This window comes from Schistocerca nitens, chromosome 8 (assembly GCF_023898315.1).
Source record: "Schistocerca nitens isolate TAMUIC-IGC-003100 chromosome 8, iqSchNite1.1, whole genome shotgun sequence".
In the NCBI taxonomy this organism is placed as follows: Eukaryota; Metazoa; Arthropoda; class Insecta; order Orthoptera; family Acrididae; genus Schistocerca; species Schistocerca nitens.
In genome coordinates, this window is record NC_064621.1 from 258,232,709 (window position 1) to 258,304,797 (window position 72,089).

The following is a 72,089-nucleotide window of genomic DNA, read 5'->3' on the forward strand; positions in this document are numbered from 1 at the left end:
GTGAAATAAAACTATCTTGTTAAAGCAATTATGGTATAAAGCTACAGAGCAGTGTTACCCTCTGAGAGGAGTTATGTTATGTTGACCGTGTTGTACCTAACGGAGGTGGCTTATCGGAAATGAAAGTCAGAATTACGTAAATATTCGAACAGTAACAAACAATATTTTTGTCTAGCTATACTGTTTAAAGAATAAGGAAAACGGTCGCCAGCCTAATTAGGCAAGAGAAAGATTAACGTTCTCGTTTAAGCAAGTAGGTATAAGTAACTACAACGGACAAACACAACCTAGACTTGGCCACACGCGAGTGCAATGAACTTTGACACATACATATGTTTTAAGATCGAAGCTAACCACTGGAGCAGCACAATCTATTTGCAAAAATATAACAGATACCGGAACACACTATTACTTTCAGGGCTTACACAAACTGAATGGTTTTTATAAGTTATTATTACTATTCACTACTGAATAGTTAATTGGATATAGGTTAAGTCTCTCAGTTAAATACTTTACTATTTAAAATGAAAGTTAATTGGAATCCACTCACAGGTTGCTCCTCACTATCATTTGAATAAAGAAATTATGGTTTTCATAATTAGTGGTCTTTCCGTTACTTGATACCGAGCATTAACACAATAGACAAACTGTGAATCCTGTTATACTATTAATGTGCACTTCTATTACACAAGAGAGAGAAACACTTAGCAAACATGAGTATATAACGTTTCACAACTGCAGTTTCCCACTTTTACTACAACGAGAGACAAAATTAACATATATGTAAGATATTGACTCACCTTCCGCGATTTATAACAGGCGGTAATGTGATCATTTACTAAGCAAAACTTTATAAGCCTCAGCCTTAAGAACTTTTAATTTGAAGTTGGCAACAACACATTAATAAGCAGTTTTACTAGGAAAATTACTTTCAGCAAGCATCATTAACTTTAACTCACTCTCTTGCCACATTAACTTTAACTTTCTCTTTACTATGTTCAAGAGGTATTAATTAGCAAAAACACTGGTCTTTAATGTTCTTTCAGTAGGGACACTCGGTAATCACTTTAGTTCAAACGGAGAGGAACCTGAGAGGTGTTATGATAAGGAGAAAAATCAAGGTAGGTACATAAATTCGGTTATAAATTACCTTACATTTGAGCACACTAACACATCCATTAAGCTGATCCTTCACTGTACATTACTATACAGTGATTGCGCAATGTGGTAGCGATTGCATGTTGGTAGGTGGAATTGCAGGTAGAATTGCTGGACTCTGGTCCTTCTTGGTGGCGATGATGAATACCAAATCCTGAATCGTTCCAGCTATTTATCCATCCATCCGAGGCATTGGAAAGTAGCAGAAAAGTCTCTCTCGGAACCAGCACAATATGCAGTTTTTGTATGGCAGTGCACAGTTTGGTAGCTCGTCCCCGACTGGTAGCTCGTCCCCGACTGACTCTTGTTCCACCTTTTCTACCTAGGTCAACCACAATTTGCGCGCGCTACACAGTTCCGTTCCCAAGGGGAACCACAATAACTTTTACATACTAAATAACTAAGAACCCTAAGTGAGGATCAGCAATTTACATAACAGGAAACAAACATTATAAATAAAACAGAACATTTGCACATATTGACATTTCTACAAAAAATTATTCACACAGAAATTACAATTATATACAGTAAGTTTTGTTCCCTCCAAATGGGACAAAGAATTTAAATGACAGATACACTACTTTGCATAGAACCAAACCATGACATCAAAGTTTTTACAAAGAAAGGAGTATACAATTTGGTGTTATCAATTCAGTCAAACAACGTTTACAGAAGCTAAACGATGTAACATTAAATGAAAAAAAAGCAAAATAAATCAGCAGAGCATTAGAGTTATGGTGTTACAAGCTGTAAAAAAAAAAAAAAAAAAAGAAACGAGCTGCATTTATATCGATTATATCGGCTGATCATAAAACTGGATCTCAGTTATTTAGTTACCAAGGATGTTTTGCTATATAGAGTAAACATTTTTATAGAAGTATTTCTTAGGTCTCTGTAATGAAAAAGTACTATACTTAGCTGCGTACACTATGATTGAAGACGAGAATTCGATGTAAATGCAAGTTTTTATAGGATCATTCCACCCAGCTCAGACTTAGTACTTATCCATTTCATTACTTTCAGATCCCAAATGTGTATACTTTCTCAGTGCATATTTTCATATTTTGATCTTGATTAGGCATATAATATACATTATTTCCAGATTAAATGCATTTTTAATCGTTTCGAGTAAGACTCCTCACTTTTTCGATTTCTATGATCCTTACTTTTGTTTCAGCAATCAGGATTGAAGAAAAGAAGGAAGGGGGGAGGGGGGAATAACACAAACAGAAAGTTAAGATTCTCAATTTTCAAAATAGAATTACTTTCACAGAATTTAACCGATAGTTCTCTGCGGAGTGCGTGTCATAAACAATTTATCCACAACAACCATCGGCAAATCTTTTATTTCGCGACAGTGACAATTTGACCTCCTTAGTCAGGTTCCGCGGCTGACACGACAATGACACAGCTTTTGGAATCTCAACAAACTAGCAATTTCGATTCTTCTAAAATTGAGTTCGCCAAACTGTCTTTGCAGTGTTTGTGTAAACCTTATAAGTGGTAAATGTCTGGGTCATTCTGTTTTCATTTGTTAATATGTTTCTTGTAAGCCTCCAATTAAAAGTTCGAGAAGGTACTCTTTGCTCATTGGATACAAGGAAAGGATCTTATTAAATCAGATAGAGATAGTGTACTCCGTGATCGTTGTAGTAAAGAGGTGACCTATTCTTTTTCCGAAAATATTCTATGCCATTTGATTCTCGTAAAACATTGCAAAACTTATTTTATATAATTGATTAAATAAGAATGCCATTTTTTAAAAAAAAGTCAAGTCCATGTAACCGAAAGATCTTTTTCAATTTCTGATAAAATGTACTACAAAATTTCAAGTTTGACAAATTCCTTTGTCATGCGTAAGGGACTGTGCGATTAGATGCAGAGAATAAACTGCACAGTGTCATAAGCAGACACTCAGACGGGATTCTTTCGTTCGGTAAATAATTTTGTGGTGAAAGCATGAATGAAGAACTTGTCTGACACTGTCACAAGTATGTTAGTTCAAATTTGCTCCTATAACGTGTGATGTAGATAAGTTATTTTCTTCCTGAAAAATTATTTTGACTGATAAGCGCAGGAATCTCAGAGACATAAATTTAGAAATGTTGTCAGTTGTTAACTGTGTAAAAATGAAAGCGAATTAATATATTCGGACCAAAAACGATAGTGCATGTATCGTAGTTTGACATTGTATGAACGCATGCATATTTTGGGATTTTACAGTGCATAGAATTCTCATCTTCAACTATGATACTCCAGTAATGATTGGTACAAGATTCATGACACGATTCGCCGTCGGATATAATATGGCTGCTAAAATTAGCCGGCCAGAGTGGCCGTGCGGTTCTAGGCGCTTCAGTCTGGAACTGGGCGACCGCTACGGCCGCAGGTTCGAATCCAGCTTCGGGCATGGATGTGTGTGATGTCCTTAGGTTAGTTATATTTAATTAGTTCTACGTTCTAGGAGACTGATGACCTCACAAGTTAAGTCGCATAGTGCTCAGATCCATTTGAACCATTTTGCTAAAATTATCATCTGCTTTCATTTCGTTAAAAATGAATAAACAACTGCCTCCAATGCAATACAGGTGAAGTGCCTCCAAAAGAACGTTATGATTCGGGCGGTCAAATGATTTTAGCAATTCCGATAATATTTCAGTTAAATGTATTATGAGATGTAAATACTACGTTTTGTTAGCTTTATTTTCTGCAGCAGCAGTAACACAGGTGAAAACAGACAAGTATACCACAGGTTACTTCCAGTTTCCTAGGAATTAGGCTTGATGAGTGAAGTGATTTACAATGTTGGACCACACATTACACACTCAAGAGCATTTCAATATTTCCCATTAATCAATCTTTCCACCCAAATTACTTTTATTGTTTCAGCATGGTTGCTTTTCGTCAAATCAATTATTTCCGGTCTTCTTAGACTTTTTCACTATCTAGCTCTGAATTTTCTGCCCAATTTTATTCTCCTGTTTCATATTTCCTGTTGTATTATTCCTGCTTCTTGCAGATTATCTTTTAATGCTATAATCAATTTTACTGTCTCGATTTCAGTTTCAATACGAGTTTCATGGACCTCAAAAAAAAAGTATAACTAATGTTGTTGGTTCCTTTCTTTAACTGTGTCTATCGAATTTTAGCCTGCGTTTGTACAAGCGAATAACTGTTGACATGTGTAAGAATTTCCTTATTTGTTGATATTTCACGTCATTTCGTGTTTCAGCTTCCTTTATCTGTTATATTATAAATATTACTCGCCTTTTACAAGTAATTTTATTTTGTTTCCTGACCAAACATATTCGACGCAGTTGTTTTAAGCATCTGTAGTGGCCTCCAACAAAATTATTATTAGACTTACAGTCATGTTTGAAGAAAAACTGTTTCAGGACGAGGAGTTCCTGACACTTCCATTCGCATATTGTCTTTCCATGTCTCAGAGTGACTGGTAACACAGCTTCGCCTTGGTGGAGCACTTCTACCTCACTTTTTCGTCGAAATCTAGTCTGAAACCATACCAAGAACACCCATTATCATAAAAATTTTAGGGAGCTAATTTAAGTACACGCTTTACTTTGCCTAAAGCCCCGCTAGGAACACCGCACAGTCTAATTAATCCCTCCACCAGACTGTGAAATTAAACTGTACTTACATTAACTTCAGACGTTGTTGGACTGTAAGAACATGGTTGTTCACGCACTAGATCCGATACTGTTTTTAAGCACTAGGAGCATCTTAGTTGTAAGTTCTGTAGTAATCCATATGCATCTTCATAAACGAGTTGTGGTTTCAACGAATTTTTTGTATTGCACTTTTTTCATCTAGTTAAAAAAAATGATGCTTGAAACTGGAAAATCAGAAAAAAATGGTATATCACTCAGTGTTTTCCATACCTTTAGATAAAAAAAGGACTTTTGAGATTAATGATTTATGTACAGTTAACACTGAAAGACTTGTACTTCTATTGCGATGTGTACTATTTTTCCTTTCAAATACATATATCCACCTTATAAAAATGACTGAATTCTTCATAACACTCTCACAGCTGACCAGAAATGTAATATGACCTGACACTGTTGTACTCGTACTGGTGTTTTGCTTAGGATATTAAAAAGATGACGAGTTTCTACCGGTACCAGAAATTAAGGTCATCATTTCATAGGAAGAACATTACTGCTGTAACTGATAACCAGATGTGACACTTTTATACCTTACTGATACAAGAAGAAATTGCACAGCCGACTAAAATCATAGGTCAGTGTCAATAAAATTCACCAGCATCCGTGTACTTTAGGATCTTATTTTATTTTATTTTAAAGGCTACCAGTTTCGGCATTTTGTTATGCTATTTTCAGGCCCCATACGCATCTATCCAAATAAACGAACTTGTCGTATAGCGCCATAACTCACTAGAATCGTGAATCATTATACAACTGCTTCATTCGAAAACGTGATAGCTATCATGAAGTATCGTTCTATGATATCACATGGTATAATATGCATATGGTGAAGATTCAGTGAAATACCATACACTGCAGAAGGTATGTTATATTCCATCGTATAGTCCATATTTATGCAAAATTATATTACACACCCATACATATGACTATATTGATCTATGCTATGCAGAGCTCATGATGGCAACACAGTTTGCTGCACTTCCTGGCAGATTAGTTTGCTGAATCTCGTCATCACAATAAATGATGTTCAGTAGCGATCTTGGCTGTTCAAAGTTGTATGTCTGTGCCTACAGTAATGGAAGAATTATCACTACAGCAATGTTTCAAACGGACGTCTAACTGCTGCATTAGATTGTCTGAGCACATGGACAAAGAACCAACTAATATGTTTTATAGACACTGTGAGCAAACATACAGCGCGATTCCTCCCAGGCGTCGCTGGATAAGTAAACTGTAGAGCAGTGAACAATCCGAAGACTATACGGAAAACAGCAGTGCTTTGCTAGCCACGGTTCTGTTGCAGGCGGTAGGTGTTGCCTTCCTTCGGCTTATGAACTGTCGGTTTAGCTCTGCATTTTTCACGTCAACAAACAAGGCCAGAAGTGAAGAAATTGACAAGTAACCGATAAAAATTGTAGGACTGCCCAGGTGTCGAACCTGAGATCTAAGATTTGTCGTCTGACACCTAAGCACTTACTCTTTTCTTTCTTTCTTTCCAGCTATCTTTCTTCAATTACATTCATATTTGTCAAATGTAATTGAATTATTCTGAAAAACACCTCTGGTTGTTGGACGCACTCTGTTTCAGTTCTGATAGTCATTTTATGCCGTGGTCATAACCAGCAGCACCGCTGAGGTCCCACGTTTTAGAATCTTTGGTCTGATGTAGGGCTTCAGAAGCTCTCTGCTGGCATCTGTCTATCCGGCATTGCCGCTGTTCCTGAGGCCCAAGCCCTGCATGGATATCATCAGCATCGACCCTCTATCGCCTCTACGTGCGTCTCCTGCCGCTGCTATGGTCTCACCTCCGAAGATTGGGCCGCTCATGATAACCTGACACGAGACGTTGCACGGTGGATGTTTCACCTTAGTGGTAAACAGGTAATGATACATCGGTTTTGCTATTGCTAATCGTTACATGACTACAACTCGGAAACAGTGGATTCATATAACTTTCTCTGTCTTTTAAACAGACCCAAAATTGCTGCCGAAGAGACCAGAAACGTGTTTGAATTGGCCAAATTGTTCTCAACTACGCTGTATCTGTAAAATGCATTTTAAGTGGAGGAAAAATTTGTGATTTAAGCTGATAATGTTGTTCAAACTGTACGCTGAGTGATTAATTAAAAAGAGTTTAATACAAATGTTCTGTTTCTGTATCACGTTGTTTACAAAGAATCTGTACCTGAAGACTAGACAATTGCACAGCTCACACCAGTACACAAGAAAGGAACTGGGAGTAATCCGCTGTATTATCGACCTACATCATTGACATTATTTGGATTAGGATTGTGGAACACACTGTATCTCAACATTATCAAATACCTCTAAGGAAACGATATATTAACACATAACCAGCAAGGATTAGGAAAATGTTTTTGTGAAACGAAACTGGTTCTTTATTCTAAAGAACTAGAGATCATTATCGCCAGAGGATCCAAAGTTGGTTCCAGATTTCCAGAAAGATTTTGATACTGTTCTTCACAAGAAGGTTCCAATCAAATTGTGTGAATTTGGAGTATCGTCTCAATCGGGAGACCGTATTTCTTGATTATTTGTCAAAAAGCTCACAATTCGTAGCAATTGGCAAAATTTGTTTAGTGAAACCGAAATGATACCTGTGGTCCTCTAAGGAAGTGTTATTGGCTCTGTTCTTAATCTATATGAACCACTTAGCAGACAATGTGACCAGCCTTCTTAGGTTGTTTGCAGACGATGCTGTTTAGTTAAAATCATGAGAAGATGAAAACGAATTGCAAACTTATTTAGACACGATATCTACATTCTGTAATAACTGGCAATTGATCCTAAACAAGAAACAATGCTAGGATCTCCACATGAAAACTGCACGATAAATCACGCATGTTTTTAAGATATTCGGCTCATCCAAACAACTCAAAGTCAAACCATTACATAGAAATTTTTGTGGGGAAGACGAACTTAAGACAACGTTGTATTGGCAAAACACTTTTCCGTCCTCTTCTGGACCATTACTGTGCAGTGTAGGATCCTTGCCAGACAGAACTGACGGCGGACGTCGGAAAAGTTCACAGAATTGCAGCTCGTTTTGTATTATCGTGAAACGGGGGAGAGAGCGTTTCTGATATGACACGGTAGTTGTGGTGGCAGACATTAAAACAAATGTTTTTCATTGTGATGAGTCCTTTTCATGCAATTTAAATCCTCAACTTTCTTCTCCGATAGCAAAAGTTTTATATTGACTCCCACTACGTAGGGAGAAATGACAGTCGTAATAAAATAACAGAAATCAGCGCTCACATGGAAATACAACCTCTGACAATAAAATTCGGTGAATAGTCCTGTAACATTAACGTAGATGAACTACTAACTTCAGTTACCTTACTGTCCTTTGAAATAGTCGTTTCCCATAACTATGCATCGCTGAGCTCTGCGATACATGTCCTGAAAACTTTTCACGACGTCTACCTTTGGAATGGTGTTCAAAAGCCACGTCACGTTTGGTTGAATGTCAAGAATATCGTCAAATTTCTTTCCTTTCAAAGCGAGTCTGAGTCGAGGGAATAGCAAGAAGTCTGGAGGATTGAAATCCGGCGAGTATGGTTTATGTTCAAGTTGCACCATCCCCTTTCTTTGCAACGAACTGTTTGGCGATATTGGCTGTGTGTGGACGAGCGTTGTCGTGCACAAAAAACTATCAGCGTTGAAACTTCCTGGCAGATTAAAACTGTGTGCCCGACCGAGACTCGAACTCGGGACCTTTGCCTTTCGCGGGCAAGTGCTCTACCAACTGAGCTACCGAAGCACGACTCACGCCCGGTCTCACAGCTTTACTTCTGCCAATATCTCGTCTCCTACCTTCCAAACTTTACAGAAGCTCTCCTGCGAACCTTGCAGAACTAGCACTCCTGAAAGAAAGGATATTGCGGAGACATGGCTTAGCCACAGCCTGGGGGATGTTTCCAGAATGAGATTTTCACTCTACAGCGGAGTGTGCGCTGATATGAACCCGAGTTCGAGTCTCGGTCGGGCACACAGTTTTAATCTGCCAGGAAGTTTCATATCAGCGCACACTCCGCTGCAGAGTGAAAATCTCATTCTGGAAACATCCCCCAGGCTGTGGCTAAGCCGTGTCTCCGCAATATCCTTTCTTTCAGGAGTGCTAGTTCTGCAAGGTTCGCAGGAGAGCTTCTGTAAAGTTTGGAAGGTAGGAGACGAGATACTGGCAGAAGTAAAGCTGTGAGACCGGGCGTGAGTCGTGCTTCGGTAGCTCAGTTGGTAGAGCACTTGCCCGCGAAAGGCAAAGGTCCCGAGTTCGAGTCTCGGTCGGTCACACAGTTTTAATCTGCCAGGAAGTTTCATATCAGCGCACACTCCGCTGCAGAGTGAAAATCTCATTCTCGGAACTATCAGCGTTGTTGTGCGTACTGGGGTCGTACCCTGCGTAGACGTTGCATGAAACGGTCAAAATTTCAACGTATCGTGCAGTGTTCAACGTCGTTCCCGCAGGTAGAAATTCCTTGTGCACAATCCCTTGAATATCAAAAAAGGTGATGAGTATCGTTTTGATGCGTGATTTTTTGGCTCTGACCTTTTCCCGATGAGGTGCTTTGCCGTTTCGTTTCAGGGCCATACCGGAGACACCAGGTTTCATCCTCAGTGACAATACGGTTCAAGAAATTGGGTGTCGCATCCACTGTTTCGACAAAATCCTGTGAAGCCTCTAAACGTGCCCGCCTCTGATCGTCAGCCAGGTGATGTGGCACAAGATGTCGGCCGGAGTGGCCGAGCGGTTCTAGGCGCTACAGTCTGGAACCGCGCGACCGCTTCAGTCGCAGGTTCGAATCCTGCCTCGGGGATGGATGTGTGTGGTGTCCTTAGGATAGTTAGGTTTAAGTAGTTCTAAGTTCTAGGGGACTTATGACCACAGCAGTTAAGTCTCATAGTGCTCAGAGCCATTTTTTTGTCACAAGATGACAACACATTTTCCCCCTCCCTAACTCCTGGCTAAGGATCTGTCGCACGGATTCACCGTTCATCTGCTGTTCATCTGCTATCATGCACACAGTTAATCGACGGTCGTTCGTGATTAATGTCCTCACTTTTTCAGTGTTTTCGTCACTGACGGCGGCCGTCGGTCGTCCGCTACGGGGATTGTCAGAAACACTTTCCAGGCCTGCTTAAAATACGGGCGAACCACTCGTTCACACACTTCATGGACAGTGGTTGATCCCATAAACACGTACCAGCATTGCATATGTTTCTTTCGGTGGTTTGCCAAGCTTAAAACAAAACTTTGAATTCAGCCTTTGCTCGTTCATTGTCATGATCTCAGTGCAGAACTAACGCACTAAACAAGCACTTCATCCGACAGGTCTGACACGGAACACATACGATGCTCAACTGAACTGAGGTGGTGGCAGGTTGCAGCGTTGTGAGTCGCCAGTGTTGCCCAATCGACCGTTATGACTTTATTCGCCGAACTTTATTGTAAGAAGTTGTATTTAAGTGTTCATTTTCCCCATGTACTATTCGAGACCGCAACAACCGAGAAATGGTCAGAAAGTGTTTTTATGAATCCTCTACCATGCACCTACGTGTGGATTACAAAGAAGTCATGAAATGTAGATATAAGAAACACGAAACGAGAGAGAAGTACCGTAGATGCGAGAAGAGTCTCAAAATCATTATACGAAAATTGTGCTTAAGATAAGGTACAATAAGAAGATCTGCATAAAATTTGCTGGCTACGTTTTATAATGTAAATCAAGAAAGATTTGATAGCTATCCAGTCTGGTAGGTTATTGTATAAATTTTAGAACTTCATTTTTACCAGCACCGTTATTATTTATAATGATACCCTCACTTAGATATGTTTTGAACCTCCATTCTAGTTTCATAATTTGTTATAACACAAATCGTTCTGTCATCAGTTGTTGAAGTTCTCAGTTCACAGTATGGATGGTTTCCCACTGTGAGCTATATTAAATTAGTGAATACTGTGGTAAAAATACTGTCTTTAGTTTTGGCATAAAAATAAATCCTCTAATGGCCCTAAAATAATTCAGGCACGTGTATGTATGTGTCTGGAGGCCATTGTCATACCAGTATACTCTGTTGGATTATGAAAATATTTTCAGAAACTCTTAACAGATGATGAATGATGTTGTGCATGTATTTTATAAAATTAATATTCAACCATTGCAATAGCCAACGCATGAAAAAATGGAAAATTCGCTTACTGTAAATGTAACTAGTCAGTAATGATGTGGGTGTAGATTCATTTCAACCCTTGTCACAATAAACAAGATTTAAAACATTAACACAGAGAGGAAAAATATTTTAACCTGCAGTATTGTTAACAACGTATTTCCTTTTAATCGTGCTTTAGTGGAAGTATGTTTCAGATTCTCTAGGCAGTCAACCTATGACATGTATGTCTCTGGACGAAGATGTGGAGTATAAACGCACGAAAGTCAATAAAGTTTACACACACATGCTGATCAGCCAGAGCATTACGAACACCGCTCTACCATCAGCATATACCTGTCCAGGAGATAGCAGTGTTACCTCACGAGGCAGACCTAGGGCAGATTTTGATGGCCCAGACCGTTTCGGAAACTGCACAGTTTGTCGGATGTTCGAGGAGTGCTATGATGTGTGCCTTCAACACTTGGCGAAACCAAGGCGAAACCACGTCCCGGGATTCTGCAGCCACCCTCATTACAGATGTGGACGTCGTAGGCTAGGCAGACTGGTAAAACAGGACAGGCAGCGAACTGTGACGCCCTAACATCAGATATTAATGCTGGACAGAGTACAAGTGTGTCTGAACACACAGTGCATCGAACACTCCTAACGATGGGCCTCTGCAGCCAACGACCCATGCATGTGCCAGTGTTAACAGTACCGCATCGGCAACTATGACTGAAATGAACATGTGATCATCGGCGCAGGACGTTGGCACAGTGGCACAGCATTGCATGGTCTGATGAACCCCGATACATTCTCCATCATGCGGTAGGAGTGCGCCAATCCGTCGTCTTCCAGGGGACGGAGACGAGCTGACGATGGCTCCATTATGCTTTGGGGAACGTTCATGTGGGCATCCATAGGTCCAATGGAGCTCGTGCAAGGCACTATGATGGCCTAGGGGTATCGTACATTGGTTGCAGACCACGTACAGCCCTTCATGAGATCACGTTTCCCAGTAGCATTTTTCAACAAGATAATGCGCCATGTCACAAGGCCAGTAGTTCGTGAAGTGGTTCGAGGAACACAGTGACGAGTTCCAATCGATGCGCTGCCACCCCCCCCCTCCCTAACTCGCCGATCGAACACACCTCGAATGCGACTGAATGTGGCGTCAGAGGTCTTCGCCTAACTCCCGGAATTTACGGTAATTACGTGACTTGCGTGTGCAGATGTGGTGCCAACCCTCTACTGCGATCAATCAAGACCTCATTGCTTCCATTCTATGACGTGTCGTCACTGTTATCCATGCCAAAGGTAGACATACCGGCAATTAGGTAGTTAGTTGGTCTTAATGTTCTGGCTGAACAGTGTATGTGCCGAAGGTTTAGACTTACCATGGCCCAATAGCCATGTTATAATGTCGCTACGAAGGTCTAGAGAGCTTGATCATAGGTGAACATTGTGGTATCTTACAGAGATAGCGTTGCCACACCAAAGTTGTCGACGCGAATCTATACGACAGAAATTAGCTAGGGCTTGCTGTAGTCCGCAACGATGTATGGGAGGTTCTCCAGCAGACCACACCTCCGTTCTCAGCCCAGTAGCGCCCTCACGCTGATGTCAGCTAGTGTCGAGCAAGCAAGAGCTCCGCCCAGTTAGAGACCTTAGCTGCAGCAGTCAACGTAATCTAGTAGGACACTGACAGTTAAAGTTTCTTATCTTCGTCAATGCCAAAAGAACTGTTCGTTAGTTAGTGCATCAGGTGAGGCTCTGCTAGACCACAAGAGTTGTAAATTATCCAGTACTCTCATGGCAAAGAAACTGGTGAAATTTGGGTAAATCTCTTATTCGTTTCAGTAATAAAGTGAACCAAAATGTCACGTGCTCTGATTTGATTTGCCATCTCTCCGAGTAGTCAAAGAACCACAGATGTGGCCAGACGAAAGTAGTTTCACCGGGTCACAACAAACACGAAGTGAAAGTCTCGTTGACGAAGAAGAGGCTGAAAGAAGCCGGAAAGAGCATGACGAGAGCAATAAAAGAAGTATACAGTGAATCCAAAATATTTTTATTTTCTGGTCAGAAATCCTGAGATCAGTAAGCGATTATTTTAGAATCGAAACGAAAAATGACGAAGAGCTGAAAGACCGAATTTTGTCTTCGAAAATTGTTTCTTTGTGGAAGAACATAATACGTTTCAATCTTCGCACGAACATCATAATCAGATACCTCCACTGTTCTATATATTTTAGCTCACGCAATAGGGCGTGCTCCATTTCTAGTAGCAATTTATCGTATTTCGTTGGAACAATAAAGGACAGTACGTGGTTGGAGAAAAGTGCAGGCCATTCTCATTTTTGGGAATGGTTCAGCGGTGAGATGCGTTTAACTGTAGGCCTTTATGACTGACATCAGTCAGATTTATGGGACACATTTGATGTTCACGCATTTTGATCTTTCTGATCAGCACATGAATTCAGAAAACAGCGATATCGCTATGCTGGGGGAACGGGGCGGGAGACACTTTATTCCCACAATTTGAAGTTATTTTAATGTAACGTAGTTATGTCGTGCATTTTACATTTTAAAATTATGAAATAAATATTTATTGCTTAAATTAATTCTTCTACTAAATTGTGTTTGTGTTCTAATTCTTTCAGTGAAACTTAGTGGAAAAATTTAAGCCTATTGATGAGGACATAAAGGCTACTCCCTTAGTAGTAGATGCGACTTTTCAAACTGAATGTGATATTCAATATTTTCAGGTTCTGAACTTTACCAACAGAGGAGTATCTCTTTGAAAAGTGTATTGTTAACAAAACTCACCAACAGTCACTGGCATTTTTTGTGTGTGATCGTAAAGTACCCCACTGTTGGTAGCCCATGTCATTGGGAATGTGTTGGTATACCTTGGGTTGATGAAAAAAGTTGGAGCTTATGGAATATCCTACTGTACAGAGCTGACTACTTCGCATCATCAGATATTAAAGTAATTTAGGGTGCCCAGAAGGAGTGTTCTTGGTCACTTACTATCGATGATAATTGCAGAACATCTAGTGTATAGTGTTGGAAGTTCTTTGAGGTACTGAAAGTAATGCTGCTGTAGATAGTAAGTCGTAACACGAAAGTTGTAACGCTTATGTTCGATTACACTGCTGACCATGGGCGGCCGGGAGTTAGGCTTGCGAGCCATGCGCTGGCAGGAGTGCCACAGCGCTCCCATTGGCTGCAGTCTTCCCCCACAACCACGGCAAGCTGTTTAAGCCTGAAGAGGAGGAAGAGGCGGAAACAAAGAACGCGCCAGATTTAAATGGTAATGCAGTCGTACTGCATATGACTTGGTTTTAAATTTCAAAACTCTCAACGACATCGATCACAAACACAACAAATTGTCAGTATTATTTAATTATTTTTAGTGCACTGAAGACATAATATAACTTTAATCTGGTAAAGACTGCTGGGATAAGGAAAGACGGACAGAATTTCACAGATTTTCGTACTAAAGTTGTCACATCATCGTGACCCAGTTACACAGTCGGGAAAGTATCATCTCCAAAATTATCTTTAAAAGTGAAATTATCTAACCCAAAATCGTTTCCTTTTTAATTAGTGAAAGTATCAAGGATAAAATTGTTCCAAAATAATTATTCAACAACAAACCTGCATCTGATTGTGTCTGCGAACTTGTTTCGTGCACTCCTCAATTTTGCCAGTAATGAAACATGTATTTGACTCAGCAATCAAGTTTAAGAGAATAATGCCGTTTGTGCAATGCCATTAAGATGGTACCGAAAAATTAACTTTTGGCCCTGATGTTTACTTAATGAAATTATATCTTGACTTGAATATTGCCAGTTGTGCAATGGCATAAAATTACTTATTTGAAATAACTTTTCTCTGATAACTTTAGTTGTACCAAAATCGATTTCAAACCATGAACTGCACATATGTATTGCATAGAGGCCTCATTTTCTTTACGTTCTGTCATTTGGTGGGTAACTTTACTACCATTTTCATATTCAATATAAGCAAAGGATGTGGATTGTGATTCAGGCTGTTAGATTTAAACACAATGTTGTTCTGAATATATACATATGTATATATATACATATTGTTAAAAATTCAATTCATATACAAAAGCTACCATTTTCAACATTTTCATAGCACAAATCACTCTTACAAAAAATTTTACAAAGCGCTTACTGCGTCAAACTTGGACACACAAATTCTAACTATGAACATTATCCAACAAAACCATTTTGAAATCATTTTATAGCTTCTCCCATTAACATGCTAAAGTTTGCTCAGTGTACAACCCGAAAAATGCGTAGCACGAATCCTACTTTAAAGCTGTCACCACATGTCTGCCTCCTCCGGGCACCTAGCAGCAGAGTTTTTTACTGCGCGCTCCCGGCTTTCTTAACCATCAAAGAACCTTCTACTCAAAGATATTATACTCATTCCACCTTGCGGTTGGCAACTATCGACTTTATTTTCTGGGTCTACCCTGATCAGACTTTAGCACGAGGCCACAATACATTTTTAATACCTCACTTTTTTTTTAACCAGTGAACATAGGGAACTGGATTGAGTTTGTCAGAATTTATCCCTCCTACAACGCGATTTATTTTAAACACATCCCTATCACATCAGAAATAAGTAATTCTTCAACTTGCACTATCTAACTGTGGGCAATGTGGAGTGAAGTCTACTTAAAATGCGAGGCCTGCAATCCATTCCAGACGTTCTAATTTTCGTTAATGCACGCCTTCTTTCTTTATATATCCAACAATAGTGAGTTTTAAAAAGAAAAATCGCTCCAGGCATGCCCTTTGATTCAACCAATGTGCTTCGCAGTAATATGTAAAGCCTTCATATTCTTCGTTCAACTCCATCGAAGACTATTGCAACTGACAGTGGAATAATGCTTGCGATTTCAAAAATTTTACAATACATAGCATCAATTTCTTCACGTGCTTCATGCCTGCTACATTAGCACAGAGTCCTCCTTGATGTACCGAACAATGAACGCTGTCTGTCGATGGATTTCCTCTTTCACTGACAGCAAAATCTTTAAGTTCTTTCTGCATGACATTGTAAATTCTTTCATAGCAAATTTTCAGCAGGTGTCTATTGAGCAAATACGTAATAGATATTGCAAATTCTCATCCGTCTATTTTGTAATTCCCACTTAAATGCTTGTGATGGTAGATCGCTAGACTGCCTCTTTTTGTGCTAACAGCAACTCAACCTAAACATCCCTCATACGACGAACAAATAGCGAAGGGTGAACAGCACTGACACCACGATTCTGTGAAACTGTAGGCATCTGTGTCGACCGAAAAATACCAACCTGGAATACTAAATGAAGTGTCGCGCTGCTCCTGGTACTTCCGAGTAAAACGGAGCGAAGCTGTGACATGCGGAACCAACTCTACCTGTAGCCCGCATGCACACCACACACGCAGTTTGGCACGCCGTGGTAGGCCCTGCTACTGACGATAAGGTACTGAAATCAGCGATACCCTAAAACATCCAGGGCAACACTGCTGAAAGCCTAAAGTGAAACGACAACACGAAATTTGTTGCCACTTGCTTATCTCTAACTGAACAGGACGAGTGAATCTGAAAAATTAGAGCACGTGGGAAGCTAGCGACGGTCGTAATTCTCGAACATCATTCGGCATCGAAACAGAAAAGGGAGGAGTTGCTGTAGTACAAAAAGTACCCATTGTAAACACCTAAAAGTTGCTTGCAGTTTATAATTGTAAATGTAGATGCAATGTAGTAATTCCGTTAATTCCAATACGAAGAAAACATTCGAAGTAATTCTTACCTTCATATTCGATAAAATATGTACAGTGTTAAAAAAAAACTACTATTGATATACGAAAAATCACATACGTATCACAGTGTAAAAAGACTCATCAATAAGCAAAATTCTAACTGATCTACTATTTTCGAGTACTCCGTCAGTATCCACATATTTAAATTTCTCCAGCATGTTCCTGTACTCCATAAAAATTAAATACTGTTTCAATATTTAAAATGGCGTTTGTGTGTCATTCATGTAATATCGCGTGTAGTGGTCTCCATATTGTTCTAGTGAAAATGAAAAACCCTCCAAATAATCAGATCTTATCGTTTGCTTATGTAACTCTTTAATATTACGAATTTTCTGTGATGTTTTGGCAGATATTTACAGTTTCTATTCTGTTGTGTGTAGCCCGATTTAGCACAAAAATATACTGTTCCTTACATCTTTCATGCGAACCAGGTGTCGGAGAAAACCGTCGGTTTGTTACCAGGTACGAATTAGCTGATTTCTAACGCGAAATGTTACATGCCCATATATTACATCTCCATTCGATAGTGTTGTTCCAAATCGGTCTAATGTGATATTCGTTTGATTGGCACGTATTATCTGGGATAATAAAACAAAGATAAACCAATACTCCAGCTGCTACTGAGCATAGCTGATGTGTGGCGGTAGAACTCAGGGCGGGCTAGAGCGGAACTGTTGCTGCTGGAATAATGGCTACTCTTCGGTTTCTCTGCTCCTATTACCACATATCGAACAAACACATATCGCAATAGACTAATTTTGCAAGAAGCATTTAGTTCCTAACGAAAAGCAAACCGTGGTGTCACCGCCAGACACCACACTTGCTACGTGGTAGCCTTTAAATTGGCCGCAGTCCGTTAGTATACGTCGGACCCGCGTGTCGCCACTATCAGTGATTGCAGACCGAGCACCGCCACACGGCAGGTCTAGTCTAGAGAGACTCCCTAGCACTCGCTCCAGTTGTACAGCCGATATTGCTGGCTATGGTTCACTGTCTACATACGCTCTCATTTGCAGAGACGACAGTTTAGCATAGCCTTCAGCTACGTCATTTGCTACGACCTAGCAAGGCGCCATATTCAGTTAATATTCTGAACAGATAATATTGTGAATCATGTACCTTCAAGAGCGACGTTCATCATTAATGGATTAAAGTTAAGTATGAAACTAATTACGTCCGCTTTCTGATTTCTCATTCCTTGTCATGTTCCAGACCTCACGTCAGTATACTTCTTCCCTCCTCACGCCAGCCTGCGTGAGCTAAAACGCGTGCATTTCGGCCTCCACTAGTAACACGGTGATGGCTCTTCTGCTAACACAAAACAAACTTTCGCTTTTCATAGACACTGGACGTAGTAAGAAAGATGTTATGAGCAATACTTATTTGGGCTGACACCAGCAACACATTGCAAAAACTAAATTGCAAATATCTGAGGAAACACCAGGGGAAATGTGTCTCTTGTAAGGGACAACCTGCATATGTGATCACATCATGTGGCTTCCACGCTTCTCGTTCGCAACGCTGACTATTTCCGATAGCAAGTAATGTGCTATAACATCTAGGCGAAAAAGTAAATATCAATTTCAGCTTAGTATATTTTTCAATACTATTTACTACTTAAAAGTTGCTGATTTTGTCCGTCAAAATTTTTACTAGAAATTTCGTCTTGTTTCTATTCCCGACATTGCATTATCATTGTTAGGTTTTGCCGAGTTATACAATTCGTATGGTACTACTCTATGTTTACTATAGTTCCTCAAAGTTTAAACAGACTTGAAAAGAAGAAATTAATGATAATGTTTGGGCTAACTCGGGCTACACACTACAGAATAGAAACTGTAAATACCTGCGTAAACTTCCGCGTGTCTCATTTAGATGTAAATTGCAAAAGTTGTTTATAAATATACAGACAATAACAGACTCGTATGAACGATTATTGGACGAAGGGTTTTCACTCTGCAACACGGTAAAGGGTTCTGGATAAGACATTGTAAAACATATTGTTTCAATAGTCCAGATATATTCAGAGTAGGGCCAATGAGAAGACTGACAGCATGTGGATGACATCTTGCATCACTGGAAAAGGGAAAGGTTTGTCCACTTTGTGGCCCACCTCGTCGCATTTTGTCATGAACCTGACAGTGGGAGGTACAGTAGGATTTGGATCACTGCCAACCTGTGACGCTGAAATATCTGGCTCGTATCTCCGACCGTAGGGCGAACAAACAGTGCGGCTGTTTGCGGCCTCCAGTATATTGCAGCCGTATTGCCGCAGTTTCTGGTTGGATGATATGAACTGCAATTTCTGTGACCTACGACCACGTTATATAAAACTTTCAGACGTTATGTCTACACCCCTCCCTCCCTCCTCCGCCCACCCCCTCTCTCTCTCCTCCGAATACACGTGTCATACGTTGTGTGCGGTATCTGCTATCTTCAACGAAGGAACTTAAAACGTGGAACACGAAATCGTTACTCTTCTATGAAAAGAACATCAGAAGGAGCTGTAAACTAACAAAGTATATCTCACAGAATCTTCTTAAAACGTGTGCAGAACTACTTTGATAAAACAAGATTTTCTTGTAAATAACCTCCACAAAATTGACAATTTCTTGCCATACACAAGGTCCGCACATATGCACAGTGGTAAATAAACATGGATTACATCTTATCATTGTAGTCATGTTCTATTCATTATAAAATTTTGAAAGGTCTTCTAGAAGACGATATCAGTGCTGAAACAAGTTGCAGAATAATAGCTATTAAAAATTGTTAGCAGATTGTGATGGTCATTTGCAACACTGTTTTTAAAACGACTCCTCTTCTCCCAACTATATTCAGGGCAGTCGGAATTACACAGCGTTTCATTGCTAGCTTTTTCTGTAAATCTTAAGCAGCCTCTCAGAATTAGATCCTGCATCATGTCATGATCATACGTAAACAGTTGTACCACTGTATGTCGGTAGTTCTTAACACTTGAGAATAATCAGTTTCGCAAGAAACGCTATTGGAAAATGGTAGCAGTGAAATTGAGAAAATCGAAAGTTGTAAATTAAAAAATCTTTACGAAAGGATCTCAAAAAATGTGTAATATCTCATTGTGAGGAAAGAGATATTTTAGTGGAATAAATGTGCGTGCAAATAATCGAACTTGCAACACAAACCAATCCCTGGAAGACGTGAGATTTGTATGTTGTATCATGCATGTGATACATTTGATTACTCAACTTACTACGATTTTCTCTCTGCTGTAACAGTACACAGGATGCAGGAATCTCCACAAACAACGTGTAACAGGAGTTTATTGTACGAGACCACAATCTCAGTATTACATAAAATCACTTCTGCAATCCTCAAAGCATCAGCCATAACCTGTCGCGTGTTGAATCAAATTTCCTTCACCTTTTTTTCTTTTCGTTTTTGGGTAGCATTGATGAAAAGCTACCCCATAGTTAATTACGCGGGACTTGTTACATTTAGCTTACATTTCTTACATCACTTTGACAAATCAGTGCAATGCCCAAGATGTCACAAGCCACACCCAAACTACGTCATCATCATCATGACATCACAGGAAACCCCCTTATTAACGATGACATGATGTGACAAGACATATCCCCTTTTCGATGGTGGAACAATTATTAAATGACGTCACATTGGCGGTAAGTTAAATAAAAATACCGGCAAAACAGGTAATCAGTATGTAGCCAACATATTCAAAAATATCCAAAATATTTTAAGGTTTTTTGGTGTCATGTTCAAACGTATGTGAACGATTTCTACTATTTATCGAAAGCTTCACCTTATTTTGTGTAAAAAGGCGTTGTGTTCAAAAAAGCAACCAAACTATCTGAATTCTTTCGCACCACGAAGTATCCAAATAAACTGATTTATTTATACAAACCACATAAGCACATATGCGTTCTTGCGCCGTCTTCAAAAATATCCAAACAACTTTCATTATTTCTCAAAATATTTAAGATTCAGAAAGTAAAGTGAATTAAGAGCATTTTCGAAAGCATCTGAACATAATGAAGTTTATATCATTATCTAAGGAAATGTATTATCTATCGAAACTATGTAAAGTAACTAGCAATACTGGTATAACTTCGGTATAACTTGGCATTGGTGATCTTGTCAGTGAACGTAGTTCAATTAATGTACCACAGTTGGTGTACGGCAGAATGGGTCCTCAAATTAAATATTTCCACATCTAAAGTGTCTGTGTCATTTCACAAACATATATGTAAGGACTTGGAAGAACAGTTGAACGGAATGGACAGTGTCTTGAAAGGAGGATATAAGATGAGCATCAACAAAAGCAAAAGTAGGATAATGGAATGTAGTCGAATTAAGTTGGGTGATGCTGAGGGAATTAGATTAGGAAATGAGGCACTTAACGTAGTAGATCAGTTTTGCTATTTGGGGAGCAAAATAACTGATGATGGTCGAAGTAAAGAGGATGTAAAATGTAGACTGGCAATGGCAAGGAAAGCGTTTCTGAAGAAGAGAAATTTGCTAACATGGAGTATAGATTTAAGTGCCAGGAAGTCGTTTCTGAAAGTATTTGTATGGAGTGTAGCCATATATGGAAGCGAAACATGGACGATAAATATTTTGGTCAAGAAGAGAACAGAAGCTTTCGAAATGTGGTGCCACAGAAGAACGCTGAAGATTAGATGGATAGATCACATAACTAATGAGGAAGTATTGAATAGAATTGGGGAGAAGAGGAGTTTGTGGCACAACTTGACTAGAAGAAGGGATCGGTTGGTAGGACATGTTCTGCGGCATCAAAGGATGACCAATTTAGTAATGGAGAGCAGCGTGGAGGGTAAAATTCGTAGAGGGAGACCAAGAGATGAATACACTAAGCAGATTCAGAAGGATGTAGGTTGCAGTAGGTACTGGGAGATGAAGAAGCTTGCACAGGATAGAGTATCATGGAGAGCTGTATCAAAGCAGTCCCAGGACTGAAGAACACAACACAATATGTAAGCACGCACGCCCACTCACACACACACACACACACACACACAATGGTTGCGTCAACTACCACACTGTTATTTCCATATCTGCAGTACATGGGGTGTCACACAGACTACGTGCCCAAAATTAAAGTACAAAATTCGTAACTAGTGTAGTGTTTATGTCAGGTTCACAATCTTATTCCATGTTCCATTCTGTCAGAATATGTAAAGTGTGTTGGTAAGTCGATCTTAGGCTTACATGAGCCAATGTTGCTGGTCTCTGTATAACTATCTTTATGCAGATGGTTGCGGGACCTCGGCTGCTCAGTAAAGAATATTGAATAAAAACATGTTTCCCAAATTTATGGATACCAAACATTGAATGCTGGCCCCCATTTTCACTGGGCCAGTGTTGGGAATCCTCCCACACGTCAGTCACAGAGGCTGAAGATAGCGTATTATGTCGGCGAAACTAGTTGCTCAATAAAGTTACAATTGAAAATTTAGACGGTTGAAAGGTGTTTTAATTCGGCATTCTATGTTGCTGGTGATGCATACCTCTACCTTTCATCAGCTGACAGTTTTAGAAGTTTCTCAGTAATGATTCACTTCACCAGGCACCATTTTATGAGGAAAAAGATAATTCATCACAAGAAAGTACAATTAACACAATTTCTGCCTTATAAAACGTTTTTACTTTTTGAGCTTGGAAATATCTGCAGTTATGTTCTACTGATGTGATGAACTTCGTAGTGCACGTAATATTAATATATACAAAAAAACAACATGGGTTAAGACTATGATGGAAGAAGTGTCCACACACAGAGAAAAAAGTTCAACACGTCAAAAATGTGATCTTTGCACCAAAATAACGTCATTTATCAAAATACATAAATGTCTCGAGAGTAAAAAACATGTTGATTCCCTATCATAATACACAAGTATGAATACGAATCCCTGACTGAATAAAAACGTGATCCTTGCGCCAAAATAAAGTCATTTCTCAAAATATGTAAAGGTTTCAAGCACAAAACACACATGGCACTACTCTCATAACCTAATTGTTCCATAAGAGTAAAAATATTTGTAAATAGCTCACGTAATAGCACTATTAATCGAGTTTCTATGTTAAGCAATGCTTGTTGACGAGCTTAATTCAGCCATTGGACGACGCATTAAAGAAACCAAAACTCTGTATTATTTATAAAAATATGAAGAAATTTGTTCCATAACGTTACTGAACACACATGGCTGTACTACTGATCTACCTTACAGCGTAACAGGCACTTATTGAAGAGAACATTTTGAAATTAATATCAAAGTAGGCGTTAAATTGCCTGTATTAGTTGACAAAAACGTGTCTTAGATCAAGTAAAGCTGAAATCAAAGTAATTCAATCATTATAATGACTCACTTGCAAGGGTATTAACTTTATCTCGAAGTTCAAAACATTTATCACTATTTGCTGATAATACTATCTTATGCTGTCGCACAGTGTGGACTATATGACACATTGTTGGAATAGAATACTGAACACTATTAATGTACATTGGTATAAGTAAGAAATGATAGTTGACATGCTTTCAGTTACCGACTTTCAACTACTTTTCAAAATCAAACAAGCAGTATAGCAACTGTATGCTGTGATGGGTCTTTTTATGTTTGTTTAAAGTTGTGTGGTGGTGTGTATGTATTATTGTAAAACGTACGAAAATGTAGCAACAGGAGTACCAGTATTACTTAAAAGAAATAAATAATCTCTGACAATTCTTATCTATGTGCTGTTGAGCTTGACTAGAATGAATTACTTTGTCATACTTTATCATTACTAATACATATTTGAATCCTGTTTCATTAATTCAACAAGTGACATTAAAATGTATGCACCAAATAATTAATATACCACACCACAATCTCTTCCCATCACAACACTGGTGTCATAATTTTTTTTAAGTCACTGATAAATTACTCTGAGAAAAATTAATCTTACCCACAAGCCACTAAAATTATTTTATTTGCCTAAAGTCTAAGATTTTCTACTGAATGTTATTTTCACTGTTAGAATAGTAAAATAATAAATTCCTGTGACTTCTTATCCCCGGAGTTCAAATATTGTAATATCAATCGAAAGAATTAATATCTGATTATTTATGCAGTTTGAAATTGCCGCTCCATACGCTCACCCGAAATGTCGGCAGACAAAACACAGCCTGGACTGGATACTCTTATTAACGTAATTTTTCATAGAAAATCAATAACAGCAACCTTTCCCATTATGCTGTATTAAATGTCAAAATCCTATACCGTTCTGGCATTTCACAATATGAGTATTATTCGCCAGTTACCAATAATTCACTTCCTCTGTACCAGGCGCCAATGGCCGTTTCCTGTTTGCTGCAGAAACAAAACATAAAACATTCATAGTAGGTTACCTACCTACAAATAAAAGTCCGTACACTAGAATTCCATTTAGTAAACTGTACGTTGTATAATGGATTCCTTGTACCTCACACAACACGATTATTTCTTACAATATTTAAAAGAACAGACCTTAGCTTAATCTTTGATCTCAACCGCTTGATAGATCATAGAGAAAAATAGAATGAAAAAAATTCACAGACAGTATAATGCCAATACATTCTTTTAGTGGTATTATATTTTGTTATACGACTATTCTTTGTAGAAAACTGATTGTAAAAATAATAAAACATATTCTTGTTGGAAATTATTTACATTTCACAATATAATAATAAGTCATTTCCATATCAGTTTTCACATATAGGCTTAAAAGTTATTTCTGGAAAAATATTCATCATTTCATAAATCTCGAGCACTGTCGCATACACTGGTGACACCTAATACTGGCGTTGGCGTTACACTTGAAGTATTAACTTTATCTTCCACCTCAAAACGTTTGTCATTTTATGTTGATAATGCATCATTTTTAGTTTGGTTTGCTTAGTCAAATTGTTGGAAAACATGATGTGTGTACACAACACCAGTGGAACAAATTGCAGATATGTACAAGATGAAATGTGCTTAAAAAGGCTATATTGGCCCATAAATAGCGTCAACAATGTTTTTCCAGTGTAGAACTCGTTGCATTATCTTCTTTCCCCTAGAATGGTGCTTGGTAAGCGAATCATTACTGAATAACTTCCTTAAACATCAGTTGATGAAAGTTTGATCTTTGTACACGAGTAACATCTTCAACTACGGCAGGTATTTTAGATGTGAAAATAATGTTGTGACACTTCGTATTAACATTGTGTGTATCGATGACATGTTTTTGACGTACATTAGATATGAAAATACTGTGAGCTAAATCTGAAAGAGGCATATCTTTCGCCCCCCCCCCCTTTTCATAATTTTATGAATTCATGACACTTGTGCTAAGATTATGTTGCTGTCAGTATCACATTTTGGACTCATACTGGTACTTGGAAGACTTGGAAGAAGAACACGATGCGGCATTGTTTTTCATATTACATGAAATCATCTGCCTCTACCTTTTCGTTTACCAAGTTCTCATTTTTTTGTCTGCATAATATGGAGATATGGGTGTGTACGTTCGATTGTTTGGAGTAGATAAGAGAAGCTTTTTTCTCTGAGAAGTAGCTATACCATCCTTCAATATTTATGCACATTTCCTCTCAGTTTGAGCTCCAAAGATGTCCAGTAAAATAACGTATAGTGAAATGAACAATCCAGTCGTTCTGCTTGTCCATTAAAACAGCATGCCGCAAATTGTGAGCTTTGCTCGTCTTTTTGTTTTACTTAATTGGTTTGCTGAGTTACGTCATCTACTCCCCTCGTAAAAAGTGTGTCTCTATCCTCAGTGGACGAGTGGAGGCTCATTTTTTGGAAACAAACTTCCTGCAGACTCCTAAATGTATGGTTGTTCACCTGCCCCATGGTCTTAGTATAACTCAGGTTTGTTGTGTAAGTTATGGTGTTGCTAGACTTGAAAGTATCAATACTTTCATGTCTATTTATTGATCAATGATGCTTTTTCAATAATATGGTATGTGGGTAGCAACAGATCTGTGGAAACATATGATCTTGTGAAACTTCCTGATCTTGTGTTTCTGCTTTCTTGTTCCAGAGTATCTATCCAGGTGGTCTTATCCTACTACCGTTGGACAGCAGTTTTTCCCAAAACTAATTTTACCAGAGAGATCTCAAACCTAATAGCGTAATGAATACCCTTATAAATAATGGATTTTACTAGATTTAACGAAGCATGAGTTGGTCTGGTTTCCTATATGCATCCATTGCCTCCAACCTAATTGCATCACACCAGTTATTCTCAGTAAAATGGACCTACGGATGAATAGTGATGCATTGTTAGAACAGGTGTTGTTGGAATAATTAGTTTCTTAATGGGCACGCTAACGTTGGAGCTTTCCAACCACCCCTGTGAATGCCACATCGTCCAACATCCTATAGAGAGATGCTCTTGCTGATACACTTAATTCATTTAATCCACGACTTTTCGTGTGTATGAGTGGCAGTAAGAAACAAAGAATTGTCCGAAATTTTAAGGTTGTTTCTTTTATGTTGAAGTGAAATTTTATGTAAAAAATAACTGATTTCTGTGAGAATGAATCTCACCTTCTGAAAGACAACCACATTGTAAAAGCATCCAAAAGATTCACTAAATTCAGATATGTTTAATGAACTCAGTAAGAATCTTCCGTCACCATATCGTTGTACAGGATCACATGCACTTCTGTTGCGTACTTTTGACATGAAGATCAAATATGCAAGGGCTTAATTTTTAATTCCACCACACTTCAGTAAGATAATTGCACATATCGTGGGTGAAGTTTCCACATCAATGAGAATAAAATGTATTTATGTGCCTTACTACAATTGTCTGGGATGTCTTGGCAATTGATCACAAATCTATTTAATACGTGAAAGAGGGGACTGCCTAGGTGGTAGTCGCATGCTAATAGCTAAACAAAACCTTGAGTGATTGTATAGTTAATTATAGATGAGCAATAGCAGGGATCACTCTTATTGCTCCACAATTGATGATAGTAAGGGCCTACAAATTTGAAAAAGAGCATAATCTCTTAGACCTTGTCCGAATTTTGGTAGAGATCTTAAACTTGAAAGTAACATTGTGACACGAGGCATGAACATTACGAGCAGTGTTATCTTTTTCCTTCAAAAATGATGCCTTGTCAGGTAAGTCTAATTTTGGCCGAAGATGAAATAGCAGCTGCCTACTTAGCCACTCTCTGTTTACTCAGCGGGATCAGTAACTATGGCTATAAATAAAAATTATGCAATCTATCTGATTCGTGTATTCAGTAAAAGTTCACAAGCAGAAACATAGTAATATTCCTGACAATAAGAATAATGTCGATATCATAACAGCACTAAGAACAGTTCTGAGGTGACCCCTAAGGTAAGTTCCAATTAAATGGTCTTTCGCCCCGACTCTTAATCATCAAAGTTAATATCTCACCACAAAAGTGGAAAATAATCTCACCACTTGCCACGCGGTATGTTAACATTAGGGGCGGCACACAAAAACTGTTATTTCCGTGAATTCTATGCTGTTTTGTTAACATAACGAGCGGCACAAACATTTAGTTCTGTGAAATCTAAGCGATCCAGGACGGTGACAGTCCTCGCAAGTTCAATTCCTATTTGTACCGAAAACATGCGTTTAGCAGCAGGCTACCTGTGACGTCATCCGAGGTAGCGCGTAAGCCGGCGTTTGCCTGACGCGGACCGATTGATAGCTGGGTGCGAAGATTTTCTGTCACTGTCTCTGAGGCCGTATTATATATGGACGCAGTGGACGGCCGAACGGAACATCTGCAGTCATCCACTCTATCCACGGGTAGCAGCATCTAAATGGCCGCTTTTCTCGGACACGAACATTGTAGATTGATACTTAACAGTGTTATAAAATAACACTGTTAAGTATCAATCTACAATGTTCGTAATTTTTATATGAACAGAGTCAAGTGGGCTTTAATTACATAAAAATTCTTAGCTCGACTGCGTTTAAACTTTGCCGGCTAGAGTTTTTAGGATCGAACCAACACTAGAACATGACCTCTGAACTACTTTTTTGAGAGTCCTTCTATTGGTTGTTATTTACATCAAAGTATATCTTTATTATTTAATGGATGTAATCAAGTGCTGTATCAAGACTTTCTATCGATATAAATGATACCTAGTCTATTATAAATAAGGACGTTTTTTGTTGTAAATTTAGTTTTTGGTAAATTGCTTGAAATAGATACGGTAAGTATATAATTGAACCACATTTTGTGATAGATTTCAATCATAGTGATAGAATATACGTTTCAAAGATTCTCAAGCAATTTTCAGCACCAGCAGTTGACACGTGAGTAACCTTGCTATCACTGTGTCGAAATTTTATGACATTCGCGTATGCAGCTATCAAGTTCATACTCTCTCCCAAACACGGCATCTCCAAAACAAGCAAATGTGATAAAACCTATCATAATACCTACTGTGTCAGTTTCAATTACCTTATGTTCTTCATAAGTCCGTTGAAGGAATTCAAAGTCAAATGGGCTGTCCATATTTCCGTCGAAGACGCACTGCACAACCCTCACTTGGTGTATCATTTTCTTTCCGTGGAAAATGTGTGAAATCACAGACCATATCATACCAATTTGTATGGGTAGTGTTGGAAGTTCGTAGAATGACGTAGCGATTAAGGCAGTCAGTTTCTAATCTGCAAGTAGAAGGGTTCGGATGCTGTTACATCCATGAATTTTAATTTGTTGTCAGAGTTATTAGTTTAGGAGGACAACGAGAATTATTACGTATTCATAATTTTAAAGTATTAGTACGTATATAGCTGAGGATGTAGTGGACTCAAAAGCTCCACTGACTAACGTCTGCACCACTAGTCTTGTGCATGTTTCTCTTTACGTAACGTGATTTCTGGTTGGCATTTAAAAAAAATAATGATATCTCCTTAGTGCTTTCGACGGTATTTTTTTTCTAACCGTAAAAAACTAAATACTTTCCCTTTGATGCCTTCAATGGCACTCACGTCATGCACCATGTGACAAAAATTTAGCTTCGTATTCATCTCAGTCCTTTTGTTCAATGGTAGTGAAATAATTTTAAATTATGGTTGTATTGAACGAGTGAAAATAGTGCAATAGAAATCCTATTTTTTATGTGTAATCTGCTCGCCATAAAGAACACGAGAGAGAGAGAAAAGACAAACGGATTCCTTCTACTTCGAGCGATAACTAACCGTTCATCATCTGCCATCAACAAAGTTTTCTCCAAAATATCACAATAATTCAATACCGCGTCCAGTTTCCATCACCTTTTACAAATGAATGTAGTCGCCGTGGAACAGACCTCACAAGTTTCCTGTTGAATCTGTTATTCTGTAACAACTCACCCCATGCGTCATGAACTACTTGGAACAGCGCTGGACTCGTTATTGATGCTGGTGTTCCGCGCCTAATAGTTTTCTCCATCTATGCCCTTACATGCTCTATGGGACTGAAGTCAGCACCCTTTGGAGTCCCGTGGGCAGCTCAACGTCTCCGTTCATTTGTAACAGATGTTTTACACAATATTCGCTCTGTGGACAGGAGAACAGTCATACTGGAAGATTTTTGTGCTCCCGAAAATTTCTGACGAACAGGAAGAGGCATTGCCTTCTCCAGTACTTCGCAGTAGTAATGACCAGAAAATGGACGGTCCAGTCGTCACAGGACGCCGCAAACACTTACTGATACCCATCCCAAAATTGTGGAATAGTTCGGCCCCACCTATGCCTGGGATGGACATATTACTGTCTAAACTTGCTTCACTTGGTCGATATACATGGAGTGTAGTATTTGGTGTAGTTGGAAACATTCATCGTACGTAAATGTAACTTGCTCCCAATATTCAAACAGTTTCGTTCTGTTCGCCAGTGCGATGTTTAATCTGGCAACCTTATGTTGTTCCTTCGACATTTCCTTAACCAGTAATTTTCGTGAATACCTCCCTTCCATGTTGACACGACGACGAAGGGTCGACCTCCTCACACTAAGCTGGCAAATGTTCCTGATTTCTGTGACGTCTTAAAAGGGGCTTAATCACTGCTGAGGAGTACACTATTATCCTCACCCTCCGTGGCAGTCGTGGACGTCCAGGGCGACGGCAACGGTTGACGTGACCTTCCTCCACCATCCTTTTCACCAACAGTTGTTTCGTAGATTTTCTGTACCTTAGGCACAGGATATGGCGCTGACACAGTATCTATCTTTATAAAGTTCAACAATGCGACCTTTATCAAACTCCTTGAGCTGTGATATTTCGCATGTAATAATCTAGTGGCGAGACAGGAGGAAACGAAGTGCAGTGCAAGGTGGAGCGTACTTCCTTCTCATCAGCAGTCAAATTCATTCCTGATTACGTTCTTTGAAAACACATGTCATAAATTACTTTCTTGTGCTTATTGTTTAGAGTATTATCTAAAAGTATTTTTTCAGTAAACATCATACGTAATAATTATAATTACAATGTTTTCGCAGATTAAAGGCAAAATTTAGATTCACGTTGTGATGCAGATCATTTTGCTCCGGCTATCGTATTTTAGTCACCGTGTTACCTCACATATTACACAGCCGATGTCTCTAACAGTAGATACTAGTGTAGGATAGCAGGGTAGGTAACGCGGTGAGTTTTTAATCTCTTGTTATCGGGTTCGAATCCTTCTGCTTCCGCAATATTTAATCTGTTGTGAGCAAATAATTGTTAGTTTACAAGTACAACGTTTACTGTAACTTTCAAAGTATTTGTAGTAATGTAAACATTTGTGTATATGTCTTACAATGCTCATTGCAGGAAATCAGGAACAGAGAGAGTCCCCTGATTTTCCTATTATAAATACACATCTGTTTAAGGTGAGACGAGTCTTCGGTTGGTAATAGTTTTGTATTTTTAGCAACACCATATTCTTAGATGTTAAACTAGGTTTCATGTAATGATTTCCCCAGTTATAGGAACACAATGTGTGATAGCACTAAGGCAAACTACACAGAAGTGCCAAAGAAACTGTTATAGGCATGATTACTTAAATACAGAGATATGTAAACAGATTTAATACGGCGCTGCAGTCGACAACGCCTGTATAAGGCAAAAAAGCGTCCGGCGCAGATGTTACTGCTCCTACAATGACATGTTATCAAGATTTAAGTCAGTTTGAACGTGGTGCTATAGTCGGCGCGCGAACGATGGGACACAGCATTACAGAGGTAGCTATGGAATGGGGATTTTCCCGTACGACCATTTCATGACAGTACTTTGAATATCAGGTATCCGATATAACATCAAATTTCCGACATCTCTGCAGTCGGAAAAGGTCCTGCAAGAACGGTTCTAACGTCGATCGAAGAGAATCGTTCAACGTGACAGAAGCGCAACACTTCCGCAAATTGCTGCAGACTTCAGTGCCACCCATCAAGAAGTGTCTACGTGTGAACCATTCAACGAAACATCATAGATATAGGCTTTCGGAGTCGATGGTCCTCCCTCGTACCGCCGATGACTGCACGACACTGAGCTTTACGCCTCGCCTGGGCCCGTCAACAGCGACATTGGACTGGTAATGACTGGAAACATGTTGCCTGGTCGGACGAGTCTTGTTTCAAATTGTATCGAGCGGATGGACATGTACCGGTATGGAGACAACCTCATGAATCCATTGACCCTGCAGGTCAACAGGGGACTCCTCAAGCTGGTGGAGGCTTTGCAATGGTGTGGGGCGTGTGGAGTGATATGGAACCACTGATACGTCTAGAAACGACTCCGAAAGGTGACACATACGTAAGCATCCTGTCTGATCACCAGCGACCATTCATGTCCCTTGTGCATTCCGAAGGGTTTGGACAATTCCAGCAGGACAATGCGACATTCCACACTTCCAGAATTGCTGCAGAGTGACCCCAGGAACACTCTTCTGAGTTTAAACATTTCCGCTGCCCACCAAACTCCCCAGATGTGAACATTATGGAGCATATCTGGGATTCCTTGCAACGTGCTGTTCAGAAGCGGTTAATGAAGCGATTACTGGCCGCATTTTCTGCATTTCGCTGTTCAGAATGGAGAAAGCTTACCGACCAGAAAGTTAATATCCCAGAAGGAACGGAGGAACAAAATGTAACGTCTCGTGTTGGGAGGTCATGTGACTTTTATCTCAGTGATTACAAAGTCAAGTGAAACGATCAGTGAGGTAGGCATTCGAGCACACTGTCGGTGTAAGTATGAAGTTGCAGTACCTGAAGCCTGAAATGATGCAGAGCCACTTTAGGTCAGGAATATACAGAACTTGAGGCCGTGACACAGTTAAACTCTGCAATTCGTATGCATTGCTTGCACAGGAAATTACTGTTGCAGTACAGTTATTGAGCCCCATAAGTCAACTGAGTAGTTTCCGCTAAGAAAGAGCAGTTTAGTGAAACTGCTGTTCCACAGAGTTAGAATTTCTGGTTGGAAACTAAGTGTAAGGCCTCTGAGTCATACGTAAATTTTACAACTTTGAAATATTCTGCTACATTGTTGAAGTTGAAGTAGAAGTTAGAGTAATTCCGCGACATTGTGAACTTGGACCACATAGAATGAGTTATTGGAATGGAAAACAGTTGATCTCCTACAATATTTTGTTCCTACTAATACTTGAAATAGGTGAAGTCAACCAAGTCGTCTGGAGAGAAAAGTTGTAACGTTGATCAGAAGACATCAACGTCCTCTGGCTTTGACAATGGCGTTTACCCCCAGTTTTAGAATTTTACAAGCGTCGTTGCTAAGCGCAAGTAAATGAAGTAATGCAACGCAATTTCTGTTATAAAGTAAAGTCTTTATCAGTTAATTTAGTTTTAACGTAATCTATCAATAATTTTAGATGTCTGGTATTAACTATCAGGGTATTCCCTAGACACGGAAAGAAAAAGTAACGACATGTTACTCTCCAGTTGCCACAGAAAGCCATAATCATTTGTGCGATCTAAATACTTACCTGTTACCTTTTAGGCAATTGCTTCTAAAATTGTCAAAAATGCACAAAATTCTTCCTTCAAGAACGTTTGTAGCAGCAGCAGACTGAAGAAGTTAATAGTAGCGATAATGGCAGTAATATTCGAATTATTTGGTAACGTAATACCAATGGCGTTGTCGAAGAGGTTGGGGTGGGGAGATGGGGATAGACGTTCTCTTGCCTTCGGGATGGGAAACATCCCCTAAAAAGGCGGAAGAATCAGCGCTGATCGTTGACATGAGGATGCAGAAGGCAATGGCAACCACTGCGTTAAAGACACACAATTTTTGCGTACAGGACATGCGGCCCGTAACTGAAAAGGTATCTTGGTGAAATCTCTTTGGCAAAACATTCTGGGTTATTCCCCCATTCGGACCTCCGAGTGGCGACTGCAAAGAGGGAAGTGACCTTGAGAAAAAGATTGAATAACCAACGAAAGGATAACGTCCTGCGACTCGGGGCTTGGAATTTCAGGAGTTTGAAACTTGCTGGGACGCTAGAAAATATGAAAAGAGAAATGATAAACCTTTCTCTATATAGTGGCCGTCAATGAAGTGCAAATATGACAACAATTCCTGGTCAGACAATTATAGGGTAATATCAATAGCAGCTCAAAATGGAATAAGGGGAGTAGGATTCGTTATGAACAGGAAGGCAGGATAATCAGTTACTGTGAACACTTCAGTGATATTGTTATTCTCATCACAATTGACAACTAACCAACACCGACAACGACAGTTCAGGTACACACATCTGATGTGATAGAAGAAGAAACAGGAGACCGTATATAAGAGATAGGGTAACCAGTATTAGAATCAGAATTTAGAATAACGTTGGAAGGCTTAAAATCAAATACGGGAGAAGGAAACCATAACATTCCATCGTAATTTCTAAAATAATTGGGGGAAGTGGTAACAAAGTGATTATTCACGTTGGCATGTTGAATGTATAAGACTTGCGATAGACCATCAGAATTTTTGGAAAAAGAATATACACACAATTCCGAAGATTGCAGGAGCAGTCAGGTGCGAGAGCTATTGCACAGTCAGCTTGACGGCTCATACATCCAAATTGCTGAGAAAATTGAGGATCTGTTAGATGACGATCAGTTTGGCTATAGGGAAGGTAAAGGGACCAGACAGGCAGTTCTACGTTGCAGCTGATAATGAATGAAAAATTGAAGAAGAATAAAGACACGGTAAAGCATTTTCCGACTTGGAAAAGGCATTCGATAATGTAAAATGGTGCAATATGTTCGAAATCCTGAGGAAAATATGGGTAAGCTATAGAGAAAGACGCTTAATATACACTATGTACAAGAACCAAGCGTGAACAATAAAAGTGGAAGACCAAGAACGAAGTGCACGGATTAAAAATGGTGTAAGACAGGGATATTTTGTTTCACCCCTGCTGTCCAGTCTATACGAGAAAGAAACACTGAGGGATATAAAGGAAAGTTTCAAGATTTGGATTATAATTCAAAGGGTTTCAGGGGTTCGATGATTACATTGCTTTCCTCAATGAAAGTGAAGAAGAATTACAGTCTGTGTTGAATGGAATGCACTGAGAGTAAATCGAAGAGGACAAAATTAATGAGAAGTAGCACAAATGAGGACAGTGAGGAACTTAACACACATTTGGTGATCAGAAAGCAGATAACTTTAAGGAAGTCTGCCACCTAGGCAGAAAAATAACCCATGACGTACGGAGCAAGGAAAACCTAATAGGCAGACCAACACTGGCAAAAGGGCATTCCTGGCCAAAGCCAATCCATTAGTTTCAAACATAGTCCTTAATTTGAGAAAGAAATTTCTGAGAATTTACGTTTGGGGCACAGTATTGTCTGACAGTGAAACATGGACTTCGGCGAAACCAGAACAGAAAAAAAAACTAGATGCATTTGAGATGTGGTTCTACACAAGAATGTTGCAAATTAGGTGTACTGATGAGGTAAGGAGTGTGTAGGTTCGCCACAGAATTCGCGAGGAAAGGAATGTACGAAACACACTGACAAGAATAAGGGACATGATGACAGAAAATCTTTTAAGACATCAAAGAATAACACCAATGGTGCTAGAGAGTGCTCTAGAGGGGACAAAATGTAGAGGGAGGCAGAGATTGGGATACATCCGGCAAAAAATTAGAACATATATTGTTAGTGGTACTATGAGATAGAAAGGTTTGGGCCAGGAGAGGAAATCGTGGTGGTCCGCATCAAATTAGTCAGAAGACCCATGGCTCAAAAAAATAAAAATATAAAAGAAGTGATTGTGGGTTTCGAGTGTAGCGCAGCCTCCACGTAGCCATGAAACCATAGAGCCAAGTTTTCCACAAGGCACTGTACAAGCTGGTTGGGGCTAATTAACGGTGTGGGCTGTGTTTACATGAATGGCCTAAGTCCTCTGGCTCGGCTACTTGGGGACCATTTTCAGCCATTCATGGATCTCATGTTCCCAAACAATGTTGCAATTTTTATAAATAACAATGCGCCATGTCAACGGGCCACAATTGTTCGCGATTTGTTTGAAGAGCATCCAGGACAATTCGAGCGAATGATTTGTCCATCCAGACTGTCCGACATGAAATCCAATGAATATATAAATGGGACATAATCGCGAGGTCAGTTCGTGCACGAAACCCTTCACCGCCAACATTATCGCAATTATGGAGGGCTAAACAGGTAGGGGACTTCCAGTGACTTGTTGAGTCCATGGAACATCGAGTTGCTGCACTACGTCACGCAACAGGAGGTCCGACACGCTATTTGGAGGTACCCCATAATCTTCGTCACCTCAATGCATATCATTATAAAACATATAGTTTAGAAGATACGGCGTCATAAACATGGAGGGGCGTGAAACTGAAACTTCAGGGAGAAATTCGATGGAGATACAAGTGAATTTCGTGTACAAATACATGTGAAATGTGTTAAATATATATGTAATACATTTTATATGTACGTACGCGGAAAAACTGTTGGTAGAATTTTCATCATAAACACCTACAACGATTTCAGTCAAATATTGTACACAAATTAGTTAAGATTTGGAAAGATACTGCGGGTTAAGTACCACCAGCCCCGATTGGGGCCGAGATGATGGAGGAGATGGACATACAGAGAGAATAATGAGATGGGCACAGATAACGACGGGGAGAAGGAGGATAGGCGGAGAGGAAACATACAGAGAGAAGGGAGAAGAGGAGATGGACAGAGAAAGGAAAGAGGGGGAGATGGACAATGGAGGAGGGAGGAACAGGTGAACAGCGAGAGAGGAGAGGAGAAGATGGAGAGGTTGAAACCTGGTTGTTAGGCACTCAGAGGGCGCACAGGATAAGGTTACGATTGTGGATGTGGCCGTAAACAGTTACTGTGGGTTGTACAATCAAACACACAACTTTACTTTTCTAAGAACCACTTATTTACACATTGCTTTAAAAGAGCATAATCAGACAATACGGCTGAAGACCTAGTTAAAGAAAACTTAAAATGCTTTCTGAGCTGAGAGCCCAAAACCACACCAAAAACAAGAACGGCTAAAGGCCTGGCTTAAAAATCAAAATCAATTACAAATAGAAGACAAAATTAGAAAAAAAGCATGCAGCTCAAAACAACTAGCAGCTGAAGGCCTACACTAAACATCTGAAGGACAACTATAATTAAAACACATTAATAAACAATTTTTCTAACCAAGAAATTTCTTTTTAAACTTACAACAGAACGGCCGAAAGCCTAAGTAAAGAAATGTTAACTTATTGCTCGGATCAAGGCCACAAACAAATTTGAAACAACGGCTGAAGGCCTGAACAACAAGCCAGACAAACAATTTAAAATAAACCACTCCCTACCGGCTGCTGTGGCCGAACGGTTCTAGGCGCTTCAGTCCGGAACCGCGCTGCTACTACGGTCGCAGGTTCGAATCCTGCCTTGGGCATGGATGTGTGTGATGTCCTTCGGTTAGTTAAGTTTAAGTGGTTCTAAATTAGGGGACTGCTGACCTCAGATGTTAAGTTCCATAGTGCTTAGAGCCATGTGAACCATTCAAACCCCTTCCTTCTTATAAAAAAAATTCCTTTAAGGAATACACACGGCTGAAGGCCTTATTAAAAGGGGTTCACGAAAATCCTCGGCTGAAGGCCACACATAACACATCGAACAAATAACGGCTTAGGGCCTGGGTTACAAACAATTTCAGATAGAACAAATTTTAAGTAAACAATTTTTAAAAATAAAATCAATTTTCAAAATTTTAATTTAACATGGCTAAAGCCTTTATGTAAAATTTAAAAAGAACTGAATTAATACACGGCCGAAGGCTTCGTACAATGCTTCCCAAATAAATCGAAAATCGCAATCTAAAACAAACAGAACAAGTAGTGCTCAGAAGTGTTCCAAGGGTCGGCCTGAGAAGGTAGCTCAAACGTAAGGTGAGGTGAGACAGGCAGCCAAGAGTTGAATAATTGCAAGGCAACCCAAACTAGGGATGGCCCAAGAGACCAACCAACAATTTTATGAATTCCCTTCCATCCGACCAACGGCACAACGATGGAAAATATCGGCCGAGGACGAGGATACGAACAGCACTATCTCTTCAGAAACTGGCGTCTAAAAACAGCAAAGGGAACAATAACCACTCTAAGCAAAATATGAACCAAACAACTTAAAAGGCTGTTGAACTACACGTTGTGCCGGACAGCATCAACACGACGAGGAAAGGCACACTAGCGGAAAACCACACTAAGAAAAAAATGGTTCAAATGGCTCTGAGCACTATGGGACTTAACTGCTGAGGTCATCAGTCCCCTAGAACTTAGAACTACTTAAACCTAACTAACCTAAGGACATCACACACATCCATGCCCGAGGCAGGATTCGAACCTGCGACCGTAGCAGTCCCGCGGTTCCGGACTGCGCGCCTAGAACCACTAGACCACCGCGGCCGGCCTACACTAAGACCAGGACAGCTAACTCAGGCGTTAACGGCCACAGGGCAGAAAATATCGCTCCTGCACTTCACTGGCAAGTAACAGTCAATTTAATAATTAAACACAATATAGGAAAACGGCTGCAAGATTTCGCCGACTCCAACACATCATATGTTGCTGCTAGCCCTAATGGCCCAGGGAGCAACAACCCACCAATGAACGAAGAGATGTCACAATAGTTGAGGTTAACTGATCACTCACCTTCAGCGTCCAGGTTCGGTGAGCAACGAACTTTGTCGCTCCCGCAGCTAGCGCCTCACGATCCGACAGCGTGGGCACGCCGCCAGCGGTCCCAGCCTCGCCTCGCGTCACGGAGACTTCCTCGTTGCTCCGTCCCAACTGACTGACCATCACATACACTACCACCACCTGGAAATACTAGCGGTCACACCAAAGAAAGTACGACAGTACTAGCATCGGTAAGCGCTGCTGCTGCAACTCAAGGAGACAAGCCAGCAACTTCGTTACACCAGTAAGTAAGGAAGAAACAAGACTTCACTCGATGTTACAAAATGCCAAAGAACAAACGGCATGAACGGGAGCCGCACACGACTCTGATGTGGAGGAGGAGATGGACAAATAGTGAGGGAAGAGGAGATGCAAAAAGATAGGAGGAGGAGATGAAATTAGAGAGGGAGGAGTGGATGGATGTATAGGGGAAAGGAGCAGACAGACAGAGAGGGAGGGGCAGGTGGACAAAGGGGGAAGGAGCAGTTGAACAGGGAAAGAGGAGCAGATGGATAGGGAGGAGGGAGAAGCAGATGGCCAGAGAGGTGGGTAGATGATGTTGGACTGAGAGAGGGCCAGGAAGAAATGGAGAGAGAGTGGCAGATGGAGGAGGCAGGCAGAGAGACGTGGTGGAGGGGATGGACAAAGAAGCGATTGAGATAGAGAGGAGGGAGAAGAAGATGGACTATTAGAAGACTGGAATAAATACATGAGCGAACAACACCGGATTGCCGGTTATTAATATATCATGTGCGACAAAATGAGGATCCGTTATAGATTTTACTTACTCATTGTCTGGATGACCCTGCAGCGGCCCGTGGCGAGCGTACAAAGAAAAGAGGGCACTTGCAGGCAGGCTTACTAAGGTTTTTATGTGAAGCCATGTTCATACGTACACTGTAAGGCAAAATTTTGTATGTACTTGTCGACTACCAAAGACGTCAGTATTTGGTGTAACTACAGCACATATACGGAACAGTAGTCCCTCAAAAAGTACATTCAAGAGATCTAAGATTACCCATACTTAATCTAGATGAAAATGTTAGACGCAGTAACGTCTACCATAATGGCCTCGACGGGCAAAATGGCTAGTTACATTCTTTTCCATCGTTATTGGCACGTGAAGAACCAATCATCAGCCTCTAAAATACACTGCCAGTGCTACAGCACCACCAGCAAGTAAGACAAAAACCTTTGCTTAATTTCCGTACATTACAAATGTTGAGAAGTACAGTCAGTCGTTTCGACTAGCGTGGCAATTTTTCTTATGAACAGATGCAGATTCTGTCGGTAGGGAGGGCTTCGTTCCTCAGCGACACAGACAGCCGTATCGTAGGTGCAACGATAATGGAGGGGAACTGTTGAGAGGCCAGGCAAACGAGAGGTTCGTGATGAGAGGCAGCGGCCTTTTCAGTTGTTGGAGGCGCAACAATTTCGATGACTGACTGATCTGGATTTATAACAGCTACCAAAACGGCTTTCTGTGCCGGTACTGCGAATGGCTGAAAGCAATGGGAAACTACAGCCATAATTTTTCCTGAAGCATGCTGCACTACTGTATGGTTAAAATATTGCGTAAAATATTCCGGAAGTAAAACAGTCCCCCATTCGGATCTCCAGGCGGGGACTACTAGGGAGTATGTAGTCATCAGAAGAAACAAAACTGGCGTTCTATGGATCTTAGAGTGGACTGTTGGGTCTCTTAATCAGGCAAGTAGGTTAGAAAATTAAAAAAGGGAAATCAGTAGGTTGAAGTTATATGTAATGGGAATTAGCGAGGTTCGGTGGCAGGAGGAACAGAACTTCTGTTTAGATGAATACAGGGTTATAAATACAAAATCAAATAGGGGTAATTCAGGATTGGGTTAAATAATGTATGAGAAAATAGGAATGCGGTTAAGTTACTATGAACAGTATAGCGAACACATTATCGTAGCGAAATAGACGCAAAACCCACACCTACCACAGCACTACAAGTTCATATGCCAAATACCTCTGCAGATGATGAAGAAATTGAAGAAACGCATGATTTTATGAAAGAAATTTTTCAGATAGTTAAGAGACCGCAAATTAGTTGTGGAAGGGAATGGAATTAGACAGTAGGGAAAGGAAGAGAAGGAAAAATAATAGGCGAATACGGCCTGGGGGAAAGAAATGAAAGACGGAGCCGGCTGGTGGAATTTTGCATAAAGCATAATTTAATCATTGCTAACATTTTGTTTGTGAATCATGAGAGAAATCTGTAGACGCAGAAAAGAGCTGAAGCTTTTGGACTTATTATATAATGGTAAGACAGAGACACAGGAAACAGGTTTTAAATTGCAATACATTTCCAGGAGCAGATGTGGACTCCGACCACAATTTATTGGCTATGAACTATAGATTGCTGAGCGGAGTGGTCGTGCGGTTTGAGCTGCCATGTCACGGACTGCGCGGCCTCTCCCGCAGGAGGTTCGAGTCCTCCCTCCGGCGTGAGTGTGTCTGTTGTTCTTAGAATAAGTTAGTTTAAATAGTGTGTAAGTCTAGGGATCGATGACCTCAGCAGTTTGGTCCCTTAGGAATTCACACGCACACGAGCTATAGATTGAAACTGAAGAATTTGCTAATAGGTAGAAAATTAAGGATATAGGACCTGTGTAAGTTAAAAGAAGCACAGGAGGGAGTATTAGGCAAGATTTGACAAGAGCAGGGGAAAGAAATACAGTGTAAGACGAGTGAGTAGCTTTAAGAGACGAACACTGAAGATAGCAGAGGATCACATAGGTAAAAAGATGAGGCCTATTAGAGATACTCGGATAACATAGATCATACTGAATTTCATTTACGGAAGGAGAAAATATAAAAATACTGTAAATGAAGTCCAAGAGAAATTGAATACCAACGTCAATGAAATAAGATTGAGTGGAAGTGCAAAACGGCTAAACAGGAATGGCTAGAAGACAAATGTAAGGAATAAGAAGCATATATCACTAGGGGAAAGATAGATACCGCCTACAGGAAAATTAAAGAGGCCTTTGGAGAAAATCCGCTGTGTGAATATCAAGAGCTGAGATGGGAAACCAGTCCTAAGCAAAGAAGGGAACCTGAAAGGTGTAGGGAATATAGAGAGAGTTAATACAAGGGAGGTGTACTTGAGGGCAATATTATCAGATGCTAAAGGGGTGAATATTACCGAACTACCAGTTTAAGAAGTCTTGGTTGCAAAATACTAACATGAATTCTTTTTACAGAAGAATGGAAAAACTGGTGGAGGTCGACCTTGGGGAAGATCAGTTTCGATTCCGGAGAAGTGGAGGAATACGCGAGGCAGTACGACGCTACGACTTAGATGATAGATTAAGGGAAACAAACTTACATTTATATCATTTTTAGACTTAGATAAAGCTTTTGACAATGTCGACTGGAATACTCTGAAATTCCGAGGGTAGCAGTAGTAAAATTCAGGGAGCCAAAGGCTATTTTCAACTTCTACAGAAACCATTCAATAGTCATGATATTCGATGGGCATGAAAGGGAAGCAGTGGTTGAGAAGGCAGTGGAACAGGCCTGGAGACTGTCCCATAAGTTATTCAGTCTGCACGTTTGGAATAGAAATTAAAGTCCAGGGAGAAGGAACAACAACATTGAGGTTGATCGGTGGTATTGTAATTCTGTCAGAGACAGCAAAGAACTTGGAATAGCAGTTGGTCGGAATGGGCAGTGCCTTGAAAGTAGGCTATAAGATGAACATCGACAAGAGCAAAACAAGGATAATGGGATGTAGTCGAGTTAAGTCACCTGATGCTGAGGGGATAACTGATGATGGGCGAGAAATATATAAATGTAGGCTGGCAATAGCAAGAAAATCGTTACTGACGAAAAGAAATTAGTGAACATAAAATATGGATTTAAGTGTCAGAAAGTCTTTTCTTAAAGTATTTTTATAGAGTGTAGCCATGTATGGAAGTGAAGTATGGACGATAAACAGTTAAGAAAAGAAGAGAACAGAAGCTTTTGACCTGTGGTGCTACAGAACAATCTTTTAGTTGGACTGATCACGTAACTAATCAGGAGGTACTGTACTGAGTAGGGGAGAAAACCTGACTAAAAGAAGGGCTCGGTTGATATGACACATTATGAAACATCAGGAGACCATCAGTTTAGTATTGGAGGGAAGTATGGGGGATAAAAATCGTAGAGGGAGGCCAATAGGTGTATACAACTAGCAGATCGAGGAGGATGTAAGTTGCAGCAGTTATGTACAGATGAAGGGGCTTGCACAGGATACAGTAGCTTGGTGAGTTTCATCAAAACAGTCTTCGGACCGAAGACCACGACAACAACAATTTTCAGTCATTAAGAATTTCTCATCAAGTTAAAGATTTCATCCACAGCGATACGTATCAATTAAGAACCATTGACCGAACTTGTCTCTATGTGAAAATCCTTCAGACTAAAAATAGTTATTTTTTACCTTTCAATAACATTTAAATTTCTTACTGAAACATTAAATTCATTTGCTCCTTCAGAGCTGGCCACCAAATCTTCGTTTTCTATAGATGGATTTCAGAGGGATTGTAAGAAGGTGAGTATAAGACAACTTTTGTTTGAGTGGACGTACTATTACGGTGATGATGCAACCAGTCGTAAGAAGTATAGCTAAGGTCGCACTGTAGTGTATGAGTGCTGTGTATTTGTGTGTCTAATGAGGTTAAAAATCGGACCCTATAAATTCCTTTAGGGTATGCAGGTCAAAACGTTAATTCAAGAGTTGTTTAAATGATATTTATTGAGCAAGAAATATTAGGCTTGTTAACTGCAGAAAGTGTCGCCAATACTCTTCTGATTCCGTGGAGAAAAAGAAGCCGCCGGGAAACAGTTGTATTGCTTACTGTGATTTTTCGTGACAAGGAGACGGGTCACACACCCGTAATAGCAAAATACGGGGAGGACAGCAGCCGTTTTTGTGTTCACAGACCGTGCTTGAGCAGTGATTTCCAGACGCTAAATTTCAGTTTAATCCTATGTTCAGACATTGCTGAAAGCAAAAGCAACAAACCTTTAAATTTCGGTTTCTTCACATCGGTTTTATATGTAGAAACAATGGGGCGGTTTTGACGGGAAATAAACAGTCACACAAAATTATGGTTAAATGTTGATATTTATAAGGGGCTGTCAAATGATAACGAGATATATGGAAAAAAGAAACTAAGCAGTTCATTATTTCAAAATTATTGCCACTACTGTTAATACATTTATCCCAGTGTGAAACAAGAGGGTCATTGTCTTCATGTAGACATGTTTGCGGTTTCTTAGGTAAGCATGATTGTATGTTGACGTGCACCTCTTCGTCTGAAGCAAATCAGCATCCAAGAATGACTCCCTTCGGGGCTTCGAAAATATGTAAGTCACATGTGGAGAGACCAGGACAGTGGACAGTGTAAGAGATTCCCAGCAAAACTTCTACAATGTAGTCGAAACAACTTTGGCAATATATGGCCGCAATTTACAAGGGGCGATCAAAAAGTTTCCCTGTGATGTCATTGCTGCAGCGTATATGCGTCGTAGTGCCACTCTGATGCAGGTATATACGCAGCAACATATGGGCAAGAAACTAATCTGGCATTCGTGTTTTTCTGAAGTGCTTGCGGCGAATGCGGAAATGTGAACTATGAAACCTTATTACCAAAGGGGTCCACACGCAACGAACGTACTGTTATTCTTCTCTTGGTTGCCGAATTACGACCACCGGTAGACGTCCAAAGGAGAATGAAGAGCGTGAAGGGGCAGCATGACTATCGGAAACCACCGTTGTGGAATGTTGCGCTAAGTTTCTTGCTAGTCGCGATTCGACACATGACACCAGTCGATCTGGGACACAGCGCAGAATTCACACTAACTCAAACGGGAAACACTCGAGAATTCGCTCTGCAGTCCTGATCCCTCCCTATGGAATTATCACGCCTTTAATGCCTTAAAAAAGACCTTGTAGGGTCGACAATTCCTGTCGGACGATGATGTCCTGCAGGCAGCTACGGACTTATTCATGTAGCGGGGCACCATGCTTTACCACACGCGTACCTTCAACCAGGTGCATCGGTGTGATGATGACCTCACTGATCTCAACGATTTTGCCTGATTGGTGTACCGTTTCTGGACTGTGCGACTTCTAACGGAAACTTTGTGGTTGCTCCTCATACGTCCTAGTTTAAGTTGTTCGTAATTTTAAACCCTAGGTATTTACCTGTATTGATAGCCTTTAGAAGTTGTCTGATTCCTTGTGTAACTAAAATTTAATAGATTACTTTTAGTGCTGAGCTGGACGATTTCAAGCTTTTCATTATTTATGGTCGATTGCCGATTTTGTCAGCTTACAGATATCTTGTCTAAATCATTTCGTAATAAGGTTTTGATCTTCTGATAATTTTACTAGACACTATGTGACAGCATCGCCTGTTAAACATTCTAAGATGGCAGCTCCTAAGACGCGTACTTAGATTAAGAACTGTAGTGGGCTTATAATACTTATTTGGACAACACGTGGTATCACTTCTGTTTTACTTGATGGCTTTCCATGAGTTGCTACGGAGTGCGACGTTTCTGACAGGAAACCTAGAATCCAGACCGACAAATATTGTGATACTCCATATGAACCCAATTACAAGCTGCTTATGAGGAACATTTCAAAACGGTTCTGGAAATCTAGAAATATGCAATCAACTTGAGCTCCCTTGTCAATAGCACTCGATCCTTCGTGTAAATAAGGAGCCAGTTGTGTTTCACACGAACGGTATCTTGTGAATCCTTACTCGTTATGCGTCAATGTATAAAGTGGACACTTTGCAAAAATACAAGTGCGAGATCAAGTCTCAACGCTCAGGAATGCTGGAGGACGGCATCATTTTATTGCAGGAAAATGCCCGCTCTCGTGTTGCCGAGGTTGCTTCGTCTACGCTGCAGAAGTTTCACTGGGGAGCACTTAGACATCCTTCATACATTCCTGACCTCTCCCCATGCCATTTACACATTTTTGGAACCCTGAAGAAAGACTTTCGTAACCGTCGATTTGATTCGGATGAAGACGTTACACGCCTGGGTACAATCACAGTTCCATGGGAAACGGCAAACATTTTTCTTTGAAGTCATTGGCCATCTTACCTCAAATGCGGATAAATTTATTAAAAGTTTGAAATAATGAACAGTTTACTTAGTTTTCCCAATGTGTGCCATCATTTGAGTGTCTTTATAAATGGCATTGTTTCAGAACAAATAGCTTCTCTATACCTACAAAAAAGTCACGACACTTTTTTACGTGTTACAGAACTTGAGTCACATGTCCACTGTCCAGTCAAATTAATCTGTCCGTGTGTCAAAAGCCTGAATAACCACTTCTTGCAGCTCGGACCGCTGCGACATGCAGGAAGATGAGTCAGTGAGATTCTGGAAGGTACCGACAGGGATCTGCAGACACGCCGAGTTCAGTGTCTTGGCCAGCTGCGCTAGGTTTCTCGTTTCTAGGATGCCCGAACGAGTGGTCCCACAGAATCTCGATTGGTTTAATTCAGGGAAGTCTGGTGTCCAGGAGAGTACGGTAAACTCACCTTGTAGGTCTCCGAGCAACACACATACACTGCGAGCTGTGTGACACATTACATTGTCCTACTGATAGATGTCATCATTCCGAGGAAAAACAAACTGCATGTAGTGGTGGACATGATCCCCGAGGATAGACGCATACTTGTGTTGATCCACTGTGCCTTCCAGAATGACGAGACCCAGGGAATGCGACGAATTCATTTCTCAGACCACAACGCTCCCTCCTCCAGGCTGGACCCTTCCGACAGTTGTTGCAGGGTTTATGGTTTCAGACGATTTATGTCGTACACTCCAAGAACCATCTGCTCAATGAAGCATAAACCGAGATTCGTCTGAAAAACGCTACGGTCGCAGGTTCGAATCCTGCCTCGGGCATGGATGTTTGTGATGTCCTTAGGTTAGTTAGGTTTAACTAGTTCTAAGTTCTAGGGGACTAATGACCTCAGCAGTTGAGTCCCATAGTGCTCAGAGCCATTTGAACCATTTGAACCTGCCTCGGGCATGGATGAGTGTGATGTCCTTAGGTTAGTTAGGTTTAATTAGTTCTAAGTTCTAGGTGACTGATGACCTCAGAAGTTAAGTCGCATAGTGCTCAGAGCCATTTGAGCCGTCTGAAAAAGCTCACCAGTCGCTACTCAGTGACGTCCAGTTGCGGTACTGGCGTGCAAATTCCAGCCTTCGTCGTCGATGAACAGCACATGGCAATGGTGCATGAATCAGGCGCCTTCTGCGAAAGCTCATATACAGCATCGTTCGCAGAACGCAAGTTGAGGAAACACTGTTGGTAGACCATCTGCTTACCTGCAGCGCAAGCCGTTCAACAGTTGCACATCTATTGGCCAGTACACATCTCCTCAGCCGTCTTTCGTCCCTTTCATCTGTGACCCGATGTGTACCACTGTTACCTCGGCGCCTGTTTTGTATAGAGCCTTTTTACCATGCACAGTACACTTTATCCAAGGCGGCATGCGAACACTTTACAAACTCAGTCGTTTCGAAAATTCTTCCAACTTTGGCCCGAAAGCCAGTGATGAGAATGTTTTGGAGATCAGATAAATCGATCCATTTCCGGATTACGACTGCACTGTCTAACGCGTCCGCCGAGAAGCTTCACATTCCCTCCGCTGCCTGTGCTACCACGTGCCGTATCTGAGTCGTTACTGCACGTTGACACCGAACATTGGATGTGGTCACGTGAATGTGACTGAACCGTCAAATTTCCGCCTTTCTTGTGTTGCAATTCAGAATAAGTGCATACATTGTGTATTCCAAGTAACGTAGCCTCCTGTTCACACTCAGAATACTGTTACTGCTAAAACAAAACACCTGTCTGTATTACAGGAACCTGAAAGCTAATGTCCACCGATGTACCAAAACATTACTACCATCTGTTTTTTAGCGTGTTGATTCACCTTTGGTACGCAATGCAGCATCGATCCTGCGTGACATGGATTCGACATGTCCTTGGTAGGTTTCTGGAGGTATGTGGCACCAAATGTCACTCAGTGCCGGTAAATTACGGGCTGTTGGTTTGTGGGAATTAAGAAGGCACACACTAGCATTCCAGGTTTGTTTTGAAGGACAGAATAATTTACTGGGCGAGACATCAACGTGAGCTCACTGTTATGTTTCTGAAACCACAGTAGCACAATTCTGGTCTTTTTGTAAGGATAGTCAGCGTGATGGAAGATGCTGTCTCCGTCGAAAAGACATTACGCTTGCAATAACGGTCACGCAGTGTGCAGCTGTCATACTCTGCTTTCGGTTACTACCACAGATACCATGGAATCCCAGGTTAATGTTTACCATAGCAAAATGCTCCCCGTATCGACTTATGTCGATGGCGGGGTGCTTATTTCGACCAGCCTTGGCCTTGATGACGTCGTATCCCGATACGATCATCGACTGGTGTAACACGAAATGTATTTCATGTTACCAGGCGACACGTTCCCATTTGATCCATGATCCCGTCCCCACTGCAGTCGTATCTGACGAAATTGTGAGGTCAACACGGGAACATACAATTGTCTCTGCTGCGGAGCCCGATGTGCAACAAAGTGTGCTGATTGGTGAGCTCAAAATCTCTTGTACCTGCACCCGAGTTGCATTCTGTCGTCAGAACTGCCACACATCACCGCTTAAACTGCTCCAAGTCGTAATACAACTGAAATCGATAAACCAGCATAGCGTTGTTAGTAGATACGTATGGTCCGTTGTTGGCAGGTTGATGCCATCTAGGGATTATCTAGAAAAGGCTTTTCTCTTTTGCTTTGGTCTGCTCCGTCTGTTCTACAGTAAGCATTCAGCCTATGAGTGACCGTTTCGAGATGATAAATATACGAGGGGCGGTCAATAAGTAACGTAACAATTGTCTGGCTGCACGTTGGTTTTACTTAGGATTCCAATACACTACACTATTCCATACTCTGTACAAAACCCTATTTTCCAACATCGTTCAATGCGACGGCCTTACGCCAACTTACAAAGGGCTTATATGTCGGCATGGTACCACCCCACTGGTCGACGTTCGAGCCAACGGCTCGCTGAATCAATAACGTTCCCATAATCAACGCACTACTTCCCGCAGATTGCACCCTTCATTGGGTCAAACAGATGGAAATGATCAGGTGAGATATCCGGACTGTAGAGTGGATGAGGAAGAATACTCCAATGACCTTTAGTGCGCTCCTCTCGAGTGCATACATTTCTGTGAGGCTTTGCGTTGTCATGGAGAAGGAAAAGTTCGTCTGCATTTTTGTGGCGACGAACATGCTGAAGCTGTTTCTTCAGTAACCTGACGGTAGCACAGTACACTTCAGAGTTGACCGTTGCACCATCAGGGAAGACATCAAACAGGATAACTGCTTCGGAATCCTAGCATGGTTCAAATGGCTCTGAGCACTATGGGGCTTAACTTCTGAGGTCATCAGTCCCCTAGAACTCAGAACTACTTAAACATTACGAACCTAAGGACATCACACACATCCATGCCCGGGGCAGAATTCGAACCTGCGACCGTAGCGGTTGTAGCGTTGCTCTTTGGGGGCAAATAGAAAAAGAATTGTTATTTTTTATTTTTATTTTTTTTAATGTCGAGAAAGTGATTTTGGTGGACCACTTGGCAACAGAGTCAGGGATTGATTACACTATTATACGAGGGGCGTTCAGAAAGTAAGCTCCGATCGGTCGCGAAATGGAAACGACTATGAAAATCCGATAAAGCTTTGCACAGATGTGTTGGGTAGTGTCTCTAGTGTAACCCCAGTTAGCATCAAGTCGCTCTTCTCATTTCTGAGCTCGCAGTGAGTGCGTAAAGATGTCTAGAAAATAGTGTCTGCCGCCAAGTACGAGGGCCTGGTGAGAAATTTCGCCTGAAGCTATGCAGCTAACATTACATAACTGTCGTGCTGTTTCTTCTTCAAGACAATTCTCAGCCGCATTCTGCAGGGGCAATGAAGATGCCCCTGCATCGTTTTCAAATGGAAATGTGAGATTACCCACAATACAGTCCGCAATTGTCTCCCCCTGAGTTTCATCTCTGGTCACATGAACCGCTGTCTTTGAAGACAACATTTTGACACAGACAACGAGCTGTAGGCCAGCGTGGAGAATTGGCGGAAAGCACTGGCGGCTGCCTTCTATGATGAGGCTATTGAAAAGTTGGTACAACGCTATGACAAAAGTCTAAGTCAGAACGGCGACTACGTAGAGAAGTAGCTGAAAGGTGTAGCTAATTGTTACAAGTAAAACATTTCCAATGTTCACTGTGGTTTCAATTTGGCAATCAATCGGAGCTTACTTTCTGAACAGGCCTCGTAATAACATAAGTTGAGCAGAAACATTATCATTTCTGTGCATTTTTATATTCGCTATGTAGTCATACCCGGAACAACACTAAGGGACCAGACGATTTATAGACTTTAAAAGAAATGCAACACTACACAATTTAAAAAAATTTGCTTCAGAAATAATAGCAAAACGATAATGTCCCTTCTGCCTCATGCTGCGTTCGGCCCATCAGCGTGATCGTAATTTCTGGTGATGAACTAACACAAAATAATTTTCAATTAAGTAAATGAGGAGATGGAAATCATCAAGGTTAATTTACTAAAATAAGCACACTTATCTTTAACACACCTTTTCATATTAAATTACAAAAGATAACCATTGTGGTTAAATACTTTATACATAACAGTCAAAATGTCCTCTTGATGCTGTCTGTTCGTAATGGCTCAAATGGATCAAATGGCTCTGAGCACTATGGGACTTAACTGCTGAGGTCATCAGTCCCCTAGAACTTAGAACTACTTAAACCTAACTAACGTAAGGACTTCACACACATCCATGCCCGAGGCAGGATTCTAACCTGCGACCGTAGCGGTCGCGCGGTTGCAGGTTGAAGCGCCTAGAACCGCTCGGCCACTGCGGCCGGCAAGGCCTTGCCTTTATCGATTTAAGCTGCTGCGCTAGATGGAGGATATATGCTTCTAAGTTACTAATGTAGGCAGTTGTTCTTCAGTCAAATTCATGAATATTTAGTTCGTCGTCTATGGTGAAGTAATTTGTCAAAACGGTGTTCAGTAACTCTGCTTCAGTAACATTGTCATCCGTAGCATTATCATTGATATCGTACAGTGAGGGTATTGCTTGTGTCTTTCCGCTGGTGTCTGCTACGTACGACCAGAATCAGTGTCTTTTCAAAATTGATACACGCAAATAAATTTCATTTGTAACTAAATCTGAATACAAATTTTTGTTATTTAGACATTGTTAGAAATATTATGAAATTCTTGATAGGCGCGTGGCTGAATCCTTTTACATCGGAGAGTTTAGTGAATGAAAATATGTCAGCAGCAAAAGGAGGAGGCCGGATCTCGTCGGCAGCAGGGCCGCCGCTGACAGCTTGTTATAAGAAGCAGCCTCCCAGAAAGCAGCTCATCCCTAGGGAGGGAGACCGGCCCTGCAAGCCCGCTCTTCCTCTCGGGGGGCGGCTGGTAGGGCCTCGTATTATGCGCAGAATCTGGGGCAGCTATGCGAGGGCGCCCCCTCTGTCGCTAGTCTGCGTTAACTTCACGAAACGCTTGGCACAAGAGTTTCGCGGCGGGTGGATGGAAACTGTTTGTACATGGGTACACATGTTGTTCATGCGTGCTCCAGAACCGGAAATTCGTCATGTGAATAACACTACGGTAATCTACATTTTCGTTTCACGCTTGTTACCATCTAGATATTATACTGTTTTCACAAGCAAGTTTACTTGCAGTATTCCACTGGTTTCTTTTATTTTTCCATGTATCAGACTTCCTTTCTCTCTCTCCTTCTCTCTCTGTCTCTCTCTCTCTCTCTCTCTCTTTTCCTACAAACACACACACACTGATTAATCCTTCCACTGCTGTGGGTGTGTACACACGTCCTGCTACGCCGTTCCTCAAGTGCTGTGGACGTGTGTGCGAGCGTCGCTTAGATTTTCCTACAGTGCTATGGACATCGGAATGCGTCCCGAGCCGCCGACCTCTCTCTGTTGCCGACAAGTAGTTCCAAATGTCTGTGAAAAAAAAGGTTTCGAGTATTTATCATACAACATGTGTGCTATCATTTTCAAAAAAACGTCGTTCCGATATCGTGAATCGATTACAAGGTATGACGAGTGTTACGACCACTTGATTTGCGATGTACAAGGGCGTGAATAGGCGCGTCGTAGTCGCAGTCCTTCTTACAGGGTGGTCGGAAATTCCCGGTACAGACTTCTAGGACTTGTAGAAGGGAGTGAGTACATCGTATTTTGAATAGGAACCCATGTCCGGAAACGTCATCCAACGACACTATTGAGCGTCAAAGTTATAGGCGAGGGCGTCTGTAAATGTACGTGTACAAGGGGTGATTCCGTGATGATGTTACACACTTTCTAGGGTGATGGAGAACGGTAAATGTATTAATTTGAAGTAAGGATCCCTGCACCGGAAACGAATAAGTCGAAAGTTATAAACGAAAACCGTTCTGATACCTCTGACAGTTGAATACGTGTACCGGTTCTTGTGTTGCGAAGAGTGTCGCGTTGGTAACTTTCAGTGGTGGTAGTGTGGACGAAAACGAGGAAAAATGTCCAATAAACGTGGTCTCTAAATTGCATACCTGAGGGGCTATGACCATTCGTTCATCTTCGCTAATGTGAAACACATCTTCTCTACTGAGCAACTGTTCATAGCTGTTAAGGAACGAACTTTAGAGACCACGTTTATTGGACATTTTTCCTCGTTTTTGTCCACACTACCACCACTGAAAGTTACCAACGCGACACTCTTCGAAACACAAGAACCGGTACACGTATTCAACTGTCAAGAGGTATCAGAACGGTTTTCGTTTATAACTTTCGACTTATTCGTTTCCGGTACAGGGATCCTGACTTCAAATTAATACATTTATCATTCTCCATCATCCTCGAAAGTGTGTAACATCATCACGGAATCACCCCTTGTACACGTACATTTTCAGACGCCCGCGCCTATAACTTTGACGCTCAATAGTGTCGTTGGATGACGTTTCCGGACATGGGTTCCTATTCAAAATACGATGTACTCACTCCCTTCTACAAGTCCTAGAAGTCTGTACCGGGAATTTCCGACCACCCTGCATATAAAACTTAATAACTCGAGGACGAAACGAGATATCGTTACGCTGTTAAGTTTAAATAAAATTTCGATATTTTAACTACATTTTATTTACTGCAATATATGAGTTAAATTCTACCACACGTAAAGTTTATGCAATGCGTTTCACACTCTGCGAACTCTTTCACTTTTCGTGCAGTGTTTTACTTAATTTGATGCAGCGCATTAGGTATGACGGATAACTAAAAAAAAGAACAGTTCTTTATCGTGTGAAGGTATCAGACTGCAAGACTCAAAAATATAATTTTTTCACCTAATAGTTTTTAAAAAAATCGGATGATAAGTGTTTCTTATCGGCCACAACGCCGTCTCTCAGCACAGACACCAGCATTTAGTTAGCAGTACAGCCATATAACAAAAGGCGCCTCAGCACGTAATGCAGAGAGTTCGTCTGTAACAGCGAAAGGGTGTGATGTAGAGGTGCTTAAACTAACCAGCGAGACTACCTTACAGAACGTAAGACACGCAGGATGTCACATCCACCTCACAATTGTGAGGTGTCAGTATCCTCACATGTCGAAATTTTACAGGAGTTTTAATATTATGTACATGTCTAACAAGTGACGATAATCGATAAAATCGATTCTGAGCTTACGCTAGTTCTGATGGATGAAGCTACTATTAAAATTAAATTCTAAACAACCATGGTGATTTGTGGGACGACACTGTTAAACCCAGCTTGCGTGGGAATTGTACTAGGGCTGTCCAGAAAGTAAGTTACGACTGATCGCGAAATGAAAATCACAGTGAAAATCAGAAATGTTTCATTTGTAACAGTTAGCTACACCTTTCAGCTACTTCTCTACGTAGTCGCCGTTCTAACTCAGACATTCGTCGTAGCGTTGTACCAACTTTCCAATACCCTCATCATAGAAGGCAGCCGCCAGTGCTTTCCGCCAATTCTCTACGCTGGCCTAAAGCTCGTTGTCTGTGCCAAAATGTTGTCTTCATAGCCAGCGGTTCGATTGAGCAGAGATGAAACTCAGTGGGAGACAATTACGGGCTGTATTGTGGGTAACCAAACATTTCCAGTTGAAACGATGCAGGAACATCTTCATTGCCCCTGCAGAATGAGGCTGAGAATTGTCTTGAAGAAGAAACCGCACGACAGTTATGTAATGTTGGTTGCATAGCTTCAGGGGAAAATTCTCACCAGGCCCTCGTACTTGGCGGGAGACACTATTTTCTATAACATCTTTACGCGCTCACTAAGAGCTCAGGAATGAAAAGAGCGACATAGTTCTACCTAGAGTCATACTAGAGCCACTGCCCAACACATCTTTGCAAAGCTTTATCGGATTTTCATAGTCGTTTCCATTTCGCGACCGATCGTAACTTACTTTCTGGACAGCCCTCGCATATTCAGTCGAATATAGTCATTATAACACGTTCTGTTTGCGTATATCGTACTGGGAAGTTAACTACCGTATCGTTGTGGAACTGAGTAATAATGGTTAGTGACATACTGTGATTATTCGGAGTATGTAAGTGTTTGTGCTCCGTTTTGCTGCTAGCCTAAGTATGAATAAATGCCAGAGTTCGTGACAAGTACCTGTGATTTTGAATACTGGTTTCCGTCAGATCACCAAGTTCGGTGCTGTCGGGCTCCGCTAGCAGTTGGATAGGTCACCATCGCGGTCTGCCGAGTGCTGTTGGCAAGAAGGATGCATTCAGTGCTTGTGAGGCCAATTGATGACCTACTTGATTGAGAAATAGCGGTACCGGTCACAGAAACTGACAACGGCCGGGAAAGCGGTGTGCTGATCACATTTCCTTCCTAATCTGCATCTTGTGACCCTAAGATGGAAGTAGCCGGATAACATCATACCACACTTCTCACTTCCTCAGAACGACTCATCTCCCAGTATCGAAAAGGAATACAAACATGACTTAGTATTCTTGATAGTATGAAACAGGTACCACCGTTACCGGCCATAACGTTGGTAGCCATTGAACCAAGATATGTCAGTTCCCTTCTGTAATGTTCAGTCCACTATTCGAAATAATGTTAAACTGAGCTAAGACCACATTAAATGGTTCAAATGGCTCTGAGCACTATGGGACTTAACATCGATGGTCATCAGTCCCCTAGAACTTAGAACTACTTAAACCTAACTAACCTAAGGACAGCACACAACACCCAGCCATCACGAGGCAGAGAAAATCCCTGACCCCGCCGGGAATCGAACCCGGGAACCCGGGCGTGGGAAGCGAGAACGCGACCGCACGACCACGAGATGCGGGCTACGACCACATTAGCCTTGCTCTAAGGCACACTGTGATTTATGGATAGCGTCTTTGACTAATAGTAAAAACGCGTGGATCACGAGTCTGAAACCAGCAACTACTTAAATTAAAGTAAAAAAACACAGTAGTAATTGCTGACGAAGATTTCCGGTAATAAGGATCACCTGTGTTCTGCGAACGCCCGTGTCAAAGTGGGTGGAAGAGCAGACCTCTTCCTCTTGAGGTAGGAAACTATCGCTAAAAGAAAGGAAGAATCAGCAATGATCAACAGTATGAGTTTGCAGAAGGGAATGGAAATAGGAAACGGTTGAATTTAAGATACCGAATGTGTATCCAGAGAACATGTGGCCTATAGTTGACGAAGTGTCATGATGATTACTCCACTGACAAAAGGATCCGGGTAAGTCTCCCATTCAAATCTCTCGGAGGGGGTTGTCATTGGGAAGGTGAACATTGAAAGAGAAACAATAAATAGCGAAAGGAAAACATTCAGCGAATCGGAAGGTGAAATATCAAAAGTCCAAATCTCATAGGGAGGCGAGGAGATCTGAAAGGGCAAATACAAAAGCTCGGTCTGGTTGTAGTACGGGTAGGGGCGAGAGTGAGTTACTGTGAACAGTACAGATAGGATTATCCACATCAGAAACCAGCGCCTAAAACGATACTTACTGTACACATTCCGACGTCACAAGCACAAGATGAAGACCTAAAGAACGTATGTTAAGACACTGAATATGTAAAGGAACATGAAAATCTAATAACAGTGGGAACCTGGAAGGCTTTAGCAGAGGAGGGAATACAAGCTAGGATGAGGGGGAGATATGGGCATGGTAGTATGAAAGAGATAAGAGAAAGACTAATTAAATTAGTAATAAAATTTGGTTAATAATCGCAAATACATTATTGAAAAACCGTAAGTGCAGAAAGTATACTTGGGATTCGTATGTACATTCAGCTAGATTACATCACATGAAGGTTCCTAAATCAGATACTGAATTTTAAGACGTACCCAGGAGCAGAGATAAACTTTGATGACAATTCAGTAATGATGAAGTGTAGACTGAACTTTAAGCGAATCATTCAGAGAAATCAGTGTGAAAGAAACTGGGGTACTTAAGTACTGAGGAATGACGACATGAATTTGAGGTACTGTAAGACTGCAGATAACAGTATTCAGTTTAACTGAAGAGAATGGACATAAAAAAAGAATACAATCACGGGAGTTGGACAAATATATTTAAAGAAAGGAAATTGTGAAGATAAGTTGGTAACAGAAGATATATTTCAGTTCAGTCATGAAAGAAGCAAGTACAAAAATAAAGGCGCGGATGCGTACATACAACTCACTTAGAAACTAAACAAATAGGAACAAAAGCGAAGAAAAGCCGAAAAGTCCGCAGAAAAAATGTGAAGGAATGGTCGTCGAAAGGATAATCATACTGAAAAAATCAAACAACCTCCAATGATATTAAAATCAAAAGTCGCGGCATTAAAAGTACAATGGGAATTTCATCTCACTGTTCAACATAGACAAGAGAGAGAACAAAGAGTAAATTGAAAGCATCTACAAAGGGGAGGGGGGAACAGGCTGTTGACATGACTGAAGTACAAATGAGAGTCGGTATGGAAGACACAGTGATTATTAGAGTCAGAATTGAACACTGCATTAGAAGACTTTCGATCAGATATGGCAGAGGGAATAGACAATATTCCTTCTGAGTTTCTAAGACCATTGCTGGAAGTGACAACCAAACGGCTACTGAAGCTGGTGTTTACAATGTATGAGACTGGAGTCATACCACGAGACATTCGGAAAACTACCGTCCACACAAATTTCATGCATCCTAGTTTCTGACAAGAATAATACAAAGAAGAACGCAAAAGTAAGTTGAGCATCAATTAAGTGACAATACGTTTGGCTTTAAGAAAGGAAAAGACACTTGAGAGGTCTCTCAACCTGGAAAAAGCCTTCGACAATGTATAATGCTGCAGATCTACGAAATTCTCTGGAAAATAGGTAAAAACTACAGGAAAAGACGGGTAACATACATGGTCCAGTCACATTAACCTGACCGGCGCCTGTGTTCGACGTCAACGTGCAATAACCGTTCAAAAACGGTTGTTGGATGCAATAGCAGTGGACGGTGTATAAGGCGTGTCAGAGGGATGCGGAAGAACAGTGCAGTCGTTGTCATAATGTGGACGTCCAAACAGCGCGATCGTCATCTTTCAGACCAAGCATGGACATTTTTAAACAGTTCGCTTGCCGCTGTGGTTAAAGTATACTGTGTATCACAAAATGGCGCTATCCGAAACTGGTGTAAAGGCAAATGTGGGTTGCCACGGACCATAAATGACAGGGGTGAACTACGGCTGCAGAGATGTGTAGGGCGAATACACGTGCAGCTGTTGAGCAACTGACCGCCCTGTGTCTCTCAACGACCGTACAGCGAATATTGCTGCGTATGAGCCTCCGCAGAAGGCGCCTGGTTCATATACCTTGACTGACTGCTGTTGACCGGTGAAGAAGACTGGAATATGAGCGAAGGTACTGCATCTGCACGTCCATTGAGTGGCAACTTTTTAGATGAATGGCGTTTTACGCTCCACCAGTACCGCGTGAAACGTCTGAAAGCAAACACAATTAAACAAATTTCCGCCAGAGGAGGAAGCATTATGGTCAGGGGACTGTTTTCGTGGCACTCCTCGGGTGATCTAGACATTCGGGAAGCCACTGTGGAACGACACAAGTAAGCATTTGTGCCTGGGGAACATACCCACTTCTAAAAGCTGTCTGTTTTTCCTCTGCACGACGGCATCTACCAGCAGGGGAATTCAGCGTGTCACACATGTGCGTGGTTCAAAGAGCACCAAAGTGAATTTACCGTTCTCCCCGAGTTATCAAACCCCCTGAATTTAAACCCACTCGAGTATCTGTGAGACCACCTCGATCGGACTGTTAGATCCGTGGAACCCCAATCGAGAAAACTGGCGGATCTGGCCACCGCAGTGAAGTCGGTACCTTCCAGAACCTCACTGACTCCCACGCACGTCTCCCGCTGCAAAAAGTGGCTATTCAGGCTTTTGACAGGTGGTCATTTTAATGTGACTGGACATTGTGTAATACTTGTCAAAACCAAGAGGGAACCATAAGAGCGGAAGACCAAGAGTGAAGTGCTCGGATTACGAAGGGTGTAAGACAGGTATGCGTTCTTTCACGCCTACTACTCAGTTCTGACAGGAATAAGCAAAGACGGAAATAAAAGGAAGTTTCACGGATGGGATCAAAATTCAGAGTGAGAGAATGTCTGTGATACATACTGATGACATTGCTATCCCCTGTATAAATGAAAAAGAATAATACGAATTGTTAAATGGAATAAATAGCCTAACTATTACATAATATGGTTTGAAATAACCCCAAAAAAGGAGTAATATAAATGAGATTCGCGATAAAACTTACGTCAGAATTAGTGACCACGAAGTAGATGAAGAATTCTGCAATCCTGGTAGAAAATAGTGTGTGACCGCTGAAGTAAGGGTGGAAAAATGGCACACTGCCACAGACAAATAGGACATTCTAGGCAAGAAGAATTCTACTAGTATTAAGCATCAGTCTTATTTTGAAGAAGAAATTTTCTGAACATGTACGTCTGGAGCACAGTGTTGCGTAGAAGCAGATCACCGACTGTGGTAAAGCCAGAAAAAAAGATGTTGGGACTGGGTTGTGGTCGGAGCACACCCGTAGGATGCACAGTACCAAATTCTGGTAGTACAAATTAATTTAAATAAGACATTGGCACACGACTGAAAACGTCTTACTTAAATGAATATTGACAGGGGTAACCAAATTAAGCATGAAACAAATGGGTTCCACACCACTCACATAGATATATTAACGGGAGGAGGGAGCTTCTAACGATGAATAAAGCAAATGGTCACTATAACAATTAGATTTATTAACTTTAGACATGATAATTAATCACTGATACCTATGAACAACCGTCAACAAGCGGATAAGCGATAACAACGCTTAAGTATAACCTTGTCGCAGGTGGGTAGGGGGGATGAAACACTGTTACGTTAATATTACGCGCATGCGGCCAGTAACTGCGTCAGTTTTTAATAAGATGTAGAAAGGACGCGGAAAGATAGGGGCGATCACCGTAGGACTGAGAGCAACAAGCCGGATGCGTGACTCCCAGATCGCGTGCTCGGTTCCTGAAAGAAGGGACTTAGATTCGCTTCTAAACTGCTTCGGTGGTCGCGACGATGTGCCATCTTACAAATCGGACAGTGTGTAAGTAAAGAGACTGGTGGCAGCAGCGGCTGGAAGATGTGATTTCAGCCCTCCTTTTGTACTTAGTGCTTATGTACAGATGTTCTTTCAGAGGCAACAAGTCACATCTCATCAATCACCTGTCCGGAAGCGTGTTCTTTACGATGGGGTAAAATGAAGTGTTTCCTCTAAAAAAACTGAAAAGAAGTGCTTTCTCTTCAACAATCTAAAACGAGAATATTACTGTATGAAAGCCTAACATGAAGTAAAATCTCTAAGAGCCAACAGATGGCAGTCATCATTCAATAAGCAGGTAGATTCTAAGTGCGTAGAAACGAAAAGTACGTTACAGCGTTAAAGAATCGCCTACTTTTCTCTGTCTCATTATAGAATATCGGGGTTTTAACGCTTTATAATATTTATTATGTTAAACTTATAGTTATAAATGATGTGTAAAATGAAAGAGCAACTCAGACAATTTTACCAAGAACCTTATGAACGTTCCGTGTGGGCACCATTTGTCACACGGCACACATCAAATCTATAGCCGAGTTCTTCCCAAACGATGATAAGTGTGTCTTCAGTGAATGATGCAGCAGCTGCTTCAATCCGGTTTCTTCATTCAGGTAGGTCTGCTGGTAGCGGAGGCACGTAAGCACGATCCTTGATGAAGCCCCAAAGGAAAAAGTCGCATGGTGTTAGGTCGGGTGAAGGTGGAGGCGACGCAAAGCAAGCCCTGTCATTGGGCTCCCTGCGGCATGTCCAGCACTTGGGTACAGTGAAGTTCAACCAATCGCGTACTTCGCTATGCCAGTGAGGTGGTGCACTGGTGCCAAATACAACTGTTTCAGTTGCTCTTTCATTTGGTATATCATTTATAACTGTAAATTTAGTGCAATAAATATTATAAAGCGTTAAAACCCCGATATTCATTTATAAACACCCTTCACTTCAGCCAGTGGCTCAGCGGCAAGCAGCCAGAGTCAGAAGACTTGTCCCATTCCTTGACATGACTCCAAAATTGACGAATGAAAAACTCTGCCTGTACATTGTGCAAGTGTACGCTCTCCCGAAAATGAGAGAATGATCCAATCGGACGGCTGTATCCTTAACGTTTAAACCGAGCGTTCCTCCGAGGCATTGTAACGATCTTTCACACTCCTTAAGGGCAGTCACACCTGCCTGTAGATCTCTTATCTGGCTAAAACACTGTTGCGACGAATCCAATGTTCTGTAAACCTCCTCGGTAACGAGCTGGGGGAAACAGAAGGCCAGCCCTGCTACTTGCGGCTGGGCAGCTGCCGAGAGTGTAACAATTTTACAGGGGCAAGTTGCTCTTAAAAGGACACTTGTATTGTGCAATCAGTATGTAAGCTGTCAGATCTTTGAAACCTCGACCAACTACACAGGAAAGGCAGAAGAAGAAACAGTGGAATGAAAAACAGTCGCTGGCGTTGTTAACCTGATCTTCAGTCACAGACCAGTGTAACGGAGCTACTACTTAATCAAAAATTTGCATTTCATCCTCTAAAATACGTTAGTGGGCAGTTTCACAGAAACTACCTTGGAATACTTTTCAGATACTCAGCCTATAATATAAGTCTGAATGTGTAGAACCCGTAATATTAAAAAAAAATACAAAAAACAGAACATCATGACCCTTAACAGCAAAAACAGCAGAAAATGCCAGAATCTGTTTATGGCGGTTTCTTGTGCGCATTTCTTCGTGTTAATCTAAAATCTCTAGCTAAATATAGACACGAAACTGGAAAATCATCCTTATATGTGTATACTATCCAGCAGGTACAACGCTCTCCCAACCATGCAGTTGTGAGTTGTGTGTAGGGAGTTGCAGTCATAACAAAATTACGAGGAGACTTTCAGACGGACAGCAAATGTTGCTAATACTACCACACGAACGAAATCATAAAAGAACTTCACGCATCATCGATACCCTTTCACCGCGAATTTTAATACGGTACATGAATCCTCATCGCATTTTCATTGTATGGACGGAACAGTAGGGCCAAAAGAGTACATCCATGTCTTATACCCTTTTTAATCCGAGCACTTCGTTCTTGTTGTTCCACTCTTATTGTTCCCTCTTGGCTCTTGTACAAACTGTACATTACCCGTCTTTCCTTATAGCTTACCTCTATTTTTCTCTGACTTTCAAACATATTAGACCATTTAACATAACCGAATGCTTTTTCCAGGTCAAAAACTCATATGAACGTGTCTTGATTTTTCTTCAGTATTGTTTCCATTATCAAGGGCAAAGTCAGAACTGCCTCTCAGTTGTCTTTACCTTTCCTAAAGCCAAACTAATCGTCATTTAACAGATCCTCAGTTTTATTTTCCTTTCTTCTGTATATTACTCTTGTCATCAACTTGATGCATGAGCTGTTAAGTCATTGAGCGATAATTCTCGTACTAGTCGGCCCTTGCAATCTTCGGAATTGTGCGGATGATGTTTTCCCGAATGTCAGATGAGGACTCGCAAGTTTCATACATTTCACACACCAACGTGAACAGTCGTTTTGTTGCCACATTCCCCAAATAATTTCAGAAATTCCAATGGAATGTTGACTATCACCTCTACGTTGTTTGATTTTATGTTCTGCCAAGCTCCTTTAAATTGTGAATCTAATACTGGATCCACTATTTCTTCACCATCGACTACTGTCTCCAGACAACTCCTCCCCCTCACAGAGTCATTCAGTGTACTCTTATCATATAATCACCGTCTCCTCTGCATTGAACAGTGGAATTCCTATTGCACTCTTAATTTTAATTTCACCGAAGATCATTTTGACTTTTCTATATACTGAGCCAGTCTTTCCGACAATGATTTCTTTTTAGATTTCTTAATATTTTTCATGTAGCCGTTTCTCTTTCGTTTCCCTACACTTCCTACTTATTTCGTTAATAAGTGACTTGTATTTCTGTATTCCTGCAATTCCTTGCACAATTTTTGTACTTCCTTCTTTCGCCGATGAACTGAGGTGTTTCTTCTGTTCCCCATGGTTTCCTCGCCGTAATTTTCCTTGTACCTTCCTTTTCAATTCCAACCTCTCTGGCTGTCCTTTTTAGAGATGACCTCTTCAACTGAACTGCCTACTGAGTTATTCTTCAATTTGTATTTATAGCTTCGGTGAACTTACAGCCTTTCTCTTCATTCCTTAGTATTTCCGGAATCCACTTCTTTGCATATTATTTCTTCTTGACTAGTTTCTTAAACTTCAGTCTTCGCTTCATCATTACTAATTTGTGATCTGAGTTTATATCTGCTCCTGCTTACGCCATACAATCCCGTCTCTGACTTCGGAGTATCTGCCTGACCATAATGTAATCCAACTGAATTCTTTCCGTATCTCCCAGCCGTTTCCATCTCCTTCTCTTGTGATTCTTGAGTAGAGTATTCCCTATTACTAGCTGAGATTCTTTGCAGAAGTCAGTCTTTTTACTCTGTCATTCCTACTACAAGGCTATATTCTCTCGTAACCCTTTCTTTTACTCTTTTCCCTACAAACGCATTCTATTAGGTTTTGATCTCCCTTTACGTACTGAATTACCTTGTCAGATCTTCATATATCTTCCCTATCACTTCATTTTCGGCTTGAGACTTTGGCCAGTATATCTGAACTATTGTTGTCGGTGTTGGTTTAGTGTCAATTCTAATGAAAACAACCCGGTAACTGAACTGTTCGCAGTAACTCACTATCTGCTCTACTTTTCTATTCATAACGAATTCTAATTCAGGTATACTTTTTTCTGCTGCTGTTGATATTACCCCATACTCATCTCACCAGAAATCCTTTTCTTCTTTCCATTTAACTTCACTGTCCCCTACTGTATCGAGATTGAGTCTTTGCGTTTCCGTTTTCAAATTTTCGAGCTTCCCTAACACGCACCGAATCGTAGAACATTATCTTTTCTCTTTCTCTTTTTCTCATCGTCACCTTCCTCTTGGCAGTCTCCTGGAAGAGATCCGAATGAGTGACTAGTACGGAATCTTCTGCCAATGGAGAGATCATTATGACACTTTTTCAATGACAAGCTAAATGTCCTGGGATACATATAACATGTGTTTAATGCAGTAATTTCCACTTCCTTCTGCATCCTCATGACGTTTGTCGTTGCTGATTCTTCTGTCTTTTTAAGGGCAGTTTCCCACCCCAAGGGCAAGAGAGTGCCCTGAACCTCCGCCCTCTATGAAAGGGATTAGCAGAATTAGGGTGACTTCTTATACCGGAAATCTTCGGCCACCATTGCTCATTACTTTTATTCAAAATTTAAGCATTGGCGGGTTTCGAACGCCAGACCGAGGACGATTTGATTATTAGCTAAGAAACTACTCCTAAAAAACGGGGCTCTATGAACGACGTAGGAATAATATATATATCTGGAAATGGAATGACCGCAATAATCTTGTGATGACGATGGAACGTAACCCACTAATATTAATCAAATGGTCTGTATCGGTACTGTGGTTCAACAACGAAGAAGGTCATTAGCTAAACTTCCGTTCTACAATTCAGCAATATTGTTTTTCATTGATGCTTAACTAGCTGGATTAACGGAAGAGAAGCAACAACTGATCCCAGAGTCCTCCACTGGCAATCTTTCTTCCAAATCACCATCCAGAAATGAATGGCACTGGAGAAATTTGATGTGATCCTACCTACTTTCCGATTCACATATTGTGCTTATGTACTGTATGAGCTAAGCAAGGAACCAGTAAACTGATATACTGAATGCGGGAAATCATGCATTACGAGCAAACTTCCATTAACTCATAGTTCTTTGTTCTTTAGTTTGATCCTACATTCAGAGATATTGTTTCAGCTTATTTGCACGACCTATAGAGATTACGGATAGCAAGATAACCTTTGTATTTCTACCGTTTTATTGGAAGTCACAGAGGTGTCTCTCGTGTTTTTTTAATATATATATATATATATATATATATATATATATATATATATATAAAGATTACTATAAGTGGGAGAATAGTGACCCAATAGTTTCCATTTATGAATAAAGGAACCTTCTTCACAGATTAAAATTTTGAGACAGGACTGAACTTTCCCACATTCTTAACTCCTCACAAATTAAACACTTCCGTTAAAAATAATATATGCTATAAACAACCAAATATTATTTTCGCAATACAACCTCGATGCATATAATCTCTAAACATTTGTAACACACTTAGAAAGTCTTTTCTTCTTTCTCTGCGTGATTCTTATCACAGCACCCCTAACCTCTCCAATTTTCAAAAATGTATTTGTTTAAAGTCATTTTGAGGTTTGGAAACAAAACAAAGGTCTCCTGAAACTAATATCGGAAATAATGTGATAGGTGAACTTCTACAATTTTTGTCATCATAGCTCCCAGAGTGTGAGTACGAGAACAGACATTCTCAACAATACTTTATTGAGATGCAATTGTGAACTATTTTGCTTAAAAATACTGTGTAGAGAACACGACGATGTTGTTTTTCATAATGTAGTGGTGGGTTCCTGTTATATCTTCGGTCACTTAACGGTGAAAGAAATAATTCGAATTATGCATCAATTCTTTTAACACAGTATCGAAACGTCCGTTGCATGGAGGCTTAATTAAATAAAATGCAAATAATTTTAGTTTTAGTAGCTCTATGTCCGGTTACGAAGTCTCGTAACCGGTTGGCCCTGAGTAATATTAGTACGCAATCTGACTACATAGAATAACAACAAAGAATGAAAGGAAATTTCAATTAACACAAATAATTAATTAAGTCCCCAGCAACTATAAAAAACTACGAAACAACAAAGCAGAAGTGTAACTGTTCTGTGTGTGGAATTGTGATTCAACGTACACATCTGGCACGGTTCTTCCTCGATACGGCAAAATATTTTAAACACCATTTACAATGAAGCAATTAAAAAAAAACAGAAATACTATAATTGCATACAGAAACCAAAATTAAAGTCTAATACATTAACACAAGACAGATGCTTTGTTGACTGAACCTGTGACCAAGAGGCATTGTTATTTAGGAAAATTGAAAATAAAAAAGTTTTTGTTACCTTCATATACAGGGTGAGTCACCTAACATTACCGCTGGATATATTTCGTAAACCACATCAAATACTGACGAATCGATTCCACAGACCGAACGTAAGGAGAGGGGCTAGTGTAATTGGATAATACAAACCATAAAAAAATGCACGGAAGTATGTTTTTTAACACAAACCTACGGTTTTTTTTTAAATGGAACCCCGTTAGTTTTGTCAGCACATCTGAACATATAAACAACTACGTAATCAGTGCCGTTTGTTGCATTGTAAAATGTTAATTACATCCGGAGATATTGTAACCTAAAGTTGACGCTTGAGTACCACTCCTCCGCTGTTCGATCGTGTGTATCGGAGAGCACCGAATTACGTAGGGAATCAAAGGGAACGGTGATGGACCTTAGGTACAGAACAGACTGGAACAGCACATTGCGTCCACATGCTAACACCTTTTTATGGGTCTTTTTCACTAACGCACATGTACATTACCATGAGGGATGAGGTACACGTACACACGTGGTTTCCGTTTTCAATTACGGAGTGGAATAGAGTGTGTCCCGACATGTCAGGCCAATAGATGTTCAGTGCGGTGGCCATCATTTGCTGCACACAATTTCAATCTCTGGCGTAATGAATGTCGAACACGCCGCAGTACATCTGGTGTAATGTCGCGGCAGGCTGCCACAATACGTTGTTTCATATCCTCTGGGGTTGTAGGCACATCACGGTACACATTCTCCTTTAACGTACCCCACAGAAAGAAGTCCAGAGGTGTAAGATCAGGAGAACGGGCTGGCCAATTTATGCGTTCTCCACGTCCTGTGAAACGCCCGTCGAACATCCTGTCAAGGGTCAGCCTAGTGTTAATTGCGGAATGTGCAGGTGCACCATCATGCTGATACCACATACGTCGACGCGTTTCCAGTGGGACATTTTCGAGCAACGTTGGCAGATCATTCGGTAGAAACGCGATGTATGTTGCAGTTGTTTGGGCCCCTGCAATGAAGTGAGGTCCAATGAGGTGGTCGCCAATGATTCCGCACCATACATTTACAGTCCACGGTCGCCGTCGCTCTACCTGTCTGAGCCAGCGAGGATTGTCCACGGACCAGTAATGCATGTTCCGTAGATTCACTGCCCCGTGGTTTGTGAAACCCGCTTCATCGGTAAACAGGTAGAACTGCAACGCATTCTCAGTTAATGCCCGTTGACAGAATTGCACTCGATGATTAAAGTCATCACCATGTAATTGCTGATGTAGCGACACATGAAACGGGTGAAAGCTGTGACGATGCAGTATGCGCATGACACTGCTTTGACTCAGTCCACCGGCTCTCGCAGTGTCCCGTGTCCTCATGTGTGGGTTCATGGCAACAGCAGCTAACACACCAACTGCACGCGCTTTTCCTGTGACGGGCCTGTTACGGACCCGTTTGCGTGCTACGACCATACCTGTTGCACACAGTTGGCGGTAGATGTTTTGCAATGTGCGGCACGTTGGATGCTCTCTGACCGGGTACCGTTCTGCATACACCCTGCAGGCTTCAGCTGCATTTCGTCGACACTCGCCATAGATGAGTATCATCTCCGCCTTTTCAGAGTTCGAATATACCATGTGCACAGTTCCTACAACACTACAATATCACAGACGTCTGGTAACACGGTGTACTACAGTTGGTCTGCGTGCGGAGACGAATGCAGAATAACAATAGCAGCGAGCGCTACATGCGCACACTGCGACAGCTAGACCAAACCACAACAGTGCACACACAACAGCCACACATCCCTTGTCTCACTACCAGCACTCATGGTGCTTGCTGACAACTTCCTGGTCCTAGAACGGGTCATTATTCAATCATGTCACACCCTCTTTCGGGGTGGAGAATGAAAGTAAACGGATGTGTAAACACGGTCGTCATCGTAAACATGTCCCTGCAGATGCTGCTCGCCGACCGTGGTCCGTGTTTGTTACAACACGCAACCGAACGTCGGAGGTTTCAAGCGTCAACTTTAGGTTACAATATCTCCGGATGTAATTAACATTTCACAATGCAACAAACGGCACTGATTACGCATTTGTTTATATGTTCAGATGTGCTAACAAAACTAACGTGGTTCCATTTTAAAAAAACGTAAGTTTGTGTTAAAAAATACTTCCGTGCATTTTTTTATGGTTTGTATTAAACAATTACACTAGCCCCTCTCCTCACGTTCAGTCTGTGGAATCGGTTCGTCAGTATTTGATGTGGTTTACGAAATATATCCAGCGGTAACGTTAGGTGACTCACCCTGTATATTGACGAAAAATACTCTGTGATCATTGCAACATCCCCAATCAAACAGCATCTGCTGTCTCGTCCAACAGAACAAATGCACACGACATACCCTCAACTAGTACTGCTATCGACATCCTCTCAACAAGCACTGCCCACGGCAACCTCTGAACTACTACTGCCCCAGTGGAGGCGGCGGAAAAATACTCTTTGGCGCAATCTCTGGCGCTGTGACTCAGTGTAGCCACCTTTCATATGCCCTTCCTCCACAGGCTAGAATTTGATGGTATTTTTGCCAGCATTGGTGGTGAAAATACCACCAAATTCGTCCAAAAAAATAAAGACAAAAATAAAAGATAATATTAATAACTAAATATCACATAACTAAATAAATTTTGGCTTTGCACTGACCCTTCAATAAGATAATATATAAAATATAGTAAGGAATACAAATGCTTACATGCATGTGATTTTACATAATAGTTTACACAAATATCATTCAATCAATGGCACCAGCAATGACGAATAGGTGTAGGTAAGAGTCTCATAACATTTCATAGACAGTAAATACACAAAAAAATCAGTATATACAAATATTCACATAAAATCTTTTCAATAGTTCAATAAACAAGTAGCACTCCTCAGAGTAGTTGACAGTTCCAGCAGTAGCACCCAGCAATGATCAACAGGTGCAAATAGCAGTCTCATAACATTTCATCCGCAGTATTTAAACAGCTCCAACAGTGGCACCCAGAAATGGCAAGCAGGCGCAGACACCAACAAGTGACATTATCTCAGTAGCAGCTGTTCCATCAGTGGCACCCAGCAATGTTGAACAGGTGCAGACACCAAAAAGTGACCTCATCTCAGTAGAAGCAGTTCCATCAGTGGCACCCAGTAATGTTGAACAGGTACAGACAGCAACAAGTGACATCATCAGTAGTAGCAGTTCCATCAGTGGCACCCAGCAATGTTGAACAGCTGCGGACAGCAACAGGTGACATTATCTCAGTAGAAGCAATTTCATCAGTGGCACCCAGCAATGTTGAACAGGTGCAGACACCAACAAGTGGCATTATCTCAGTAGAAGCAGTTCCATCAGTGGCACCCACTAATGTTGAACAGGTGCAGACACCAACAAGTGACATCATTTCAGTAGAAGCAGTTCCATCAGTGGCACCCAGAAATATTGAACAGGTGCTGACACCAACAAGTGACATCATTTCAGTAGAAGCAGTTCCATCAGTGACACCCAGTAATGTTGAACAGGTGCAGGTATCAGTCCATAATATTCACTATCACTAATCAAACAGTTCATCAGAGTTTATCAGCAGAAATTAAACATTTCCAAGTGACAGCCATCATGTTGAACAAGTGCAGGTATCAGTCCATAATGTTCACTATCACTAACCAGACAGTTCATCAGAGTTTATCAGCAGAAATTAAACATTTCCAAGGGCACCCATCATGTTGAACAAGTGCAGGTAACAGTCCATAACAATCACTATCACTAATCAGACAGTTCATCACAGTTTATCAGCAGAAATTAAACATTTCCAAGTGGCACCCATCATGCTGAACAAGTGCAGGTAACATCCCATAATATTCACTATCACTAATTAAACAGTTCATCAGAGTTTATCAGCAGAAATTAAACATTTCCAAGTGGCACCCACCAATGTTGAACAAGCGCAGACACCAACAAGTGACATCATTTCAGTAGTAGCAGTTCCATCAGTGGCACCCAGCAATGTTGAGCAGGTGCAGACACCAACAAGTGACATCATTTCAGTAGAACCAGTTCCAACAGTGGCGCCCAGTAATGTTGAGCAGGTGCAGACACCAACAAGTGACATCATTTCAGTAGAAGAAGTTCCATCAGTTGCACCCAGCAATATTGAGCTGGTGCAGCCACCAAAAAGTGACATCATTTCAGCAGAAGCAGTTCCAACAGTGGCACCCAGCAATGGCGAGCAGGTAAGGCACCAACAAGTGACATCATTTCAGTAGAAGCAGTTCCATCAGTAGCACCCAGTAACGTTTAACAGGTGCATGCAGCAACAAGTGACATCTTTTCAGTAGAAGCAGTTCCATCAGTGGCACCCAGTAATGTGGAACAGGTGCAGGTAACAGTCCATGATATTCACAATCACTAATCAGACAGTTCATCAGATTATCAGCAGAAATTAAACATTTCCAAGTGGCACCCACCAATGTTAATACGTGTAAGCACGAACAACAGTTTGAATGCACACACAATTGCTTTTACAAAAGTATTATCAATGCTCTTACACTAAACAAACAAATTATAATAAACACACAAATGATATCAGATAATTGTCATATTAACTATTACAAATACACAAATATCAGTAAACCTATAATATTTATGGGTGTCAGTGCAAGCCACAACAAACAAGTAAAATAATATTTAGGAGGTAGGTCGGTACCAATTATTTGGGATTGGGAAAGGAAAACACACAAAACACACTCACTCGTCTTTCTAATTGAATAGTGTTAACTTTGTAAATGCAATTCTGTCAAAAATTTGATGTTCAACATGTGTATCAAGTAGTAGCGGTAGCACTGTATAACAGTCAATAATAGTTAGTCAATGTCATACTCATCATGTCAAGACCAGTGTTTGCCAAACCAAATCAAATGTACAGTTGCTGAACAACTGTCAGTGTGCCAAGATATGCAAATACTTCCTCTCTCCAAAAAAAAGTATATACTGCTTATTGATTTAACAAAGTGTGTGTGTGGACAATCTTCCTTGAACTTGAGTGTTCTAGTCTGTCATCTTCATGCTCCTTGTTCCATATAAAACAACAACAAAAAATGCTTCTTACTTTACCTCTTATCCACCAAAACTCCAATAATCATCAGCATCACATAATCTTAATACTTCAATAACACCTCTTACGTCGATACGTAATAAACATTATCGTACCTCTTATCCACCAAAACTCCAATAATCATCAACTTCACACAATCTCAGTACCTCAATAATACCTCTTCAATACGTCGATACATATAAACCTTAACACCAATATCATTTCACTTCCATAACAACTCTTTCCTCTAGTCAGTTTCCTCGAGCAAGTACAGATAAAATCCTAGTGCAAACTTCAATTCATCATCCCATACAATCCGAAGACACAATGTCCACACAACCTCTGCGTAATCCATCTGACCCAAATCTTCTACTCACTATGAATTATAAAATACATTTTTGTTACCTTGTCCATCATTAAATAAAAGAAATGCATACATGACCTCTAACAGCCTTCAGTTTGAATAACTTTCAGTAAGTAAGTACGAGTACGGTGTGTGAATGATCGTAATATTTCACTGTGTGTACACCACTTCAAGAATCATGGCAAAACAGAAGCAAACATGTGGAGTATTTCTTGTATCAAGTGTCACTTGCTATTTCAATTGCTCACGAAGAATGCAGTGTAATAAATGTCAATGGTTTAAACCTAGTGTTGGTATTTCATGTCGTTAGCTTCCTTTCTACTAGCATAAATTTATACAGCTTCCATAAAACCTCCAGCTCATCTGACTTCAATGAAGTTTCTTGTACCAATGTCGTTCGTAGAATTATAGCAGTTCATTTTCTTATCTTAAAATATAAGGCACTGAGCGTAAGCAAAACATGCAATAGCGAGTAAATATACCAGTAGAGAACAGAATGTTAACAAGTGGATGTAGCACAATTCCTATAATGAGGCTCTGCCAAGCGAACAATCTATAACTACTACCATAGCGTGACTTAAACTCCATGTTCGTACACCATATATCATCATTTCCATATACCAAATTAAAGAGTAGTTATGACAACAAAACAGAAATGTGTAAATATGCAATCCATACGCAAAGCAGCAAATATATATCTTACATAATAAACAGGTCGTTAGCATCATATCAGCATAAGCAAATAAATGTTCATATGTAATCTTAATGAGCAAACATGAAGGCGCAAGCAGATAAATCACAAAGTATAACTTACATACATAACCATATCAGCACAACTAATCAGGTGACAATTATAACTTAAATAAATAAGCACAGCTGGCACATAATTAAAAAAATGTGACATCAGTGAAAAATCAGTGAAGCCAAGCGATGCATAATATACATAAGTAACAACCCTGTTCATTAATCAATCATTGTCAAAATCAGTTAACACAAAGTATAAATCACGTAATCGCGAGCAGCAAATCATGTCTAAAGTACGTACCTAAGTGGAAATATGTTACCTGAAAATAAACTCAATTAATAGTTACCTTTTTAGTTTATTACTTTCTTCTTCGAAATTACATTCTTCCTGAAATTTTCTCGATAGCAAGTCCTCTTAACGTCGGACACACACAGAATTTACCTGAAGTTCTTAAATATTTTATACAACTGTATCCTCAAAAAAACTGAACGTTAATAACATAATTTATCAAGTCACTATAGCTCTATACTGAATTTAATCAGAGAAATTAGACTGTGTATTTGTTTATAGCTGTCAGTGCATTCACACTGAGCGCTCGATCAGCTGTAGGTACGCGTGACGTATGAAGTAATTGTTTGAGGTCAACGACTGCCTTGTGCGGCGCGCAGACTTGACTGTTGCTTTGAGTATGTGCCGCCGCGTTATCCTTGTATTCTCTGCATGTTTACGTACAATTGTTAATTTCTCAAAAGTAGGTCATTCCACAAAAATTTTAATGTTTGATGTATGATGTATTCCTTTAGAGCGCCTAGATTTAAGAGTTTCTACTTCGACAGTGTTATCATGAATAATTTTGCGAACTCTATATGGACCGTTATAAAGCAGAAAAAATTTGCGACACATGCCTTTTCCTTTGTGAGACAAACGGTAAGACTTAATTAACCTTTTGA